This window comes from Chamaea fasciata, unplaced genomic scaffold, assembly GCF_029207755.1.
Source record: "Chamaea fasciata isolate MVZ Bird 193981 ecotype frontalis unplaced genomic scaffold, bChaFas1.0.hap1 SCAF_11, whole genome shotgun sequence".
Taxonomy (NCBI): domain Eukaryota; kingdom Metazoa; phylum Chordata; class Aves; order Passeriformes; family Sylviidae; genus Chamaea; species Chamaea fasciata.
In genome coordinates this window covers 12,654,513-12,726,601 of record NW_027094096.1, presented here as the reverse complement: position 1 = coordinate 12,726,601, position 72,089 = coordinate 12,654,513, and the positions used below count along the sequence as shown (strand labels likewise).

The 72,089-nt window shown below is 38.6% G+C and overlaps 1 long non-coding RNA gene across 1 annotated transcript; it reads right to left on the bottom strand.

Moving 5' to 3' along the window:
- Positions 1 to 16,180: 16,180 nt before the first annotated feature.
- LOC136295047 (uncharacterized) lies at positions 16,181 to 50,321 on the bottom strand. Its single transcript, XR_010722587.1, has 4 exons — positions 50,172 to 50,321; positions 26,343 to 26,394; positions 25,723 to 25,770; positions 16,181 to 19,403 (listed from the first exon to the last, which is right to left on the bottom strand). It is a non-coding gene; the product is annotated as an uncharacterized lncRNA (long non-coding RNA).
- Between the last annotated feature and the right edge of the window lie 21,768 nt (positions 50,322 to 72,089).

Here is a 72,089-nt window from a genome sequence, read left to right as displayed (position 1 = left end):
GCCATTGTAGACTCAAGGCACAGTCCTGGGGTAATAGCAATAGTTCACCAAAAGTGAGCCTCCAGCACTTCCAAAAACACCCCAAAACAAGCAACTTAAAACCTTACAAAAACCCCAATCAAACGAACAAAAATATTCAGAGTATAGATACAAAAGAGACACAGTTCAGAGCAACCATAATTAGTTTTTTTGTGTGAATTTTCTTTGACTGGCCAAGTGGAAAAATATCTTTTCTAGCTGAACAGAGTTTTTTACTCTGCTTTAAAGAAATTGCTTCATTCCTTTTTCAGTCTCACAAAGTAATCAGAAGGCATGAGAGTCGAGTGTTTTTTACTAAATTAGGAAGATCATTTCCCACCTTTTTAGCACAGGAAATAGCATTTATATGAACTGTAAACCTCCACAGGACAATGGCAATAAGCAGTCATGTTGCCATGAGACCCTCCTCCAGCAGGGGGTCCTGGAGGCACATTTCCCACCAGGAGACTGCTCCTCCTGGTTCCCAGGTGCTTTCAGGGACGAAGACGTCTCTGCCAGCGCCGCACTTGTTCCGCAGGGGCACAAGGGAAAGCGTGGCAGGTTCCCTGTCAGCCTGCACGGTGTTCCCCATGCCTTTCCTTCTGTCCTGATTAAAATTTTATGTGACCTTTCCACAGCAAACACCATTCACTACACCCAAGCAGGCAGAAATAACCAGCTGGTATTTCAAGCCATGATCTTCTCCCAGGAGACTGACGTAGAGCACTCCCAGCTCGACACCAGCATTTCAAGCAGCAGGATCTTACCAAAGGAAGTGTGGGCATCACTTCTTCCTCTTCACTGATTTAGTTCACCTCATATAAGTTTCCATATCACTCTCCTTTTTCTGGTCAGTTGGATTTTTTAAGTGCTAATGAATTTTTCTTGGCCTTTAGGAAATTCCCTGTGTCTCAGGCAGATTCACCTCAAAGGCCTCTTGGCTGAATAAATGAAGCCACAACAGTTCACAGTGTCACCAAATTGACTGGGCCAGATGTGACACAACACAATAGGAGCATTGCAAGGTTGCACCAACCAATTAGACAGTTATTATGAATTTTTTTAAAAAAATCTTCCTCTGGTTACAGAGGTATATTCTCTTTTGTAAGTAATGAATGGACTGTCATAATCATCTATTTTATAGCAAAGGAATTATTTTAATTTTGTGGCCATTCACAGGTAGACTAGTGCTTAATTTCTAGCTTGAATGTGGTTTTTTTATTAATAAACTAATTAAAGTTAAGATACAATGCTAATTTTGAGAACAGGAAGAATTACACAGGGAGAAGGAGAGCTGGATGTTGGTCAAAATGCTCAAGTAAATCTTAATGTTAGCAGACTGAAAGCAATTACATTGTCGAGGTCTGTGCTGGAAAAACTACTTTGTTTCTTATTTTCGTTTGGAAAAGTCTCATCTGTCACATTTTCTGTCTTTCTTTTCTTACAGGTGCTCATAAATTATGAGCTGTGATGCAGCTTAGACCTTCAGCACTTGCAGTACTCTTCTGTGACCTTTTCAGTCACACGATTACACTGATGAATTAATCCAGATCACAACAATGCAAAGGGAAGTATTAAGGCAGGCATATAAGGTCATAAAAATAATTAGCATGCAAAGTGTTACATCTCTGACTTGGATTATCAAATCTGATATCAGGATTTTTCAGATCTGCAAAGCGCTGCATTACGTAACTGACTTATGTCCACATACACACAAATGACCACGGTTTGGGGGGTTTAATTAAAAAAATCCCATTACCTGCAGTGCCAGTCCAATTCCAAATTGCTTTGTACTCATTCTAGATCAGAATTAAACATCCGGACATGAGCTAACTTCCCTAACACCATCCAGAACCAGCAACAAGGATATAACATTTCAGTAGCAACAAAGTCACCAACAATATGTTAAAATAGATTTTAAGATAGCTTAATTAATAAATAAAACTCATTGTGAAGATTGAAAATTGGCTTCCTATTTATTCCAGGCCCTAGGTAGATCTGATGGATCTAAGCCTTTGCTGTATTTCAACAGCATATTCAGTGTGCCCACAATTCCTCAGGCAAATCAAAATATGTAGCTCTCCGAAGATTTCTTATGAGGTGTATCATAAGTCAGTTGCATTTACTTAACAAGCACATTTTCAGGAATGGTGAGCTCATGATCTCCATGATTAATAGCAGTATGCTTACAAAATACAAAGAAAGGAAATTAACTGCTCTGTCCCTGAAGAGTTGCTGGCTTTACCAGATAATTAAGAAGTTCTGCATTTTTAGCTTATGATTAGCTGCAATCAAAAAAAATATCTTTGTTATCTTGCTTTTTTTCCCATCACGACTTCTGCAATAGATAATAAAGACAGCAAAGGAAAGAGCAGAGCAATCCAAGGAAATGAGTGCATACAATGCAACAGAGCACAGTGACATCCTTGTCTATTTCCAGAAAGAAGGTCTAAATATTGTAGTATTCTAATAACTACTTTTAACTGCACACAGAACTCTAAGCAAGGATTTTACTTCAAAATCAATCCATCAGGAATCAATTTTCTGGCATATTTTATAATCCACATGAAATCTAAAGGCAAGGGTTGATTAGGAGATGAGGTACAAATGGAAATGAGGTCAATAAAAGAAACTTGAAACATAAAATACTGTATGAGAGATTACTATTTGGGCTGTACATGTTGTGTAGCAATTCTATGAAATGCTTAGATCTTTGCAGTTTTCCTGTACCAAAGAACACTCTTCACTTCCAGATTTCAGCAATTCAGATTGTTGGAGGTTAGTTCTCTTCAAAAAGTTCTTGCTGCAAAATACAGCTCACAGAGTACAATAGGGAATAAGCTTTGGTTATTGTTAATGTGTTTCTTGCTTCAGGGAAGACACTTAAAGTTCTTAGTTCTCAAGCATTACTTAAATTGGTGACAAAAAGACATTTTAATTGTTTTCAAGATTGGAACATAAGATTTTAGAATCTCTAAATGTAACATCTCTGTAGCTGGAGGTATGCATTATTTAACCAGAACAATAGTTCTCATTAAAACTTAAGTTAGTTTTTCAGCTTTCTCAAAACATCTGCTACTCATGGGATCTGCTTTTGTAATTATAATAAACAAAATTTCTCTAGTGATGCTCTTTTATTGTAAAAACAAGAGGTTTCTAGGACTGCTACATAGCATTGGTAAACTAAGCCTCATTGCAACAGAAATAATTAGTAGATATTTGTTGTTGTTATTTTAAATCTATTACTTTAAAAGTAGATGCCACAGTTTTTGAGTTAGATACCATAATGCCATCATTAGAAACAAAACTCTGGCAATCATGTCTTTACAGAGGTTTAATGAAAACAACTTCTTTTCTAAGGCATATTTTGAAATTAAAACATGACAAGTCACAAGCATAATCTGAAAGCTGTACATGTGCCAGGGATGCAGAGGATACAGACGTCAAAACATTGAAAGATTTGGGACAGTTTGTAATACTCGACAACAAAACTATTTGAAAAGGATTAAATACTTTGGAAAGAGGCATCATAAGAATTTTTATAGGTTTTGATACCAATTTTCCGGATTAGCAGGTTTGTCAGCTTGCCAAAAATATAAAAAAGAAAATATAATGCTGATCTTGTGACCAAGAGTTGCTGTGATCTCAGTATAAAAGTTTCCATAAGATCCAAGCCAGACCTGCTTTTTTACCCCGGAACTGATTTACAGGAAAAGGATAGAAAATTTTACCTGTGAGTTTTGCATAATGCTCTCTTTCTTTTTGCTAACAATAAAAAACAAAAACCAGCATCCATGCTAGGGAAATGATAGGATAAGTTGTAAATGTTGATTCTCAACAACACAGTTTTCACTGATAGTACATGTCCCCAGTTTCAATTAAGGTAACATTAAAAACTATCCAGAAGACATTTTGCCTACGCAGTACCTGTACAGCCTAGGTAAACTGATCCTGACTGTGGAAAAGGACAGGAAAAAACAGATATTTTTGATAAGAAACACATCCACATCATTATTGCCATATTCCAGTGCCTCTAGACTGAATCTTCAAGGACCACAAACTAGCAGAGAGACTCACATGCATATCGGATGGAAATTTTCTTTCATAATTTTTACTGAAAAACAAGTTTTGATGAAACAGGATAAAGTGTTTTGCTAAAAACCTTCAAATACAAAGCTGATTGAACTTTTCCAAATGAAAGGAGTTTTACCATATTTCCATTTTTTTCAACAGTATTTGAAACTGTCTGCATATCTTTTAATCTTCTCAAACTGAGCTCCATCAGTTTGAGAATTCCTTCATCTGTACTTTTCACTGGTAAATAAAGTTCCATCTGGGCTGTAGAAGTAGATGAGGAGGGCCCAGTGGGACTCAAAGCTTCCAGCAACCAATTGCCCTGAAATGTGCTCTGGTCTCTGAACACACTAGACCCAAGCAGATAAGAAATCAGCTGAGGCAATAATCACCTTCTTTTTATTATTTCCTTCTATGATTCTTTCTATTTCCATCCTGGGTCTCATCACCAAGCAACAAATTAATTCTATTTATTTTCTATTTCATTTCATAGACAAACATGCTATTCAGATTTAAATATTCCACCTTCCTGAGGCGTCTTGGTAAACATTACTTATGCCATATAGCAGTGTTAAACCTAATGAACGGATTACATATGGGCTTTGAAAGTGGATTAACAGATACAAAACTGTGACAAAAAGATAGCACTATCTGCACTATACTGGTTAAAGAGGCACTGGTTTACATTTCCATAATTATCTGGGTCACAGAGGCTGCATCCACATAGTCTAAATCTTAGAAATGCTGTAGTCACATTATGGGATAGGGCAGGAAAAAAATCATAAGCTTCATTAACAGATTCAGGGGACAAGAATAAAAAGTATGTGTTGCCTATGCAGCAGAAATGATGAACAGAAATCTTGCAGAAAGTTTCATGTTTTGCAGAGCCTGAAATAGAGCACCACATAGGAGACTTTGTGCTTGGCCTCTCTCACTCCTCCCACCAGGATCAGCCATCCCACCAAGAGAACTGAAGAGAAAAAGGTTAGGTGGACACTTTGGTTTATATTTAGTCATTGCCTAGTCATTATCTCCAGTTCATCTCTTCCTTCCAGTAGAATCTCTGTCAGCATAGCTGAATCGAACTGAAACCTCTCAAGCCTTTAGACCCTTCCTGGGGTCTAAACAAGAGGAAAAGAAATGCACAGAAGTTGCTCCTGCATCAGAAGCATCACAGTGGGAGTCAAGGTAGGGAGCCATCAAGAGCTGAGTGAGAACATCACCTGACTTTGGTACCCCAATAGGTTGGTACTGTCTAATTCTCTGCCTTAAGGCCTCCTGCTCCACATGGATTTCATAATTTGAAGATTTCCTAATCTTGTGATACTTTTCTCTACTTTATGTGTTGAGGCAAGTGAACAAACCCCTAAAACCTGCATGTTCTGTTAAGTGTAAATAGAGTTGCAGTACATCACATTTTAAATCTTCTGTGTACTTTTTAGTGGTTTTTTGGAGTTTGTTTGTTTGTTTGCTTTAGGGGGTCTTTTTTAGTTTTTCAGTTATTTATATAAAAATGTTTAAATCACTTGGAAGTGAAGCCGGGACTTGTTCTGCTGTCCCCAAACAGAAGTCTGTCTTTTTCTCCAGCAGCAATCACAAACTGCCTCAGGATGCCTTCAGGACTCCCTCTGCAGAGCTATCAGAAAGCTGAATTTACCTGTGCAAACATGAAAGCTGCTGCTGCCCTGTCCACAGAGGCCATCAGGAGTCCAGGGACTGCCACTGCACAAGGGAGGGACGGTCCTCTCCCAGCCACTGCTGCCAGGGATGCACACCCATGTCCTCAGCAGCACCTCTGGCCAGTGCTGAGAGCAGGTTTGGACACGGCAGCCCAGGATGCTCCTGGTGGGCTGAGAAACCCAGTGTCCAAATCTTACACAGAGACTACAATGAGGTTTTTATGAAGGCTGCCTAGAGGTTAATGAAACACCATCTTTTCATGCAAGCCAATACACTAAAGATAAGGATTTTGTTTGTTTATTCTTTTTCCATTTACTGAAAGCTGAGAAGATAGTAAATTATGTTTGTATCAAATTGTTATTAGCTGTTGAAAGCTACTGCTTGGGTTTTTTCTTTAACAGCTTAAACCAATATTAAGGATAAAACAGAATAAAAAATGGTTATGCATTCTTTCACATTCAAATGAAGAAAATTATTTTGCACAGCAAGTATTGAGATCAATTAAAATCCTTTACTTCAGATAGAATTAACAAGCCTCACAAGCATCAAGTGATTTAATTTCCTGTATCAAACCAAATGCTGCTTTCTGTCAGTAAATGACTATTCTCTTACAGCACTACACATTAATAATTCATCATTGCTGTATATTCAAACAGATGGGACTCAATGAAAACTTCTAATGAAAACAGCATTAACTTACATCCAGCACATAGAATCTTTAAAGGAACAGTATTTCCTTAAATGTTAAGGTTTTTCATTGCACAGTTTCCTAATTAGAGTTAAATTGTTACATTATCAAAATAAACCAGTCCTTAAACTGGGTGAAAAACATAAAAAACAATCTAATGCAGTTATATAAAATAAAAACATATAAACCCAAGGCCTCCTCCTATAAATAACCACAAAATAATTTTATGAGAGTTTATGCTTACTAATATTTATCTTTGTGTTTGATTTAACTTGGATGAGGTTCAATTAGTGTGTCGAGTGACGTGCACACTCTAGGATTTCACTCTCTGGTATGGGAGTAGAAAATTAGCACATAAACCTCACAGATCCACGTGACTCGGATCTCAGTCACTCACCACCCTGCAGTGAGGAACAAGGCTGCAAGACCAAAGTTACTGCAGCTCACTTACTGCCAGAGAGAACAACCCTTTTTCTTCCCACCACCTCCTTTTTTAGTTCCCCATTTCCTTTTAAAATCTCAAAGGAGAGAAATGAAATGGGGGAAGTGTGTGTGTGTGTGCCTTATTACTCCAGTTCAATAAGGCTGAAAAAGACAAAGAGAAAGAAGGAATTTGTTGTCCGGTCTTAGGTATTCTGAAGTCAAAAGGAATTAATTGATCATAAATAGTTTCATTTTAAAGCTCCCTATAAAAGCAGCAGCACTACTGACCTCAATACTAAAATTTTAAACTTAGGAAATCTTAGAAGACCTGCCAACGTAAGCAGCAAATAAGCATAACAATTCTACAACAAAAACAAACCCTAAATCTGTAAAATGTCTATAGTAACAATCCCAAATTGATAAAAACCCCCTCCTTCAGTTTTACAAGGGATATTGACCACAATCACACCACATGACATGGAAACACTTTTCTCACCTGAACATTTTGCCATTGTAGCTGGCACCATTTGTTCTTATTGAGCACATTCGTACAAAGAATGAATTCTGCTGTTGATTTCTCTGTTTTCAAGACTGAGGGGTTGATGCTGCAAAGTGCTGAATAAACTGACTGCTCCAAGGACATCCACATCTTTAAATGCATGCACAGCCACAGTCAGGATGGAAGGAATTTCCCATGTAAATGGTTGCATCCACATTGTGATCCCTTGCTGGCTAGACAGCACACATTAGGTACATTATTAGAGCAAGGACATAAGGTAGAGAATCTTGTTTATGTTAATGGGATGAAAATATCACCATAGGATCCTCTTTGTCCCTGAGCAGTCAGAGATACTGGTAGCAAAAATATTCATGTTTTTCTCCATTACCTAGGATGCCTGAATTAGACGCTTTCATTCTACGTCAAGTTCTTAAGCTGCATAAAGAAAAAAAAACCTTAAGGTAAATACATTGCATTTGCACCAGACCAAAGAGCAATTATTTATTCACATCTCCATTACACTTTACTTTGAAGGGGCAAGTTCTACAGCTCTAAAGGAAATTAGGTAAAATAAGTTACTTGAAACTGAGGGGAAAGGAATGAAGAAAGAATAAATAGAGCTTTTAAGGACATGTTGAAAGTGCCAGCTGATATCACACAGCATTGTCTTTAAATAATGTCCACACGGAATGCCAAAAAAATATCTACTTTCCGCGTGGTTCTTGACACATGCCATAACTCAAAAGTTTATTGTATTGCACTATGGGAATAAAGTGCCCTAAATACTACAAAAATATATTATAAATGCACTTCTAGATAGTTGGAAAGTATTTTTGATACAAAATTCACAATGTCTTTCCGTTTAGATTTTTCTACACAACATCACAATGCATTTATTGAAGTTTTGCAACATGGTCCCAGAATTCCCTAATTGCTACTCTAGAAATAAGCCTCAAAGAGTTGAATATCCTATCTTAAATAAATGTTTGGTTCTTTGCTTTGAAAAATGTGATGCTCAATCTGTGCTTTTAAAGAAAAAGCTGTAGAGAATGTGTGGACATAATTCTTCTGGATAATTCTTTTCTTTTCTAATAAGATTACCCATGTGTATTTTTCTGACAGGGACCAGAAACAGCAAATAACTCCCTTTACATTGCTCCATCACAATGCAACTTCAGAAAGAACAATAAATTAAAAAGTCTGTTGCCAAAAAATTGAGTTGTTTGTTTCTCAGCTCTCCCAGATGGAAAACACTTTTGTTAAATCATTGCAAGTGAAATTAGGCAGCTTGTTACTGAAGCTTAATCATCCATTAGCATTTTAAATTCCTACAAAGGGACAAAATACTTGAGTATCTGACTGCCTGAATATTAACAGATAATGTTTTCTGTTTATATGTAAATACCTAAAATCTGTATCAGAAGTTAAAGAACAGTGGGTAAAATTTTTGCTTTTTCAAAAGTTCTTAGAGCTCACAATGTTCTCTTCATTATTATTCTTTCCCCTCATCCTTTTCATTATTTCCATGTCATACCTATCTTATAAATCTCCCCAAATAAAGATCTTTTTTGCTTTCCTTTGACATAGGTCCTGGTATTGGCCATAAATTAATGTATTTCTTCCAACACACTGATCCAGAATGGACAAACTTAGCTGAATTTGTACTATAGAGACTCAGCCCATTAGTTCAACATTACACTATAAACACATACACAAAGAGACATGGAGAAGACAGAATGAAGGTAACAACTCTTTATTAATAAAGTATAAGAATCTATTGTCCTGGTCTAATAGCAAGAAAGAAATGAGATTCAATCAACTGAATCTAATACTAGATTTTATCTGGTTAACTGAAGAACCCAGCACAAGTGATTAAGCATCTTAATGGATAACCTAAGGAAGACAACCCAATAACTACTCTGTCCTCTGTGCAACTATTACAAAGGCTTGGGCAAAATCTGATATTCCAAAAGGTTAAAGATTCTGAAAGAGTTTCTCAGAATTTGACATCTTTACCAGATCATCTACATTACAGGTTTCAGTGACTTTGGCATCTGACACCTGGGGACAAGCTAAGCACTTATTTTATATTATTCTCCACCTTACACTGCTTAACAGAGGAAGGGAAAAAGCTTTCAACATCACAGCCATGTGTGGCTTTTGCTGATGGGGTACAAGCCAATATGCTGCTACCAAGTCAGTTATGTGCTATTTTTGCTGCTTTTAGTGTGGGAGAGTGTGTCCTACAACAGAGAGGCAAAACACATCTCCAACCATTACAGGCCTGTGAGGCAGAACTGTCAGACAGAGCCTTTTGCGCTGTGTCCACTGCACAATTAAGTTTTAGAGAAATGGTTGGTTGCTGGTCAGTCTCAAAATGTACCAGAAGTTGATCAGTAAAGACTCCAGCTTCTGCAAATTGACTGAGATTTCTTGGAGTGAAAGTGTGAATTGCAACAAGAATGGCATTCCTAATTTAAACAAACATAATCTCTTCTTTCCCTCAACTTCTTAAATTCTCAGGCTTTTGCTTGTAGCTTTTAAGAGATGTATGTTGAAAAAAATATATCACAGCAACAGCATAACCTGGTATCGCATTGCTAGCAGTCTCCTGGAAGTAGGAAATTGCAGCAAAATATATAGACAATAACACCACATATCACCTTCCTACTCTGTGAGCAATCTTCATTTCAAGAGCATTTTCACAGCACCAATACCACAGTACTAATAGCCCAGGCAGGCAGGCTCCAACCATGCTAATTAACTCACCTAGGGGTTCTAGCTACAGCCCACATGCACAATTTCAAATCTTTTCTCTCCCCTCCTACTCCTTTGTCTAATATTTTTCACTATAATCACACTCAGAAAGAAAATTTTTAAGCCAAGAATGACAAGTGTGTCTTGCCTCAGCTAAAACTATTCAGAAATAATAAAAGGAAAGATGGAGAGGTATAAACAGGCTTTTTGCCCTTCTAGCAACAGAAAAGTAAGTTAAACTCTTGAAGGCCATTTGATGAGGAAAATGCATGCTTTCTGTTTTTCTGGATGAGAGTCCCAAGGATTTCCACAGCTCATTTTCTGTAGAGGTCAAATCCAATCCATGAAATTTCCTCTAAACATACAGCCTTTTTACTGCAGCTGCACACCACAGTCAGCTCCCTCCTCCCCATCTACAGAAGAGTAATCACCCCAGGGTGCAGCTTAATATAAATGGCTGTAACAAGGACTTTGCGCAGCAATAGCAATAAAAGCCATTCCCAAAGTGTCCACAACAAAGCCCGTGCTCAGATTACCCTGTGGATGCTCTTTAAGTCAGGCTTATGTACACATTGCTCATAGTTCATTTTCAGTCTCTGCTTCCCAACAGGCAGGTGTTCAAAATGTAGTGTACAGTTTACCTCCCCATTTTACCATAGAAGGATGTGGAAGTGGTTAATTTCATAAACTAGACTGGTTATAACCCAGAAATGTACAATAATTTGCTAATGGGCCTTCTAGAGCAGAGCAGAAAACACGGCAGAAACCCGTAAGTTTTCAGGTATTATTTTTCCATTTTCTGTAAGAGGAAAATTTTCACTTTTGTTATGTAGCAGGAAGAACCCCATACAAATTCTCTGGTATTTTTTTGCAGATACCCCAATTGCAAAAAAAATCTTGATTTGAAAGCTTAAATTAGCATTAGAGGAATAATTCAAAACCCAAGGCTAAAGAGCTGCTTTCATTCCCCCCCACACACACACTTTTTGTTTTCTGCTTTCCTGTAACAAATCCAACTCAACTGCACAGTTTAAAAAGGTCAGAATTCATCACTCTAGAGAGAATAAATTTTAAAAAGTAATATCTCTTACGTCTGAGAAGCATTTCCTTTTGACTGCTTTGGGTTTCCTCCAGATGAAGGGACAACTGGCAGGTCTTTGTTGATAGATACTGACTAGGGGTCATGTGAATCAGCACAGGTAAGTCTGAGATTTCAGCTTTCTGAAGCATCACAGAGTGGCAGAACTATTGCACAACATCCGGAAAGTGAATTGGAAAATAATTCAAGAATAATAACTTTCATATCTTGCTTTAGTGTTTCAGGGGAAAATGCCAACAATGGAATGACACTAACTATTATATAATCAACATTAGTCAGTGAGCCTAATTTGTGTGAAAGATTGTGGGGCTGAAGACAAAATGAGGCAGTTTTAGTCAACCTCTAAATATGAACTGCAGGGAGCAGTTCATGCAAAAGCATTTGCCTTCCAGAATGCCAAAAGGCATCTCTCCTTTATCTTTTATAACTCAGATCACTCTAGGGTGGCTGGAAAAAGGCAAATAAAGATAAGTTCAAAATCATGAACTTCATTATGGGATTTTAAATGGAGAAACCAAGATGGCAGTGGAAACAGTGTATCCTACTCAAACTCCTTTTTTCTCCTAATACACATAAAAATTGCTTAGAGGTATTTTAATACCACATATTTCCACTTATTAAATATAGCATTTAGTACGTTAATACTATTGCTAACGTTCTGATTATCAAAATGTTGCTCATTAGCATGAATCCATTTTCATTGTGTGTGAAAGAGCATAAACTCTCATAAATCATTCATAAAGGACACCTCTGCATCTCTTCCCACAACTCCTTAGTATTATTTAGCTCTTTTCCAGATGTAAGAATATATTGTAGCTAAAGTCTCTGCTCATTAAGCATCTCAGTTCGGTTCCCAGCTAAGCTGATCAATTACATTAGGGACCAAACACACTGCAATTATACAAATATTTTCTTCTACTTGAATGGCAAAAAATAAAAAATCCACCCTGAGTAAAATGTATCCTTGGCTCTGCATGCACATGCAGAGCTTTGTTTTGAGTGGAACTTTTCTCAGAGCAGTTTTACATTCAAATTCATATGAAAGTAGACAAAACAAACCAATACAGACTGACCTGAAGGTAAATCAAAGAAAAAAAATTGAAGATTAGAATGGTTTTCCTGTTTATGATCACAAAATTAAACCGGCCACAATAATCTCAATACCAAAACATCATCCAACTGAGTAATATATTTAGAGAGTATATAAAGTATAAAAGCATCACAGACTTTAGGGTGGCAAAATATTGAAAACCCAAAAACAAACTTGCCTAAAGTCAGAAGGAATCAGTTCCCAAAGAAAATTAACTGATATGTTGCTATTTTCGTGCACCTTTACTGAATTTCTGCATTTACTTTGCTGAAAAACTACTATTCATTAATGCAACATAGGTAGAACTGGAAAGTGAATTCTTTATCATAAAAAATATGAACTCAATTCTTTCCTCAGAGTCTTAAAATTTACAGTTTCACCCATGGGTATTTTTACTTAAGTGAAATTACAGTCCTTATTTATGTTGCTGTTCAAAGATTTGTATTTAGTTAAATCACAGCAGCACATAATATTATATCATGTTCTTATCAGGATCCAACACAAGGAAGAGATGGTTAAAAAAAATTAAACCAAGAAGTCAAAGAAATTCACTGTATTTTCATCTCCATATCCAGCTTCAATAACAGAATTATTGTCCAGCTGGAGCAACTTTATGACCCAATACATTTCAAAACCCCTTTCAGAACATAGAAAAACAGTATTATAAAAAATAATTCATCCTCAAGTTTAATTTCAACATCTAGAACATAACGAATATTTTATACTTGTCAAGTCAACTCTACAAAGTTACCTTATACTGTTCAAAAGTGGGAAAAAATGGAAACAAGGGCATATTTGCCCATCAGGGGGTACAAGACTATTTGTACATATATATATATGTATATATATATATATCCTGTTTAAATCAATTTTAAAAGCTTACAAAACCAAGCTACTAACAAACCCCCCCAGCCATGGCAAATTTTCTCCACTCAGAGCTGCTTTGTTAGCATGCCTGACGGAAGGAGGAATTCTGCTCCTGTTCCCAGGACACAGGGAGACTGTGCAGCCTCAAAGAGCTGCACATCCTACTGTGGGACCCAGGAGACTTAACGCATTTTGATCAAATCAAATTTACTGACATAGCTGTTCTTATATTTGAAAAAAACCCACATATTTTAGGGCCTTAGCAAGCATTAAATCAACCTAGTAGAAAGTAATCCTCCATTCCATAAGCAAACAAAATAATTCAAAATGTAAAAGGCGTGAGTCATAATGATTCAACTTTAAGATTCTTTAATTCTTCTCCAGACAAACTTGTTTCCTCAAGAGAACAAGTGCCCTGAAATCCTAGCACAGTGGAGCACTTCAGCTAGCAATGAATCCTCAGCATAATATTGAAACCAAACACATCACACGAATCTAAGATAAACACAAATACATAATTTTATATATGCATAAATTCATCAAGAGTCCTCTTTACATTTTTTGGTTAAACCAAACAGTATTTTCCCATACACATTTGTTGTTGTTGTTGTTCTTTCTGGCTGAAGAACATTTAAATAGATTCTAGGAGAGTTGCACCCCCAGAAAGCGTCATTCTAGCAAGAGCACAAAGCATGGTGGAAGGACAGGCTGGGAATCAAAGCAGTAATGTGCTTTTCTTCCATGGCTGGAGCCTTCATTTGGACAAGTTGTTGAGCAGGGCTGACCACAATCCCCTCGGCCAGTTTGATTAGCTGTGATCCCACTTAGTGCCACAATCCCCTGTAACAGCCTCTGGAGAGTGCAAAATCGGTGTGGGGGAGATTAGGAACACTGGGTTTCTGTTTCAGAAGGGGTGAAAATGGTTATTTTCAGAATGAAGTCATACTGATGTATAACTAGCTAGTAAAGATAACACCACTGACCTCTGCTCTGTTCAAGGGCTCATAAATAATTAAAACATAAAAATCTTTCTAAGTATCTGGTTAAACACAGGCATCTAAATCCCATTTAAGCACCCAGATAAGAAGCTTGATTTTTAAAAGGCATCTGTTTACTACCTTTCACAGTAGTACTTTTCATTGACTACTCATTTACATGCATTTCCTTACCTTAAGAATTGTTTTCTTTTAATTCAGTGATTTACAGGGGCACCTTTCTGTGCATTAAAGTGTCTATTCTTATTAGCAAAAAGAAAAGGGGATTGTAACTCACTGCTACTGCAACAGTGTATCAAAAAAAAAGAGAACTGAGGAAAAACAAAACAAAAAAATACACAGTTCTTCAAGATCACCGTATACCTCAAACCACCTCCCCAAATGGAATTTATCAAAAGGTCAGACTTAAAAGCAGCAATTCATAAATACTAATTACCACCTTGCAGTGATTGCATGATAACATTTACTGGTGCATAATTGAATAGCAAAAATTTTAAAAAAACAGAGAGCGTGGGTAGAATTAATAATTAATTCCTCCCACACTAATCAGTTTCTGAATATTTCTTATAAGCACAATTCTATATTCTTGTTTCCTTTTTTCTTTTCTTTTTTCTTTGTAACAAACTGTGAGTCTGTCTTTCTAAAACTAAAGGGAAGGGAAACCATTACAAATAACAGTAAATACAATTTTTAATAGCTATAAATTTCTAAATATTTTAACTGTATCCAAGTTTTTTGCTTCATTGCTGAATATTACTATGATTCCTTGTTTTACAGAACATTAGTTCTTTTAAATTATCCCATTAGAATGAGATCACCTTCCCTCAAGCCTTCTTCCTAAACTGCACATCTGTAATCCAGCGCATTTATTTGTGTGTTATTATACAAATAATTTAACAGCCATCATCCTCTATGCTCCATTATCCCAAGCAGATGGGTTGTGGTTAAGGTCAGCTCATCTCCACCTCCTCAGGTGTGAGCAGACAAATGGCTCAGTGCTGTTCCCAGTTTCAGGGTCAGGTCTGTCAGGGTGTAATTATCGGGATCACAGCGCTGATTCACAGGCAGCCACACTGAGCTCACACATGCTTCCACTGTGCAAGGGATAAACAAGGCTAAAAGCACAAGAGCAGCTGCCAGGAACATGGCAGGAGATGGTGCTTAAAATCACACATGGGTCTAGTGGCTTGGGGTAATCTGAGCATGACCTCTCACAGGAACTGTTGGCTATAGGGGAAGTGCCGAAATATTAAGTCAAATCATAATATTTTTATTATTTAATTTTTAAATTTCAGCCAAATTTTATCTTTTCATGATATTTTGTTAGTGCAATATATTCTGCAGTCCTATGCTGGAACAATGTTAATAGAAAAATCCCAGCAGCAAGGCACATAATCCTCTATAGGCCACATGGAAACCAAATTGCTGCAGCACTTGTCAGAACACAGAAAAAATATCCAAGATTAGGACACAGTCCTCCAGGGTTTCAGTCCTCCTGAAACAGGTAGGCTTCATCCATGGAAAAGAAGACTGATATTTTTTTATTGGAAATATATAGAGAAAAACATAATAAACAAAAGCCAACCCCTGCTCTTCAAGAACTTCCAAGAACTGAAGATTAACACACCCCAGCTAATACTCACCAAACACAGACACACCCTTCCAAATCCCCTTTTCTCCCACACTTCAGAAAACACCTAAAGAAAAGTCACAGTGGGAGAAGCGCAGCACCCAGCCCACAAAGCCCAGTACTTTAAGAAATCCAAACCTTGCAGTCATGCGTGTTTAACTGACATGAAATAAAACCTGCAAGAGCACAGGGCTGAAGAAAATCCTTCGTGCCAGATCCATTCCCCAGCACACACCAACCACCAATCCTACTTTGCTCCAGAATGTTTGGCACTAAGATTTTCTCCTCTCAACTGCAATAAACAGAATCACAAAACATAGGCATGACTCATTGAAGGGCAACTAAAAGTCTGAGACAGCAGAGTTCGGAAGCTTCATCCACCACAGCCAGAATCAGCTCTGCAGACCTCGGGGAAAACACCAGTAGTGGCTCTGGATTTTCTCCCATATCTCACAGGTGTCTATTAGTGAGCTTTGGTGTGAATTAAGGAGATGAAGGGACTGCAGAGACCTCTGGCAGAAAACACACAGGAAAGGAAGCCCTTCCAAAACCACTTTGTTTCTTCTGGGCTTGGATAAGGAAGATGTTGGCACCAAGGGAAAAATGACATTAAGAAGCCTCTCTCCCATGGTAAAATAAAAGATGAATTTGTAGGCAGACCCACATCAAGCTGTTTGTCTATCCATATCCTGCAGACTTATTCTAGTGAATCTGGCTAAAATCTAACAGAAAAAAAAAAAGCTGTTGTGTATAGAAAAGTACCACATAGTAATAAAATCACTTTTGCTTTACCTACAACAGTCAAATACAGCAATGCTACATTCCATACAGATTATACAATTGAGAAAACAAAACCAGCCAAGTGACACTGAAGAACAAGTCACAATTAGAGAGTTGTCTAATTTGGTTACTTTGATTGTGGGCAGAGGTGTGGTCTGGTTTTTCAGTTTTTGGGAGTTTGTTGGGTTTATAATTTTTATGTTATTTGGGTTTTAACAAAAAAAAAATTAAAGAAAGAAATTAAGGCCCTTTGCCCAAGATCTGCCAGGCAAGATGTTCACCGCAGCAGGAATGAGACGGATTTCTGGGTCAGTGCCACAGGGCCTCAGGTCTCACATAGCACAGCCTTCAGCAGAGGGGCAAAGCAGAGATGTGCTGTGGGAGAAGGACGAGCAACAATTCCTGTCTTTGCTAATCCCACCTGAAGTCATTGCTTGGCCTAACACCACATATCAGCTACTTAATTCCTCCATGGAGGATTATTTCCTCCATGAAATTCAACTATTGACACTGCAAGCTTGCTAGTGTTGGTACATGTGCTGCTGTGTAGTGGTTTGGTTGGGATTTTTCACTCCCTTCTCTAGAAGTGATCCATTATTTCAGCATGTGTGAATCCCATCAAAATACAGCTTCACCAAAACAATTCAGGAGACTACATAAGCCCATGGAAATCTCTCCAGAATTAGCTAGCAACTTCTGTTTGACTAGAGGAGGAAGAAACTAACCAAGTTTGACAAGATAAGGAGCAAGCTGAGTGACCCTGAAATGGGTCAGTACCACAGGAATTCCAAGGTCCATCCTAACTAAAGGTAAGATACACAACTCACATTCAAACCACCTGCAGCAGATTCACTTGCTACTGGGCCATGATCATTACTTTAAAAGTACATCAAAACCAGAAGATGAAATGGAGGAGGTAAAAGCACAAAGATGTTCAACCAAGCATGTTAGGAGGAACAGCATTACAGTAATTAATATTTCACTCTTCCATGAAGAAATGTTACAGTGACTTTTCCTGGTAATTCACAAAATCATTTGAGATCTTTGGTAGAGGAAATGCACCTATGAGGAATTCTGCTAAAGTGAGAAACCAATATGGGAAATTTGGCTTGCTATTTCATGTGTTTGCTAAAAATAGGTTAGAGAACTATATTTTAATGTCTATACCATAATGGCAACAATTAAGATTACCAGAATGGAAAAAAAAATACAGATATGTACTGTTTGGTTTCATTGAAGCTCCCATAATTTATACGAATAGGCTAGTACTTATTTCAAAATCTCTCTCCCATACCCTGGAAACATTCTCTTTTCTGAATTTCTTCAGTGTTGCACTGCTGTTTGAAAAGAAATAACATACCGAAACACTCAGGCTTAAGAAGCTTGAATTTTGTGCAGTGTGCTACAGAAATTTCTACCAGAATTTGAGTTAAAAATCACTGTTCCTTTATCCAGCAGATAACCCCTCAAACATTTCACAGCCCAAAGAAACCTTTCTCCTTAGGAATGCATAAAAGATAATTTTAGTGAATATGGCAGACACAAGCAGAAGCATATATATATGCTGCCAGTGATTAAGCAAAGTGTTTTCAAACTCAAATGGATGAGGGGGCCTATTTAATATTGGGACTGCTTTCTGACAGTCTTAATTTACACATCAAAAGAGAAATACACTCTAAGATTTTGTCACCGTAATGGTTTTGCTATTACATTAACTAGCAATTACTACACAATGCCATGCAAGCTGACTAGGCTTTAAATGCCAAGTCCCAATTTTGAAACCTCCTCAGGCTGTTATTTCAACGTCTTCTACACTTTGAAGGGAGAAAATTACAAAGGTTAAAATTCCATGGATTAATAATGGCTAAAAATGCCTACAGACGCTGTTTTCTAGCCTCTGTACAAGGAGAAAAATAACAGTTGTGGTTTACTCTTTCCTCTGTCCTACCCAGTATTTGAAATGTAAAGCACAGGGCTGGAAGCTGTAGACATGTTCTCTTCTTGTTCTCCCCCTGGGAAAGTGCTGGGCTTCTTTGGGACAACTAATTTTTGCATTTGAGCACCTTTACAATAGCACATTGCACAGGATGAGTGTCTTTGGTTGTGTCAAGTGATAATGCACTTTCTTTTTTTCTTTTTTTTTAACTTTTCTCTCACACAGCTATGAGGTGTTGCTGACCTGAACCCAGTGTATATTTTGTTTGTGTTTCACAGTAACCACAATTGTGAACTGGGAAATTGCAAATATTCAACTTTGATTTGCTGATTGTTTCATGCAAAGGTTCTGGCACGGATGGATTCTCCTTCATGTGCTTTGATTTGTTCTTTCCACACCCTGGTTCAGCTCTCCCACTGAACACCTCCAGAGCTCTTAATTAATACATCACTAGGCAGACCCTCATCTGATACAAATCAGAGGTTCACTGTAATTCGCTTTATTAGAAATATGTCTATTTATGAAATAAAGAGATCCCCTCTCTGTTAAGGAAAGCAGTAAGCATTTGGGCATGGCTTTGTCTGCAATAGCATTTGATACCAGATATCTTTCCTTGCAATCCACTCAATTTTCTGTTCTGAAGTTGTTCAAGTTCTTTTTAATGTGAAGTCAGTGTCACCTGCTAAGGCCAAGTTCTTCAATACAATAACAGAGGCCTCCTAAAATAGAGACAATACTTAGAGTTATGCAGACAGGTCACACAGCTTCATAATTAATCCTTCAAACAAACTTTCAAAGGCTTGACATTGATTTTGGTGGATGCATTTTCCAGGCTACTTGATGAAATCAGGTTGGCTTGTAGCAACTCTGAAACAGAAAAGAGTAAAATAGGTAATTAGTATAATGAATAATAATAGATAAAATAGAGACTCAAGGACTTCATGTACTTCTTACTTATTGCAGTTATTTATGATTCCTAACCAGTATAACTTCCCATACAGTGTTTCCCCATAATCACTTATGTATCCTCCCCCACTATTCCAGTATTGTTTCCTATCATTGGATTTTCTGACCCATCTCACAAAAATAGATTAATTCCTCATCAAAATTGAAGACCAAAGCCAGAGCCACAGGGAAGAGTGACTGGATCAGACAGAACCCTTGGTTTAGCAGTAGCTCCTGTCAGGCAGGGTTGGCAGCACTGAGCACTTGCAAAGGCCTTTAACAGTTCCTTGATGCTCCTCCAAAGGCCCCTTGATGGCCTCCCCACAATTCATGTTGCCATTAATATTCAAATTCAGGGTGCTAAAAATACAGCCTGCAAGGACGTATAGATTTGAGCAATCGAAGTACATCCAACAGTTTTCTGCCTAGAAAATGTTGTGGAAAGGAAACCAAATAAACCAGCAAATTAACATTTCATACACAAACATCTGTGGGCCTGTGTTGAATTCACTGCACAAGGAAGTTTTAGTCCCCCTTTCTGAAAAAAATCCCTGCCAAAAGAAGCCTTTCCATTTACTCTCTGTAATGCATGGGTCCAGCTGCTATTTCTAGAATACGGTAACAGACATTTTGCTCCCTCTTGACCCCTCACACTAGGAATTCACCAGCCAGTTATGCAAAGGACACATTTGTAAACATACAAATTTCTCCTCTAATCTCAAAGCTTTCTGTACTGCAATTTTTTGTCCTCTTCAGCATCAGTACAAGCAACATTATGTGCCATTATTTACCTCAACACATGGCTTCAAGGGTCCTTTTATTAGACAGCAAGACCAAAAGACCCTTCTGGACAAGAGAACTAATTATCCCCTCTTGCTATAAACAACTGGATATTTTTTTCTGCGTATTTGTTGACTACATCATTTCTTTCTTTTCCTGGAAATTGGAAAAAAAAAAGTCATCTTTCAGACACAGTTAATTGCTCCTTTAAATTGAAATATTTGTGAGGCAAGAGAACATTTTCCTTCATTTTTAGCTACTTAAAACATGACTTTCACCAAAAAAGAGATGATGCACCCACAAAAGGAGCTAAGAACTGTATTGATAACCATCTGCTTTTGGATTTGCCACTCACTGACTACAGATATTTAAAAATTACACAAAGCAAGCTGGAAAAAAGCTAAGTATTTTACTAGGAGATGAAATTACTTATTTGCATTATCTTTCACCTTAACCTTTAATCCTAGAAGAGGAATCTGTTTATCCTAATGATGCTTTTCAACTGGGCCTTAATTTTCTTTAATTATTCATTTCCTGTAAACAAACATTGCAGGCATCTACCTAGTCCACAAACATGAAGCAGAAAAGAGTTCACTATTCCATGTTATACCAGCTGAATGTTTCTTCTATTCCCTGTTAGTGTTGCTGTGCTGCCAGGATCTGATGTTCAGGAAGCAAACGAGATGCCCCATTTAGTTAATAAACACAACAAAAACTAAAACTGCCACACCTCACCAAAATAAGTTGTATTTATGAGCAGCTCTCACTAAACCTACCGAGAGGTGCAAGTCACCTTCTGTGTTACTGCTCCCCCTCCTTCAAGGGCCTCAGGGTGCTGAGCCAGCTGTGCACCCACACTCTCATTTTGTGCCCTGACCTTGGTGACCAGAGCTGGAATCACAGCTGCAGAGCACCAGCCAGGTAACAAATAAATCTGCTCGTGCTGATGGTCTCTCTGATGCTTTGGGTAGGGGAAAAGAAAAAAAAGAAAAAAAAAAAAAAAAAAAAAAAAAAGGGAAAAAAAAAAAAGCAGTGACAAAAAACAAAGAGTGCAATATCTTCATTCTAAACCAGAGATTGAGAGTGTGAACACTAAGCACTTAGAGTGCTTAGAGGTACTAAGCACTACATGAAATACAACTGTGGGGTATCTGCAGGCATGGATCATGAGCAGATGAGATTTAGGAATTCAGTCGTCTGTATTATTCCTCTTCATAATTTTTCTTTTAAAAGCTGTAGATTCTCATATTTATGATTTCATTGTGCTTTAATTCACTTATGCTGCAATAAGTGAAAAGGGTTTTGGGGGTCGGGAGTGGGGAAATAGATTGTAGTTATGGCTTTAAATAATTTATTCTTCAGTTAAATCCAAGCTATTTTAATGATTTATTAAACATTCTGCAGCAGTTGTATTAAACAGAGACCAGGAGAAATTAATGATTAGGTGATAATAGCTGGAGATCCTATCACTGTTACCCAGCTAAATTGATTTTCTCAGAATAGCTAAATAAAAAAATTAAAAGCTACATGACAAATTGCAAAATTTTGTTGTTAAGCACACTACATACTACTAGATCCCAAAGGGAAAAAAATAAGGAAATATTTTTTCTTAATTCTTAAAACGTCAGAATATATTTTTGTTTTTATTAAACTCTTCTACAAGATCTGACTCCTCTCTTCAGTGTAATTTGTATTTCTTAAGTTGGAATTGGTTTTTTTTAAAGAAAGTACTAAGTCTCTCTGACACAGCTAACTCTAAATTCCCTATTCATATTAGTATGAAACCCCCATATTCTGTGCATTGTCTTATCCCTGGTGCATCCCTCTGCACTCACAGCTAAGCCAGGTCTCTAAGATGTCTTCAAGTTATTCCCTTGTCCAATAAACTTCACCTCCCAGAGCATTGTCCATAACTCTCTCTCCCAGCCAGGCCAGGCAGTAGAAGACCACGGGCACTGCAGTGCTCAGCACGAGCAGAGCTGGTGCCAGTGTGCAGGGGGCTGCAGGAGCTGGGCTGGGGCAGAGCCTGGCACTGGTTCCCTGCATGGAACCACCCAAACACGCTGGTGCTGCTCCCCACTGCTCCCTCGAGGGCCTCTCCCCAAAGCTGGGGCAGAGGAGCAGAACCTTTGCTCCTCAGCCACACCAGTTTGCAGCCCGGCCTTTTCGATCACCTCACTGCACTTCCAGCTTGTCCACGTTCTGCCTGCCTTGCATACAGGGGGAGCTGAGACTAAAAGCCCATCTCTCCTAAATTCTGTCACCCCAACTTAGAGTTACAGCTGCAACAGAAATCTAAATTGAGGAAATTACACCTCTGAGAAACCAAAAGATTCTGAAAGCCCTTCCATTTATGGAAAGAAAAAAAAAAAAGTTAATTTACCAGGCTTAGCATCAAGTCAGGGGTTGCTCCCTGAATAATTGCTGTCATAAGAACTTCTTAACCTCCAATTAAAAAGAAATCTTACAGATGAAATTAGCCAGCTGCAGATGAATAGTCTCAAAAAGGATTTTAAAAAAATCTGAAAAGACTGTCCCTCACGCTTTCTTCACAAATATCTGGCCACTAATAACTTGCCTAGTTCAACAGACTATGGAAATTACTTTTATTTAATGGAAAATGGAAAACAAACTTCTCCAAATTTATTATAGCCCATTTATATTCAAGACTGTAAGTTTTGAAATTCTATCTGCAGTAAATTACCGGGCAAGCAATTTGATAAACCTTCACATAGCTCTTGATGTTAGCATGGGTATCTCCATTCTAGCTCAGGCACATGTCCAAGATCCAGTATGCATTTGTGCAGACCTGCTAAATGATAAATATAGACTAGTCCAGTGCCATAAAGCACTTCAAACATCTCCCACAAAGTCAGGTTATAAATCACACAAAGAAAATCACTCTCAGAACAGCTACACTGAAGCACAGTCAATGCCTAGCATCAGAAATACTGAGCACAAAAGTTTAAGGAAAGTCTGAACTTCTACTTCAGCCTGCTGAAATGCAGCACTGGGGGTTGGACCAGCACACCACAGCATTTTCCACTGTGCCTCATGAATTTTTGCCCTTGCAACCATTCAAACAGCTCCAAAGCAGACTGCTGCCATAAGAATGTAGCTGTTGGGAAGTTAGCACTGTGCTCTAGTCTGTGAAGTAATGAGCAAAACAAGCTGAGCAAACTCAGCAGGAGATGAAGGCCGCTTCACCAAGGCAAACAATACCATGTATTCTCATGATGTACAGAACTTTTACAATGCATCAGGGAAAAAAGGTGCCTGCCTGGAGACTTGTGTAGGGGAAGGAGCTTTTTTATCTGTACAGGTTTGGTTACAGTCATCTTGGCCAGGCAAACAGTCCAGGTCCTTCGATGGTATGGGCAGGAAACAGACCTCTCTAGAGGTCGTCCAGTGGAAATAATCCATTGGTAGAGGCTAAACAGGATAAATTAAATTTCAAATGAAAACGACAGGGACTCAGGGCTATTAAACAGGGTAAACAATAGCAGTAGGAATATTTATTAGGTCTGCTGGAATGGGACCCTACAGTATCTAGTTAGATATTACATCATGTGGCCCATCTTGAAATTCTGCTTGAAGTCATTTGCAAACTCTTGAAAACACATGTGTTATGCACATGACCTGGATTTCTGGATATTACCTCCTGTATGCTGTTTTAATAACTAATTCGTTTTCTCCTCTTTTCATGATGAGAATAAAGATTATATCCTACTGGTTTTTATTATTATCCCACACCCATTCTGGGCAAAATCATAGTGTACATTCCTGAACTTCTCTTTCAGCCATTGAATCAGCCTAGCTGATTCCCCAAATCCTGTCTCAGCAAATCCCAGCTGTATCCACAGGGAGAGTGCTGGAGTTCTTTGAATTAGCTATACCTCTAGCACTAAGCACATTCATTATTTAATAAATTGATGAAGATATTTTTAACAGCAATGAGAGCACAGTATGGAAGAGGATGACTAAAACTACCTTACAAGTTGTAATCCCTGTCTAAGAGGAGCCCCTCACAGTCATTTTTAGGGAGGGCAGAAATTGTTATCTACCTCACATACCCCACAAGATCTTCTCCAGCATAAACCAGACTGAGAACAGCTGAGCAGCTGATAATTGGTATATGCAGCTCAAGTCTGTAGCCCTGGGTTTTATGTACTCTGGTTTTTATTAGAGTAACCATTCTAAAATCAAATTACCTAAACTTTTATAAGGCCAATCAGAATCAGGCCTTGTTAAACATTTATTAAATAAGAGAAGCTCTGACAGTCTGAAGAGAAGATATCTGATCTGAGTGGAGTTTTGAAGTTGCATTCTGTAAGACTTAGTGTTTTGAATTGCTGGCATATTGGACTGGTTGAAACAATAAACACCTTATATTTCTTCAGAGAGCTATTTTGTATTCCTGAAAGCTATTGTGATAAACAAAGTAGCATTAGTAGGGAAAATAATAATAATAATAATAATAATAATAATAATAATAATAATAATAGTAATAATAATGAGTAATGCCTGCATCTCAAGCATTCCTATTTGGAAAACTGGAGTGAAACATAACCTGTTTTCATAACTGGCTGGTGAAATTTATCCTTCTCTAGCAATTTATATTTGAATTTAGAAAGATGAAAAATAAATTTTTAGATAGTTGTGTAGTTGGAAGGAGGAAATAACTGAGACTCGATTGGATTGCACACTTTGTTTTGTTTTAATTTTTTTTTTGTTTGTTTGGTTGGTTTTGGTTTTTTTTAATTAAAGTGAGGATGTCACTTAGAGTAACTATTCTTCTTTTATGTTGAAAAGGTCTTGGGATGGAGAAAAATATTTTTGGTCCCCTCCATGAAGATGCATTTGTATGACACAGTATAGACACCCCTTGGAACAAAAGCATGCTTATAGCTGGAGATAATCCCCACCCTCAATGACTGCTATACTCTTCACCACATCAACCATTAGAGCACTCTGAGACTTTAGATATATCTAAACTACAAAAATTGATATCTTCTCTATACATACTTCTTTAGGCATTCTAAAAATCAGACTATTTTCAAAGGTTAAACAAAATTTAAATTCAAATTCTTTCCATAAATATATTCAAATAGGGACACCTATATTATATCAATATTACTAAGTTTCTTTATAGCAGAATTATAAATTGTATCTCCCCTATTCTTTGCAGAATTGTAAGAAGAAATCTTTTGAGGTATAATAGCTCTCTGACAAAGTTTTGGTTTTTTTTTTACAAGTGTTTCTGTGTGTGTCTGTGTGTGTGTTTTTCCCCTACTTTTTTCCAGTTAAAGCCTAAACATAAACAGATTAATAATCTAACTTTAAAACAGATGAATAATCTAACTTTATTCATGTTTTTCGCACTCTATCCCATCAAGACTGTATCTATCTGCTTAGAACAAGATCAGAACTCTGGAAAAAAAAATATTCCTGCAAAACATACCAGTAATTGTGCTCTAAAAAGGTCACATCGCAATGCTGCAGGCTGCTTCTGTGAATAAGATTACAGATGTATGTATGATTAATTTGCCATTTTACCAAATTTTTTTGACCTGAAATATTAAAAATGTCATACAACCTCAAGAAAATAAAGTGGTTATCACTTCACTGAGCTACATACAGATATTAACAAAAAATACCAGTGACACATTATCAAAATAATCTCTGATCAGAAATTATTCCCATGGATTTCCAAACCATGACAAAAGTCAAATTAACCAGCTCAGCTCATATCAAATGTACAGAAGGATTGATTGCCTCAAACCCCACTATAGGATCATTAAAAGTAAATATGTGGTCATAATTCCAAGACATACACGTTCAAAAGAAATGTTTTTTTTTCAGGCAGTAAGTAAACAAAGCTCCAGTTATTTTTTTTCTTTGAAGATATTTGCTGCATGAAGCCCAGGAACCACACTTTCACTCTTCCACCATCTCTGCACCCTGTGCTCTCTTCCTCAGGCTCCTCTAGGTGATTTTGAGAAGCTTCATTCTGGTACACACCCTAAGCTAAATTTCTCAACCCTGATCCATGGGGGACAAGGAAGCACATGGACAACTCACCTCAGTTTTCTCACCTTGGGTAGGGCCACCACAGGATTAGCTGGAGGAAGCTCTAGGAAAATGGAATGGATGAAGGGACACAATCAATTCCACAGGTATGACCTCAAAGAAATACCCCTACTGTGACCTGCCAGTCCAAGAGAACCCACTCAATAGATAGCAAACTTCAGATCAGGTCTCAGGAGTTTCTGTGAAATAAAGATGTTAACAGCCTTCCAGAATGGAGAGTGGGGTGGGAAAATAATTCTCAGGTCCAATATATTTTTGCAAGCTCAAAAATACATACATTTCTGGAAGCCACATAATATACAAATATACTTGACGAGCAGCGCTGTCCATCACCTTGGAACACTGAGTGAGCTGATGGTGTTCACTGCTTTAAACAAGTGGTACAGCAGTGCCCACACAGACACTGGCACACCAGTCACACTTCACACTGTCCTCTGCTCTTTACTCACATTACCACAAAATGATCAAAACATAAATAAAAACCTTCTAGCTGAGCAGTAAGGCCAAGGCCCTTTAGCAAAACAAACCCAGACTTCCTAGTATGCTCCCCACTTTTTATGAGATACTATTGGCATAATCCTAAATGCAGATGATACAGCTAATCAGCTGGTACTGGAACTAAATCTGTGTAGAAGACTTTCACTACAAAAAGCTCAATTATCATCTCACAAACCAGCACAGATCCAGCTCATAAAAAGCCACAAGTTAGTTTTGCATTATACTGACTGACCTCTAAAATATCTTTTGTTTATGGCCCACCCCGTCTCTAGATTTTGCATAATATTTGACAGAATTTGCTGTACAATTAACTGGACATCTTTTATTGTAGGTACCTTTTGCTATTCATATCTTTCAGAAGTTGATATCAGAATGGAAATCACCAACATCAAAGATAAAGCAGCCTTTACATTGTGAAATTCTTGCAATTAAAAGAAAATTGGATGCATCCATAACATTAGCTCTTAGTTAATTGCTAAGCATTCTTTTTTTTTGTCCATGGCATAAGGCTTATCTATATGCAAATGTTTCTTCAGAGACTTGGAATGATTATTTTTATGACTATTTTTGTTATTAATGCATTATTATTTGAGGGGTGTGGTGTGGGGAGTGTTTCTCTCTGACCAAGAACAAAAGCAGCAGTATAATCTTAAGGGCTCATGAAGACAGATGAACCTACAGAACATGTTTTTCTTTGTGGTTTGATTTTTTTTTTTTTAACCTGCCATGATGATTGACAAACATATCTCCACCTGAGTTCACACTTCAGTTTGTTACTGGCCTATGAAGGAATTCATTTTCCTCAGCTCATCCCATGGCTTCCTGACACGTTACAGTTATAATATGTCAGATTTCTTCAAAACTTTGAAGTGACAGTTCTGATATAAGGTCATGCCTTTTAGGAACAAGGGTTGAGATTCACAGCTTTCAAATACATTGTTTAGTTTCTGCATTAGCATGATACAAGAACATCTGAGTGACCTACTTTGTTTATTTAATGAGACTGTGAAGAGAATGCTTTGCATTTCTGACAAGGATATTTTTCCATTGCCAAAGAAGGAAATAAAAAAAATGACAATATGAAATGCAAAGGTTTATTTTAATTGGAGTAACACAGCATGCATTATAATAAAAACAGACTATAGCTGGCATGACTGGGTGCTGTAAAGCAGGCAGCATATATAAAGAGTCAAATAAGGCAATTAAGATTATGGGTAGATAAAATAAAAGATAAACAAGAGTCTGTGGGCTCTTTTATGTTTAAGGGCTAATACTATTCAAGACATTCACATTCTATACATTTTAGTCTCAAGCCCTACATAAAAAGGGCTACAAAAATAAATTATCTATCCCATTTGTTTCCCATCAAAGCATTTAAATACTTAAGCTAGTATAGTAAAATAGTTCTAGACAATAGCGTTATTAAAAAAATCTAAAGTATTAGTACTATTAGGTTCTTTGTCCTTTTCAGTTAATAATACCTCAGTTATTAGTGGTTTACTTGGCATTTAAGTAAAACTTAACTTCACAAGATAAGAACAATAATTACAAAGAGAAAAAACCAAAGTTGTTGATTTATTGCTTCTCTTCCCAAGGTTTCCTAAACCCCTATCTATGCTCTTTATGAGGATATCTTTCTCCACCCACAGCTTCTGAAGTTATCTTATTGCCACTAATTCCTGTTAACATTTGGGTTTCCCTGGTTTTGTGGGACTGAGTTCCCACAAAAAGCCTCCAGAGAGCTGCAGTAGGAACACTCAATCCTGCAGGGGGTAACACTGGTGTCCTTCAAGGTCTCCTAACCATTTCATCAATCTCCAAAACCACTCAGGACTCACAAGCTGATTCCTTTTCAGACCGCCTTGTGTATAGAACACTTACAGGACTGAGTTTCAAATTATGCCAATGAAAAAAATAAACCTACATTCATGACAACAAAAAATTGCCTCTGGAATAAAAACTGTAATTAACTCCAATATTAACCTACACAGAGAGAAATAACAACTAACAGACCAGCTTCTATAATCACAACACTATCATCTGTTCAACAAGTAGAAATTAATTTCTCACACATGAATTTACAGGCTGCCTCTCCTGTAAATGGCAAAAAATTCCAAACTCCACTTGGACAAGATCCTGTATAACCTGCTCTGGATGACCCTCTCCTTGCAGAGATGTTGGACTGGGTGATCCCTAGAGGTTCCCTTCCACTCCTAATAACTCTACGATTCTGCAAATTTAGGAAGTCTTTTTCTTCAATAGAATTAGCACTTTATCTATCGGAACAAGTCCTGCTGTTTTTATAAAATTTCATATTAAGAGAGATAAAATACGGGTCCAGCATCAAAATATTTCATGCAACCTTCAGTAAAGACCAGAAGTTCAAACTGACTTACTGAACTTGAAATACAGTCCTATAATTCTATTATTTGTATATTTTAATATTCTTTATTATGTCAAAACAGCTAAATCCACCACATTTTCACTACTAAAACTACGCTACAGTTATTGGACTTGGCTAACTTCACTTTCATGTGCAACCTCATCTTTCCTGCAGAGGTTAGAATATCCTAACATGTTTAGGGCTTTGGGACTGGATGATCTTTAAGGTCATTTCCAACCCAAGGTGTTCTATGACTCTATTCTGTGAACTTTTACTAACAAATACATCACATTATTACAATGAAAGTGCTCTGGAATGACCACAGACCACCTCGAGACCTGAGACCAGAGATGTAATTGAAGTATGATTTGTGGCAGTATTTCCTAAGACTACTGCAAATGCACTGGGAGATAGCAGCAAACACCTCAGGATCTCTACTTTAACCCCAGTAGACCAGAAAATCTACAGAATCTGTAAAGGTCTTTGGGATTAGAAAAGGTAACGGGATTACAAATTGTAGTGTTATTTTGTAAACTAAAATCTCACTGATTGCCAATAGACCTTCTGGACACTTAGGAGCAGTCTGGCACTCCTAGATCTTATGCTGATAGACCACAGCATACCAACAGAATTGTTGTTCAAGAACACTGCCTATGGATATTACCAGGAACTGAAGATCCTTCACTGCTGTAATAAAAGCATTTTAAATAGCCCACTGTAGTTCTCCACGTAAGTTTCATTATATGCAGAACGAAACCACCATGTTAGTCATTAAGGCAATGCAAAATCTAGCACAGATATAGGGGGGTTGAACTATATAAAGTATATATTGTTTCCAGAACTACTATAAAGAGAATAATATTTTTGAAATGAATGTAAAATAGCCACTGATCACCCTTTCAGAAACAAGTGTTTGGCTTTTCCTTTTACAGAATCACCCCTGTTCATATGTCTGGAACAGATGGTACAAATTGGTCTTATGAGTTCCTCCCACTCACTTCTTGTCATTGTCCGGTAGCAATCGTATGAAAAAATCTTAATAAAGCTTTTATTGGCAGAAAAGATTGCTTTAATGAGAGACTAAGACCATTCATCAGATCAAACACCACATCAAAGAGATGGCTTGTAGCTTAAGTTTGCCCCTTTTTGCATTCATAAGCAAGAAAATTCACAGTAAGCTCTGTATCAGGTTGACATTTCATTGATGTCATTTTGATTCCCCACCTGATGAAATGCTGCGTTTTAAAATTTCACACAAGATGATATGGCTAAATTGAAAATAAAACATTTCAAGCCATCATTAAAATGATGAACTTTCTTAGTGAAGAGCCCTGGGGCAGAGCTCCATCTCAAATTGTGTGACAGGGCCTGGAGCTGTGCTGGGTTTGGTGTGGGATTGCCTGCCCAGCTTCCAGAGCCTGAGCCAGCTCAGCCTCTGCTCTCCAGCAGACACTGGAGCAGCAGCACAGGCCTTGGGCCACCTTTTAAAGGAACTCTTGGTGTCCTGGGCTCCTGACTCAGGACACCTGCACCCTCAGACAAAAGGGTAATGTACACCTCGCCTGCAAATATTACCAGGACACGGATTACATAAGCATCATGTGCAAAAAAAACATATCCAGTGCCACCAATTAACAAGCTTAAATGTAATTACACCCAGGATAATAAATGCATTTGAGCCTAGAAAGATCTAGCTTTCCTGTCTTAAATAGGAATGAATGAGATATCACAGCACAAAACTACATCTTGAATTACAGGCATTAGTAGCAACAGTAATCAGTTGAAAATGAAAATTAATTGAATACAGCATTGTTCCAAACCATTTATCTGATTTGATCAAGGTATCATTAACTAATTAAATAGCAATGTTTGAATGTACTGCTTATTAAAGCACAAGGTCATATGAAGGCCATGCTATCAGCAGAAAACATGGTTAAGGAAGGCTATCTTTAGAACGGTTTACACAAAAGCCATGAAAGTGCACATTTACCAAGGGCTTTCAGAGTTGCCCAGTTGGATAAAAAATTGCCAATCCTTATTTAGGGATAGGAAACTGTATAATAATGCTATTATAACCTCTAAGAAGCTTTTCTCAAAAAAAGAGTTCTTTTCAATGCAACATACCAATGATCTTAGCACAATTATTTGTGTATTTCAGACACAGTCCTTGGGGAGAGGAGGGTTACAGGACTTGTCCATAAGCTAAAAGTGATTAAGAGCTGAAAACTGACAGAAGTTTGCTCAGAATTCCTCCACAGACATTTAGGGCAGGAGAGGTGGGGGTGTCTGGAACATCATTAGTATTTACATTTCAATGTGGCTTTTGAAAAGTTGCACCCTTTTCTTGAAAAGGTTCCACTGAGTTCTACTGTGAACATACAGTTAAGACAATTTCATTTTCCTCCCTTTAAAAAACACAAACAAAACAACCAAAGAAATCCCATCTGAAGTACACAGGAATGCCTGGCTGTTTCAAACAAGGGACTGATACAGTATCACTACTTCTCAGAATTAATTTCCTTTCTCATCTTCACTTGGTTTGGGGTGTTTGTTTGTTTGGGAGTTTGTTTGTTGGTTGGTTTTGGAGGATTTTTTTGGTTTGGTTTGTGTTTTTTGGTGGGGGGGATTTTGTGACTTTTGTGTGTGGTTGTTTTTGTTCTTTGGGGTTTTCAGTATTGTTGTCTGTGATTTTTTTCTTTTTAAGCACTATGCTGAAAGGTAAGGGCTCAGTGAATGACACAGTTCCAGTAAAACATACATTGCTAAAGCAATTCCAGGAAATACAGACTTAAGGAATGAAAGTAGTGTGTGCCTATGACAAGTAAATTGCATGACTGTGGGGTATAGTTCAATTCTACAAGAAAAATCCTGTTATACAGTTGAAAAATTAATTTCATTCCCCATGGCCTGAAAATATTTTTTTCTGACATTTGAGAGAATTGTAATTGCAAAAGTACAAAGCCACATCTATCTTGTCATTTGCTTGGTTCTGTTGTGGGCTGAATATTATCATGTACAGCCCTGCGGTCCCTGAACTGCTTCTTGGGAGAGCTGGGATTGCCATCCCTCTTCCTGACACCAAGATCTGAAAAAAGAATACTTTTTTCCAGTGACACAGCTCAAGAAAAAGTCTTTTATTTTTGTTTGTAGGACTGGCAAGCAACACCTCAAGTATTTGTTATTTGCCTCCCATTTTTTTTAATGCCATTATCTATTTTAACCTGTGGGTGCCTGAGTGGCCATCGCTGCTGTAGCTGAGGAGTGAAGCTATCTGTTGGACCAGGCAGGAAGATTGCCTTCCTCCTTTCTGCCCCCTGATCTGGAACAGCATCCTTGGGAGCCTCTCCTCTACCAGCTCCAAATGCCTGGAAGAATAAAGCTCAATAAGGGTAAAAAAGGAATGCTGGAGAATCAAAAATCAAATCTGTACTCAAATCCATGCAAAAAGAATTGAACTTGTTTGCTTCCCCATGCCTTGTAATTAGCTTCTTTTTTTTTTTTGTAATTGTTATAAAATGGGAGAAGCAAGAAACTGTGAATATTGTCCTGGGGTGGGAGTAGAGACTCCATCCACCAAAATAAAATTCAGCTGAATCTCAGTAACAAGCCAGTCACTGAAATTACTAAAAAGCCTTATAACTGGTATGTCTTATATATATAAGAGAGACCTCAGTGACTCTTTATACAAGGCCATGGATATGGAGTGAAAATGCAAATAGCCTCACTTTAAAGGCAGATCTAAACGCAGATAATCACTACCAACAGTGAAACCTGGAGATGAATAAATAAATGCTCTGGTCTAGAAAGGCACTAGGTACCCAGCAGACATTTCTTTGCCTAAAGGTAAGTAATCACATTTTAAAATTGTGTTGCAATCACTAAGCCAAAAGGTAGAGAAAGCCAAGAGCTGTGGATGTGGAACTTAATTTAATATTCAAATTTAAACACTTTTTCTTTTTATTATCAGTAACTACAGCCCTGAAACCAACTGGTGCTTCTGTGCTTAGAATGAAGTATTTGTAGTCCCAAACAATCATTTTTCAGTCTTTGAGGCACCAGAAATACAAAGTAAAATGAATTATTCAAATTTCTCCAGAAGAACTGGATAAAAAAGAAACTACAAACTTGGTAAAACTTTAAACAATTATCTATTTCACCTCTATGACTCAGTTCTTTATGTTAGGATCCTATCTTGAGTACAAATCAAGTTTATCACTCAGATTCTAATCAGGAAATTAATTAGGAAGAAACAAGAAAGCAAAAGAAAGATGAAAAAACATTGTATTGCACATCAAACTTTTTAAACCTGACAATTACACTTTACGATTTCATTTCCATGGCAATACAAAATATCTGCTTAGCTGATTGAATCATTTGAAAGAAACAAAGTCCTTAACAAGATAACTCTAGTGATGTGTAAGATGATTAACAGAGGTGCTTTATTGTTTACCTTCAGGCAGGTTTGTTTGGGGTTTTTTTAAGTGAAGACTTGATTAGGAATGATTTTGGAACACACAGGCAGGAGACTGACACATTCATATTGAATGAACTATAGGGATAACATTTTCAAATTTCATTCCAGAAAACGAGCCGGGAGCTTGTTTAGAATGTTCCCTCAGAATCTGTGTAAGTGGCATACATTCACATTGATTTAAATGTCCATGTTCTTAGACCTCAAAGTATTTACCCCATATTTTGCTCATGTTTACAGCAGAATTAGTTTTTTAACGGTTGCTGAAAATTACTGACTTAGTGCTCTTTTCTCTTACTATCGCTTGGCAGGCCCTTCACTGAACCCCTTTTTATTTCTATTCAATTAATTTTAGATTTTCATAAGCAAGTACAGTGAATGACAAATTATATGGAACACATTTCTCCCCATCACTCATGGGCAATAAGATCCTCCTCTTCCCTCATGGGAAAGACAGGCAATATCCCTTCTTTGTTTCAAGATGGTGGCATTGGTCATGGCTCACTGAGAACATTACAATTATTGCCATAATGGAACGGAACTTAGTCTTTAATTTACATTTTGACTTCTTGAGAATAAATTAAATTATCCTTCCATTGAAAGGGCCAGTTCGTGGCTTGCAGCCTCCAGGAGGTAAAAAGCTTAAGCAAGAGGCCAATGAAGCACAGTCTTTGAGCATTTGCTTTCCATAAACATGAGTTTCAGTCCATTTATGAGCATCTAACTGTGGGGCTGGAGTTTGTTTGCAGAATAATTCATGGAAGGTTTTCCCTCCTCTGAATATGTGTTTACCTAAAAAGAAATGGGACAATTCATCATAAAAATGTTTAAGAGCAGGATGGATATCACAGGGCTTACTTTGGCACAGGTTGAGAAGGACATTTTTAAGTCAAACATGTTTTGCCATTATTCATTTAATCAGTTAAACATTACAGCAATTGGAAATCTCAAACAGTAATGGATTATTCTCAACCTTCATGGATTACTTGCAATGAAAACCAAGCCAGCCTGACATTCATTGAAGTGGCAATGTTCTACACCGCCATGAAGAAGCCAAAATCCTACATCATTGTCTGCTTATAATGCGTAATCTGCCATAGTTTGCACAAAACAGGAAAGCTTTTTCTCATCTCCTAGAAAAACATGACAGGATTTAGGCTCTGGCAGGACTAAAACAACTCAGTCAATTCGTTTCTGTAGGCTGCATTCACATCTGAGCAGGGACCACTGCCACCGATTGGTTACATTCAACACACAGTTACCCTGAAGCTTTTATTTTAATTAGTAAAGTTTTACAACAAGAATCTTTAGTCATTTTTCTGGATTGATTAGCTAAATTTTAGTGAATGATTTTTTTTTTATTGTTAGGCTGCACTTCTCACACTTCATTAATAAAGCAATAAATAAATACCACAGGTTATTGAACGCCATAGCTGGAAAGCTGATTTGTGATAATTCATCATTATTGGCTCCAATGAATTACATGGATATAGTTTGTGTACTGCTGCCATTTCTTCCAGTATTTTTTATGTTCATTACTGAAGAAAAACAGACTTGCTTCTCGAAGTAATATGTGGGATTTTTGCTTGTCACTTGAAAGTAATCTTTACGGAACAACAATATTGGCAAGTTGAAGTTTGATTATATTCTTAAAAAAAATCCCAACAAATAAAACAACAATAACAAGAAAAAAAAGAGTGGCAATCTTTGTTCAAATCTCAACAAAAGGCTTGTCTCAGAAAAATACATAAACATCTAAAGCAGCCCCTTTAGCTAAACACCAGCACTGATTCACTCTAAATGTACATTTTATTGTTTAACCAATTTTATGCATCTTCACCAATTTTCCAGTTATATTCTGAACTCAGAATAAGATGATCCAAATAGCCCTCATACTAATGTCAAAGACAGGAACTACTGCTCCTACTAAACAGTTCCCTTTTTGTAAATCTAGGACTAGAATAAGGGCCTCAGGGCAATTTCAACCTGAGAGATCACAAACTGTTAATCAGCCATTATCACCATTCTATTGCTTTTTCCATAACTATTTCCCAGAACTCAGTTCCTTTCTCAAATGTTTAACCTCTGTTAGAGCATGACTAAATCAAAAGCCCTCAGACAGAGAGAGAGAGTGTGGCTGACTGAATTCAGCTGCTCAAACCAAGCAGAATGGCTAGGCCCTGAGGTGGTTGTTTAGTATTCTCTACTTTTCCAGAGATATCTGTACATGTAAATAATGATTAAATACTAGTTTTACTGTTGCCCCAAACTATTGAGACCAACATTTTCCGGAATCTAGAACTATTCAAGTACACTGACCACTTCCTATTCAAAATTACACTTTGAGATTACCGTAAACTACCTCCTATTACATAATGCAAGCTTGCTACTCTCTGCATAAATGATTTTCTTGTTTATTTAAGCTGTGTTAGAGTAAAATGTTAAAAATCCCTTGTGTCTATGATCTATCTTTAGTACTGTTTCTAATCAATTAGCCAAGTTTGGAATTGAGTGAGAATGTCTTATAGTTAGTATGACACTACTGTCTATCCAAAAGTCATGCTAATTGTCTCAGATCTATATCCCTCTTAACTGCATTCATCAAGGACATTCAACACTCATTATTTCCCAGTCATACTGGCCAATTCTAATATTCAGGTAAATAATCCTATTAACCCTTAGGAAATACTAAAGAAACATCAATCTTCTTCCAGAATGTCAAAGCTTTACTGTCTGGGAGCTCTGGGGAAAGAAACAAACACAAAAATCCACCAAACCAAAAAAACATTGAGTTCCAGAGGATCCCTTTGGTGACTCTCTAATTCCTTTGGATACTTGTTATCTGCAACTGCTAATAAGAAAGAACTTAACTTTTATCAGTCACAATTCAGCCTCATTAATAAGTAATTCACTTAGTTTAAACTGCTGCCATATGCTAATGTGCATTAAAAAAAAAAAAAAAAAAAAAAAAAAAAAAAAAAAAAAAGGTGTTTTAGGTAGAGGGGACAGTGCACAAAACAGGAATTCCCAGTATGGCATCTAGAACAAGGTAAACTGAGGACCATTTTTGGCTTGACCAGGACAGTAACCAGATCACTGCTGAATATGATTATTAAGCTCAGAGATCTTAAAAATACTGAAAGCCTCCAGAAAGCCCAAATAATGTTAAAATGCATGCATTAAGGACAAATATGAAATGGAAGCCCATCTTCTAGTAATGAGAATATCAAAGACTGAAACAAACTCTGTTTTCTCAAAACAAAAGTCACAAGTGGGCTTTTTTACAAGTCTTATTTTAGAGAAATATAAAAGCAGATGCCAAAAGGAACTTTTTCAATCACAATCACAGATCTTTGAGGGATCTTTGGCCAGAAGACCATTTGTATTCGATTGATCACGCTGGGCTCAGAACTCAGTCACCCCAAGGCTACATATCTGCATATTCATATGCAAAATTCAGCTAAATCTGTGAAAATGGAAAACATCCAGGATTAGCATCAGAAAATCCTCTGCCACGATCTGCCTTTCAAACAGGAACCAGACTTGGATGCATTTAGGAAGGAAATTGCACTCTGAAATAATTAAGCCTACTCCTCCCTCTCACAGCAGGCTGAAGACAGTAAGCAGAGATTACAAAAACCCAAATTTCACGTCAGCATTTGAGAAAAATACTGTGGCTTCACAACTACCACCAATTACAGGTCTTTTGGCTCAAAGTACAAAATAACCCTCCTTCACCCACCCCTGCCACTACGTTCTGCTGGGCTCACAGTCTGTTCTGCTCACGTTGGAAATGGCACTTTCTGACTCAGGTGTGGAACAAAGAGCAGCTGATGCCAGCGCAGGTAGGATGAACATTGCAGTGTCTCTCCAGATTTATGGGCACAGTCTGTGGAGCTGAAAGGCACCTATTGTTTAGCATATGGTGTATTCAACCACATCACATAATTTTGTATAAATTTGAAACTCTAAAAACTGAAGAAAGGGGGAAAGGCAATACAAGACAGAGTAATCTCATTAGTTCTAGATATTTTTCTACTACAGCTTTAATGAGTTCCAAAGCAACCTGCCCAGGCTCAAAGTAGGACAGGGAGAGAGGGTACCTGGAAAGAGCTCTGGGAGGATGCATCCAGAAGGCAGAGGAATAATAGAAATACTACAGGGAGTGATAACATTTCTCTTCACAATCAGCTTCATTCAAGAAAGATGAGATTTCTCAAATACCTGTCCTATGATGACCGTATACGAGTGAACATTACAAAATTTTACAAGTTCTACTCACAGCCTCTTGTCCTCTCTCCATCAGTGTATTAACTCACCCTCATATGCATACATTTTTAAATTCCCAGAACTATTTTTACCATTAAAATCTGCATTGCATTCCAATAATGTTAAAAACGATCCAATTTTGCAGCACTTAAGAGTGAAATCATAATTCCTTACATTTTTAAAAAAGTTGTGCAAAGCAATCAAAATTACCATCTCAACCATCTTTATGGCAATTCACAACCACGACAAACAGCTGCTATTTATGAGATAATGAAAGCAATATTGCAAACATAGAGGACCCCATATTATTTGACTGGAAGAAATCACTAAGGCCAATATTCATTCCCTCACAAAATATAATACATTACCTCACAAGAGGCAGAGTAAGGTCTCCATTCACCCCTTTCAGTGTCCATGGCCATACCAAATATTCCAGGGTTTTTTTGTGAGTGAGCAACCATCCCTTCCATCACTTCATTTCCCTTTAACACCCATGGCACCACTCCTGAGCAGGGCCACCACTGCTCTAATATTAGGGACAACCAGCAGCGAAATGAGCCCTGTACAAAACACTGAGCTTCTTCAGAAGGAGAACACTGGCACCAAACCAGCAGAAAGATTTAATGTTAATATGGATTAAGATACTCTCATTAAATACATTTATTGTGAAGTCTAGTGACAACAGGGGTTGATTTCAGAGACTTAGCTTTGTCTAAACATGACATCCTCCCTCCCCAACAAAGAATTGTTTTAATGAGTTTTTAATTTTTTTTTTTTTTAAGAATGCAACATCAGGAGCCAAGAGAAGGGGCTTAAGGGGCTTGAGCAAATGGTCAGTCAGTGGCACCTCCAGCAGGACACTGACCAGAGCTGTTCTGTGCCATGGCACTGCCCTGAGCTGGTTTGGTTAAGCCACCTCAGCTGAGAGCAAGACGGGGCCAAAGGAGGTCATTGCTTTGCTCATGTAGATGCTTAGGAATAACAAGCTTTATGTAATCTTCCAAATGATGCTACACCTTTCAGTTGCTGTAATTCACATGTTGGGTGCAGACTTGCTTGCACTGTCAGTGGAGCTCCCAGTGCCTTGGACAGCAACACAGGGGAAGCCACGGCATATCAAATGCAGTGAAAGGGCCCTTACTAAAAAACAGATGTTCTGAGATACATCAGCAACTTACTTTAAATATTTATGTTTTGAAATCATGAAGTGTTTGTTTAGGAAGAAAATTATCCTACCAGACACATTCCCTTTCTCTAGGTTCCTGCTGGAACTCATTCCCAGTCCCTGCTCTAACATGTCACTGCAGGAGCACAGAGCAGTGCATGGTATCCAGCAATTCCAAATCCCCATTACCCTGACAGATCCAATGCATCTGGCCCACAGCTTAAAAGAGAGACATCATCAGCTGCTTCTCCTCAGATTTCAAGACACTTTCTAGCTGACTTATCCTTTTCAGGCTGTAAAAACATTATGCTACCCAGCCCTGAAACAGAGGTCATAATAATAAAGGAGGAAAGTAGAGTGAGAGACAATTCCTGCATTCCTGTCTTTTCCTATAGCAGCACCAAGTCAGGTGTCCAAGTCATGGCTCACTAAACATAAAGAGATGCAATAACCAGGCAGAAACTCAGGATAGGCTTTACTGACCATGATGAAATACCAGTGTCAAAAAAAAAGAAAAAATCTGTGTTTAGTAGAACTCCACCAAGTCCCCTCATTCTTGTAAAGAGGGTAAAGGAATTGCCTGTTTGAAACTACCAAACCCATCTGTGCAGCCAGGTTATACTAAAAAAAAATTATACCAAAACCAAAAAATTAGCTGTAGACTGAAGATCAATAAGTGCATGGGCATGGCTAATGACTAAATAAATACTGCTTGAAAGCTTGGAAGGAAATCTGGAACATGGCTAAGAATTCCTGGTTTATTGATTATGTATCTGTAAGATTGTGATATGCATCTCACTGGCAGAGGCAAGTTTTTACAAATACTAATTACCCAAATTTTTTTTAGACACAGAAAATACAGTCTTTTTGATGAACCCAGATCACAGCCATTTAAAAACCCCTAGAAATTATTCTGGGGGACTGGTTCAAGTGCAAATTCAATTTAGAAAGTGTGGCATTTCAATCAACTTACTTACAATTAACAAATGCAACTATATGGCCACAGAAAGCCAACTCCTAATAGTATAAAAGAAGTATGATAGATATCAGTGAATTAGGCAGCAGTAAAAACATTTTACTAGGAAAACAAGTTTTAATAGTAATTCTACCTCTTGATTTTTAAAGGGTATTTTTTTCAGTTCCTCACTAAAGAGGGCCTTAGTTCAAGTCACAAGTCACCCAAACAGGGCTACACACAAGAATTAGCTTAAGCTGTACAAGCAGGGTTGCCTTACAACCCCATCTCCAAAATGGGATTCTCAGAATCCCGCTCAGGCAGAGACCTCTGAGCAGTTCAGTCCCTGCCTCAGCTGTGCCCCTGTTGCTCTTCCAGGTGAGGTTTTCCATGGCCAACCACGCTCTTCAGCATGACCTGCCGAGGAAGTCTGCATGCTCACAGGATCAGGATTTGCACAGGACAGCAGTACAAGGCAAGGAGCACCAAAAAAACCTGAAACAACAGAACAACCCAACTCCTCACACTCAGTACTGCATTTCCTACCCTGGAAGCACCAGGTGCCCAAAGGAAATGAAGAGCAGGATCATAAGAACCCCCAAGAAGAAAAACCAGGCAACACCATCTCATTGCTCTCAAGATTGGCTCTATAGCAGGGGAGAACTCCAATCCAGCCCTGTAAGTGCTGCTGCTGACAGAGCCCAGGCCAATGCTTTTCCCCTCCATTCAGAAAGGATTGAGAAATTGGCATTCACCAATTTCTAGTCTGACTTCAGGGAGAAGAGCATTTCATTCCAGGGCAAATGTCAAGGTCCCTTACCCTAGAACACTAAATTTGCTTTTAGAATATGGTAGTTGTTACAATGCTTTGAATAAGAAAGCATCAACTAAATTATTAAATAGGTTAAAACTGTTTCTTGCCATCTCAAGCCCAATGAAGAGATTTTCAACAAGCCCTTGTGGAGACTTGGTGGGGAAAAAAGCACAGAGGTTTCTGACACAGCAGAAGTTTTCAAAATGAAATCAAAAAATCATATTTGGAAAAGGAAATAAAATTATAGTATTAAAATCAGAGTCACATGGAAACTTTCTCCTTCAATGAATCAACTTGTACTAGCAATCTGAGGGTAAACTGCAGCTGTAATTAATATTTTGTAAGGTACTCAATGATGTAGCCAAATATTGGCTGCCAGACTCTTTTGGAAAACATTATTTTTCTGCCAAGCTTTCCTTTTGTTTTACAAAGCTATGAATAAATATTGTAGAATGTAATACAGAATGGCTGTTTGATAATACCTTTTGTCTTGGTAGACCTAACTTTCATCAGACTTCTTTAATGTATAGCTGGCATGTAAGACAAAAAATGTAATTTTAAACAGAAAAGTCAGATGGCAGCTGAATAATTACTCTCACTTTTTCTATTGAACTTTGTAGCATAAACTTTGGACTGGATCTGACACATTTCTAGATTCATGCAGAGCAGTCTGCAGTACTGCATACAAAACAGAGCAAGAAAACCCAGACCCACGTGGAGTGCAAACTCTAAAAAGGTTTGACCCATCCACTGCTTTATGTCGCAGTCGATTCGGGGATCAACCAGCTGGTTTTGGCTGCCTCTTCACCAGAACTGAGTTATTGGCAGACACTGTAAAGGAGCAAAACAACTTTGTTTCACTCTATTAAAAAGTATAAAGGAACAATGCAGGCAAAAGAATTCAAAATAAAGGATTGAGGAAGTTAAAACCTGCATTTTACAAAAAAAAAAAAAATTTAGAGGAGAACACTTGTCTTCATGCAAGTAGAAAACATGACAATTTAATTTTATTTATAATTTAATAACTGAAGAAAATAGTCTGTGCTCTCATGTAACCATATTAAGTGGGTAGATTCATACTTTAACAGAGGCATTTACAGCATAGTAACTTCAGAGACCATTAAAACCGTAAGAGGGAAGTTACTCCCTGTCTCTGCCTGCATACAATTTCTCAGTAACCATCCACAGCCCTTTTTAATGACCATCTTTTGTAGCTTTCCACTAAAATTCCTAAAAATCATACTCTAATTCCAACAGAAACAACAGCTATTTTTTTTCAGGAAGTACTAAATATTTATTTTGTTATTAACAAAAAATAAAAAGAAAAGCCCTAATAATATTGGCCCAATGATTGCAGACAATGGATAGAACATAAGCTCATGTGCTTGCCTAAATACATGGAATATTTTTAAGGATATTCAAAAACACACTATGAGAATGCATTAGTAGAACATCTCACAACCTAGCACTGAGAGAGTGTTAATTAATAGAGTTTTCCTGAGCTATTGCATGGACCCACTGTACACATAGCCAGGTTCTGGACTGCAGCAATCACCTGCTCCCTATACTGAGACAGAAAACACATGGACACTCTCAGGCTTACAAAACTTTGTCCCCTTCACTGAGAGCAGGAACAAAACTAGGTAATAAAGAGTTTTGCTAGAGCTCCCACACATTAGAACAACTTTCTGCCCTGCTCTTTAAACATTCTTTTATATCAATTTTAAAAGTTTTTATTGGGCAACAAAACAATTTTCATTCACTGCATTATGTATCTAATTTAAACTGTGAAAATGCCTTGAAAATTGAGACCAAACAGATATTAAGACCTAATGGGGCTTTTCCAAAGATTTATTTTAATTGCCTACCTCTAACAATTTATTTCTACCTGTAAGCTACCTAAGTAAAGTTTAAGATACAGCAAATTAATATCTGTTTACAATAACCTCCTACAAAAAGCTTGCGGAAGAAGTAAAATTTAGAGATATTCAAGGAAAGACAGACCTACTTTTGCTGTTCTTCCACCATGACCAGAGAAAGAACATGCCCAAATTTTCTTCTCAGTAAAGAACAATTGCACCTTTTTCCTTTTATTTCTGCAAAAAAAAAACCCAGAGCAACCAAACATTTTCAGCTAGTGGCTTATGTCTGAATAATTAATATCTATTTATAGGTATCAAGGTTTTTCCTCTTAGAGGGTCTCAGAACATGTATTGCTCAGGCTATACACTTATATATGCTTGCACTGATGAAATAGGGTATTTGCCAAACATCAACCAGACTCTGGGCTTGGGTATTTAACAACCAAACAGGAGAACACACATTGTACTGGCAAAGAGAAATCCATAAATAACTATTTACCAAGCAAGTCACACCCTTGGATACCATATGCTCTATGACAGTAAAGCAGGCATGGCACAGTAACAAATTTGATTACCCAAATTACAATAAGACTTAGAGAAAGCTGAGCATCTACCACTCAGCAAAGTGATATGGTTCTGCCACTGAAGTGCTGGGACTTCCCACTCCCCCCATCCCTTCAGTCTAGGAACAAACAGACAAGATTGGTCTTTGTAACAGATTGCACAAAAATATCTGGCATCCTTACAATTCATAAATGTTTGCCAAATAACATGTATGCAGAGATATCTTAATAATAAATGCAGCAGCTGTTTGCTATCTTAGGATGTAATAGAGAAACAGTGAGAAATTATCTGTTATCGTTGTGTAACAAAATGAGAGTCGAGACAAAAAATAACAAAGGCATTGTTTATGAGACAGCTTACAAACAAAATAATGTCTTTCAGAGCTTTAGATAAAAAAATCTGGATAGGCAGAAACCCACAGAAGCAGTGTCCTTAAATAATCAAAGCAGTCTAGCAGCAAATTAAAGTCAACTTTTGAATGTGTGTTTCTCCTTTTTTTTTTTTACATTCAGGTCAGAGTCCCCACGGACACAAACATCAGGGACAACAAAACCCATTGTGATCCCAAATTCACTTGTAATCTCTCAGCTGACATGTTCAGTGCAGCCAGCCCTCAAAAAAGTGCGTAGTGCCTAGGTCCACCAACAGGTTGAAACATTCAATTCATTTGTAACAGAAACTGTATTTGAAATTTTGTTTCATTTTACTTAGGTCACAGGTATCAATGACAGCAACCGGCAAAGGCAGACTAAACCTTGACTCCTACCAGATTCTGGATAAAAACTGGCTACAATTTCCACTGAGTTTGTATTTTCAAGTATCTCACAGAAAGATAGAGACCGAGTTATTGTTAAAGTGACATTGTCAAGAATGGCAGACCTGAATTAGACTTGCCTGACATGATCTGAACTATTGATTCACGTATATACACTGCATTTTAGCAGTGAAATACACAACTCCTGCTCTTTGAAGTGTTTCAGAAAACAACATTCTCCACAATCTCAGTACCATCCTGTCTGTTTGAAAGACAAAAGTCCTGCACAAATGTCAATACATATTTCAGACACACAATCATGATGAGAAAGTATCACCTCATCAGGTTTGTCCATCTCACACAATAGCAGTCTGGAGCTCCCAGGCCAGAGGAGGTATTGCTATCTCAAACTGAATTCAGTTCCAAGTGTCAAACAGTATTTTACCTTCTTTTGTTGCGTATTTGGGAGGGAATTTAGCGTGCATGTGTGGAGCGGCCCTTGGCTGGGTGAGTATAACTATACTGTAGCTTTTAAGCAGAGAAGCATCAGAGCAGTGCAAGAGATTCCTTTGGGGATTTCTTCTCTTCCATTTCTTTTTAAAAAAGGTGCATTTTAAATGCAGTCTAAAAACAATGGCATTCTCCTCCTATATAAAAATGGCTACATTAGAGAGAAATCCACTTACAGCCACACTAATGGCACCAGCATTTCTGGTGATGCAGAGCTTCCAAGAGAAATATTTCTTTTTTCTACATTAAAGTTGCAAAAGTTCCAAGCAGTTGTGTAACAGTGGAATGGCACTTGGGCAGCTGCTAAGGTGTAACCTCACCTTGAAGTCACACAGGTCATCTGGAAAAAAAGTCTGGAGTAGAAATTTAGTAACCTATCTCTAGGTGGAGACAATGCCATGCAGGCTTCCTCAGAAGTCCAAGAATTATGCTCAGTATAAGAAAAAGAGTACATTCAGAGGGTCCCTAAAAGCCATCGGCCTTGAAACAGAAGATAACACCCATTTTAAATGCCTTCCTCCAAAACGGGGAACAGCAAAACAGAGAGTGACATATGTTGAGTGTCAAATTCACCACATGAAATGACAATTTCATTTACATAAAAGCAGCATTACAGAGTTTTAATTAGTACTAATGGTTGTCAGACTCTCAGAAAAAAAATCCAAAATATGGTAGAAAGTGAGGAAATACAAGTAGGGCAAGTGTAAAGTACACTGCAGTATATTCTTTGCTCATTTGACAGGTATAGTTCAGTTTATACCATATTCCATAGCATGATATGAAGTATCCTACAATACATTTTTTAAAGGATAATCAAGTTCTAGTACCATTGTCACAGTAATCTGTGCTCTGTAAGAGCCTCTAGTCAACACCATTTCAATGCCACGAAGCATTTGAAATGACTACACTTTGTTTGCACAACACAAAATACTATGTGGGGTAAAACTGATGGATTCAGGATTCCATTTCCCTTCCCCCAAGCAGCTCAAGTGGGTGGCATACCAATAGATAATTTCAAAGTCATCACTTTGAGTTGCTGAAAACAGTCAAGACTCAGGCCTGAAAAGAGTGAGGATAGCAGGATGGGACCCCTGGATTCTGGGAGGGTCTCCTCTTCCTACCACCTAATCTCACCACTCTTGCTCTGGAGCCAAACCTTTGACCAAGAAAATTTCATTCATTAAACAGCAATTTTCTCACCAGACAGCTTTGCTGATCTAATCTTAGTGAGGTCTGGGCACATAGGCAACAGAGGAACACGACGAACTTGGAATTTGGTCAGCTCAGTCTTCCAAGACTGAAATAAAAAATAAAGTTGGGACTTTAAAGTACGGTTGCCAATGAAGGCACCCAAATTTTGAAGTTGGCCTGAAATTTTTTTCCTAACATTGGTGAAGGGTTTGCATAGAAATGTATGCATAAATTACAACTGAAAGGTTTGATTTAACAAGGACTTGGTCTGCCTTAAAATACAATGGCCTCCAGGGATCACTACCTGCAATTGCCTTGCAGAACAATTCTAGGTCCTCAGGGTTTCAAACTGCTGTATATTGAATTCATAAACAAGAGAAAAGGTTTACAAATACCTGTATCCAGGGATAATTTGCTTTATCCCTCTTCCTTCCATTTTTAAGCCTGTAACGATACTATTCACATCAGTCACATCCCCTCTACTGACAGCACAGAAAGTTGGAATAAATCCACCGAGAAAGACAGACACTAGGTTTTGATTATCTTAGTCCAGCAGTGGTTTTACAGCATTATAACACTGCTGACTTGCATTCTGTTCCCTTTGATTTTAGTGAAATCACAATCATAAAACTTTTGTCACTGGCAAGCCTGCCAGATGCCAATACATCACTCTGTGTTTTAGGAGAGTTTGAGAAGCATGCATTTCATCAAGTCTTTTTTCCTCCTTCCTTACAGAAAAAAAATAAAAATAACAAAAATCAGCCATCCAAAACAAACTAAAAGAACCCACAAAAATCCCAATCTGGGACATGTTTAACAAAAGCAAGGAAAGATAAAAAGTGCAACATGACCTGATCTATTTAGTAGAATATGTAAGGAATGAGGTGGTGGAGAGAGAGCAGAGTTCATGTGTGGAGAACTAAATGAGAGCCAAGAGATTCAGCTTTTAAAGACTCAGGATTATGTGGGGTGTTCTTGGGACCAGCTGCACTCCACCAAGACCTTAAACACTACTCATGAACTTCATTAGTCAGAGTCAGGCTGCCTTTGCTTTTCTGTGTATATGCTTGCTTGACTATGTATAATTTTACTTAAAATTATTCCCTGTTCCATCATAAATATCTTTCTTTAATACACACTTGAATACAAAACCAGAATTCAAAGACAACATTCAGATATTTCTTTCCCTGATCAGCTAACAGTTGGAGCTGAAAACTAACTGGAAAATCTTAGTTTGCCAGCCCAGAAGAAAAACTCAGACCTTGTAACCATTTCCACCCTATATGTTTAGAACATGTTAAGCACTGTAAGTGTACGCCATACTAAAGACATTAAAACTATTAAAGTTCCTCTTGCATTTCAAGACAAAAGCGCATTTCCAAACAAACTTCTAGAATAGATCACCTTGATGCTTTAGGTAAATGACATACTAGTATAAAATGTCCATGAAAACATATTAAAAGATCAGTTAATTGTTTTCTGCAAGTGCCAAAAATAAGTTAAACGGTATATCAAAGAAAAAAAAATTAAAAAAAGAAAACTATTTCTTAAGTACTCTTGAACATAAGTTTCCAAATTACTTCAAACCAAGCTGAGTCATTCTCTTACAGCTTAATAAAAAAATTCTGTGGCCACAAGGAAGAAGGAAGGCCAAAGCTTTCCAGTCTTGGATTTAAAAATGATAAACTCCAACTCAGTACCGTAAGGCAAGCTGACACACTGAAACATAGTTTGGGAATTGGTCTCTTTTTGCCATCTGAGCCAAACTCCTGTTGCGTTTTCCTTGTGCCCAGTCTCAGCCTTGGGAGACTGCAAGGCAAGGCTGAATACAGGTGATGTCCTTAGCCAGGGTGACCTGGACCCTCCCAGCCTGTGCCTGACAGCACAACCCACGCTCACCCTTCAAGGAGACGATGCTTTTCCTGGAGCTCCAGGGCCACAGGCTGCCCTGAGACTGCCAAAACAGCCTCACAGAACAGTGACCCTCCTTGCTCCTGTAGGTAAAGCTGCGCTAGTAAATTTCAGCATCAACTGATTGCATTAATGCAGCAATTAGTCGCAATTAGAAACATCAGCTCCCACGCACTAAGGCCAGCTCAATGGCAATACAGGAAAATATTATACCTGAATATGGAACACTCAGACTGAGAAACAAGCCAATGACTTTGCAATGCTTAAAAAGCATCTATTCCAAGCTGTAAACCTGTCTGAAGTTTATACTGAGAAAATCACTCTCAAATACAGTTTTTAATTTCCTATTCCTGTTCCCAAAGTTAGGCTCAAACACAATTTGACTTTTGCAGAAACCTGGAAAATTGGAAAATACCACTGTGACGAACCCAAATGGTCACTGAATAATAAACTGGTTTGAAATTAACTCATAAGGTCACCTGCAACCCAGGCATTTCCTGTTCTATGAGGGAGAAGTAGGAGAGCAGTTTGGTAAGAAAGGGAAGACAAGAAAAATAACTTCGGATAGAATCAATTTCTATAGCAGAAAGTTACAGGTAAGTAGATTAATGCAGTTCTAGTGCAGCTTTGCAATGAGAAGAAAAATAATTCTTGCTTTCAAGAAGTTCAAGGACATGAAGTAAGCCACAGAAATTTGTTGTTGGAAACAAGCGCTTTATTTCTGCACCTGCAGTATTGTCTTGCCAGATACACAGACTTGGCCAGGCAGATGTCTTGCCTATTGTGCCAATTTGGTAACCTAGCTACGGTATCAGAGATCCATGTAAAAGACAAAGGGAAATAATGCATTTTCCAGGGGAAAAAAGAATTGGTTTTGTTAATAGAAGCAGCAGTATTGAAGTAAGCAGTTTTGGCTTTTTTCAAAAATATATCAGAAATAGACAAAATAATCTACTAAGTAGGGTTTATGCATTCCCTATTTTTGCACATAGAAGAAAGTTCTGAGAAAGCTGCTTCAGGAATATGTCAGAAGGATGAATTTTATTTGGGGTTGGAACCCAGTTTACACATCCGAAAAGAGTCAGCAACTGGGTATATAAGTCAGCTTGCAACAAAAAGGTTGTCCCCACATTCCGGTGACAATCCACATCAATCATGAACCACACATCTGACCCTCAGACTGAACTTGTATACAAATTAAATTCATCATTCCTCGCTTGAGCCCAAATCAGATATGGTTTGCTTTGTGGTCAACGATTGAGTAGAAAATTGTATGTTAATATAAAGAATTTCTTTCATTACCTACCCATCAGAACCACTCAGCTTAGGGGACTAAACTGCAAATGAGCTGCCTTGCACCACATAATGCCTATCAGGCAGAAACACAGGAGTAAAGGCAAATATTCTCCATCTTAACAAAAATCCTTGTGAGGAAAACGATAGCCTTTTCTGTAGTTTTCCAGAACACAATGCTGGAAAGGATTTCAATCCTGGTAATAACTTGTCATCTTGATGGTGAACAGAAATGTAGAAAAGTACTAAAGTTCTGGGAAGAAGAGGACACCTAACCCTTTGGAGCTTAAACAGTTTTCCACCCATACAAAACTTCTCTAAATTAAGAGTTTCACAAAATGCCAAGAAAAAGAAAAAAATCTGGGTTTATAGAAAGCTTTCTTTACAATAGTTGTCATCTTTATCCATTCTTAACTGACATTCAGAACAACTCTTCCTCATGTTGTCTTTCCACTGTTTATTTACAGTGCCTCTGTAAATAAGGAAATCATCAGTTTTCAAACTGTAGAAGCAGTACTAACACAAATGGTTTGCATCACGCCATGGTCAATTTGCTTCTCGTCAAGAAATATCAAGTTTTCACTGACTGATCATATAAACCAATAAAAAAAGTTTCACAATTACTTTAGGACAATTCTGTTAGCTCAGATAATGCAGCACTTCCAAAATCATGTCAAAAGGCTTCTTCAAAAATGAGAATAAAGAAGCAGTTTACATTGTAAATATATTCAATTTACAAATTAGAAATATGACCACTAATCAGGTCTCTCAGGTTCAGTGTACTTAATCAATGCCACCTTTACAAGCTCTCCTCCCAGCATACCAGTTGGTTTTGATACAGCTGCTTTCAGAACTGCTAAAGACCATAACAAATTACAGAAACATCAATAACTGTAGGCACTAATTGGTCACTTAGGACCATGAATTTTCACAGTTCTCAAGCAGTTATCAGTTTCTGCTATTCTTTATGTAAGTTCCTATTCCAAATATTATGTATTTGCTTTGCTGACACTAAAAAAAATAGAAGTTTCTTTTCTGAATCTTCAGTATTTCATTCATGAGCCCTGTTTATGCAGTGATTCCACACCTGACAGCAGGCCCTAAAGCAATCATACACCCTAAACAATTACAACAACTCATAAAAATAAGCAGTGCATAAAATGTAACAGAAGAACATTACCTTACAATACTTGACACCCTCAGGGGATCCATTTTCCTTTCACAAACACATAGTTCCCTTTGACATTAATGGGAGCTACATGAATAAGAAAAAAAAAGCAATAGATGCTTTGCTTGAAAAACACATTTGTGCCAAGTGGGTATCGGCAACCTGTTTAGCCCAGGTGATTGGTGGGGGGCCTGCCCAGAGATATTTACCTGCAGGCTGCTGGTTCATATTCCAAACAGCTGAAAACCACAAGTGTCATTACTGCTCTGAGGATCACTTGATGATTTACTGTCTTGGTGCCTTTCATTCACATTTAAGGAAGAGCATTAACTGGGGTATGTTCTGTAAAGTGTTCCAGTGTGTTTAAACGCACTGGTACACTCCAGTGTTAATTATAGCAAAACAATTTCTACAGCACTGGAACAATTCTCTGCCATTGGGAAATATGCAGTAAATTAGAGATAAACTTTTAAGTTTCCAGATCTCAACACAGTTATATGCAATTAGATGTAGCTCATTAAAAAAAAAATAGTCAGAACTACTTTGTATTTTGTATTTTCCTTCATGTTCTAGAAATTAATTATGCAAGAACAGAGGTAAGTGAAAAAACCAAGCAGGTGATACCTTTGGCATCAACAGTTAAAAACTACAGTATCTATCTCTATGATATATATCTATATAATTATATTTATATCTATTTGGTCACAGAATTACAGAGACCAGCCATCTCATACTATCCTTCTATGGCAGTTACGAACCAAGTATTTTGAGTTCATCTGTTAAATCTCAGCTTGAATTTCTGATATGGAATAAAATGCAATAGCTTTGTGAAGGTAAGGCAACAACACCAGCAGCCACCAAAAACCCTAACAAAAACAAATAAAAAATAAAATTTAAAAAAACCCCAACAAACCACAACAAAACAAAACAAAACAAAAAAAACCCCAAAGAAAATCAGGAGGCAAAAGAAATGTGTGGTTGTCTAATAAGCCTCAAAAACTCACCCACTTTCACAAAAAGAAAAAAAAGTCTTATGCCCTGTCCACACATCTTTAGCCATCCTGTCAACCTTCCCATTTCTGACAGTTCTCCCATAGCTCAGTTTTTTCTCTTCCTCACTGATGCCTGGAAATGTAAACTTACTTTCAGTCACCTCTGTATATTCCACCTCCTCTGCCATTAACTTTGCTAATTAGTGTAGTATTTTTTTCTGGTTCTTTCCAGACCATTAATTTTTAATAACACAACTAAATCTAGATTTGTATCTAGATCACATTTTCTTATTACCAGATGATGCACCATCACTAACTCTGGCTGTCACAGTCACACCACAATTTCTGTAGGCCTTTAAAGTGGGAAAGGCAGAGGCTGCTTAAGATTCCCATGATTCTAGATTGAGGACTCTTTCAGCCAGCCTGACTGCCTAACCATGCCTTGTGCTTGATCTTGTGTTAATACAACAGCTTTCCTCTGAAATGGAGATCAATTCTGCCCATATCACAAGACTTGTTTTTGGTTTTGTCATGAATCTTATGAGCAGGATGCTCAGATGAAGCCATTCTGCCATGTAAGTACATTTATCTCTTAGAATACTGACAAAAATCTTTCCACCATCGGAGATTAAATTTCTTAACATCACTAAAAGCAGTTGCTGATCCCTACATGAAAACACACAGGACTCTCTGACAAAAAGAAAGGAAAAAAGCATCCTCTACCATTTGGCATCTGGGACAGCAGAGAAACCTAAATGCCCCTTTTAGGGACAGAAACCTAAATTACTGTTTAACAGAATAACTCTCTAATTTCACCATCTGCACTCTAATTTACTCCATATGAAGATCCTATCACACACAGGTAATATCCCTTTCTGTTCCTATCACACAGTTAAAGAGCCATGACCACACATCTACTACAACAGAAGTTTGGTGGGCTTGAGGAGGGAGGTTTTTGGGAACTCATGATCCATCCTATTGGCTCTTGACAACAAATAGCAACGCTTATATCTCTAACAGATTTGAACTAAAAAAATTCACTGTCTGTTCTGAAAGCATGCAAATATACCCTTGTCATTTAAGGCAACAGTGGTGACCCATTTTTAGACTCAGCCTGTAAACAGGATTTCATGTATATGCCTTTCTTCCTCTTCTACACGTCTGCTTCTTTCTGCTTTGCATTAGCACAGTAGTCAAGCAATGGGACCCTGACCCATGGCAGCTATTTCCAGTTGTTAACATGATAGAACCATTTCAAAGATAAGGATGTCATGTAGGACAGGGGATATCAGTCAACTTTAAAAACTCAGAATTGTAAATAAATTCATTGTCCTTCATCACAGTGAGGCAACTCTTGACCTTTTAAAAAGTTAACTCTGCTACCTCTTGTTACCCACTACAACAAAGAATTCTGCATTTTGAAATTAAAAAACACTTAGGGATAACACACAGTTGTAATCTCAGAACACAACGGAATCTTTACTTTGCAAGCAGTTTTTGAAATGTACATTTTATATTGTCACCTTGACCTACTCACCCACTGTCTGCCCATTAAGTAACTTCAGTAAGGATTATTTTTATCAAATCCCTCTAAACAGATACTTCTCTAGCAATCGTAGAAAGAAGAAAAAATCCTGCACCATAAAGAAGGCCTTATTCCATTCTCACATCAATATCAAGTACAAGGCTAAAAGGATTTTTGATATCCAGGAAAAAACAGTTATAGATTTGAAGTCAATTCTCTGCAATCCATAAACTAGAATGTTAATTAACATTTGCAGATACAAACAGATGAAAAATGCAGTTAACGGGCAATCTTTTAAATGAGGGGAGGTCAACAAGCTTCAAAGTGCAGCGAAATAACAGCCTTGCTCTGTGTATCCACTCCTCACACAAATATCCGCAGAAACCTGTCAAAATAGTATCAGATTTAAGAGTAACATGAACCATCTAAATAATTGCACTAGGCTGTGCACAAGTATTCTGTGGCTCTGTAAATCATTTCCTGCAAGGATATACCCCTGCCTGGATGCTCAGCCTCTCTGAGAAGAGCTCACAATTCAGTTATTAAAACACACTACCCAGAGACAAGACAGACGAGAGCTGTCTCACACCTATTAGAACTCTGTACTGACTTTAATTATGGCCCAGATTTCCTAATGACTCTGGGTACCTCCTAATAAAATGAAGATGATGTATTGATTTCAGCCACCAAGGACTTTGCAATTATGGGGTTTTTTTCTAGAATGAAAAAATGAAGGAGGGAAAAAATGCAAAGGGTGATTCATTGGGCCACAAAGAATCATTCTCAAAATAAAAAAAAATATCATGTTTTCCCCTCTTCCTTTGTGGAAAGAATGAAAAATAAAACCATTATTCTGTATTTCAATGCCTGCAGCATATGCTTTTTCAGGGTAATCCCTTGTGTGCAGAGACGTTTTATTACACAAGAAACATTCCAGAAAAGAGCAAGAAAATCCAGTGAAACTGAGGGGTCACAGTAGGGTAACTTTTATTGGGCACATTCTTTACATCTTTTGGGCAGTGAAGCAGTTAATGTTTTAAGAACCCTTCAGTCCTGTCATTATTTACAGGAACTCATCCCCCTAGCACTGCAAACCCCAGAACAAGCAACAATCAAGTCCATGACCCTCTGAGATAAGAAAGCACACATCTGATATCACCCAGATGCAGATAACCCTTGGTAAATATGCACAGAAAATCTTTTGACTCCTACACTACTATTTTGCTGGACTACAGTAGAAGAATATAAGAAATCATGTGCTCAGGGATCAATTAAACCATTTCTCTTGCACATAAATGGGGGTTTCATCCCTTTCTGCTACTGCTGAATGAAAGCAGAGCTAATAGAGACAGAAATTATCACAGTGAGAAGACGAGATTTTTTAGTTGACATAAAACCCAAATCTAGCTGGGTGGATCTGCACAGGTGCTCCACATTCAATGATTGATATTGTGTCTCCAAGATACATAAGCTGCAAATTTTACAGGCAATTCTTTCTCTGGTTTATGTTAGAGTTACAAAACCAAAATAAAACAACAACAAAAAAATCCCAAATCCAAAGAAACAAAAAAGGCAAAAAAATGAGCTGGAAATAAATGGGAGAGTCATTGCAGTCACTGCTGATAAAATGTTTAGATCACTGAGCCACTAGAGTGATACTAAATATTGAGAAAGGTGGGATGGCCATAAAAGCAAACTGGCTTAGCTGGCAAGTTAAAGCTATTCGCATCCAAACACAAGGTCAGACATTTGGTAAAGGAATTCAGAACTGGAAAAGCAGTATCCTGAAAAGCAGTATCAAAAAAACTATTCAAGCAACATATTGGGCAAATGTCTGTGCTCCAGAATTCTGGCCCCATGCAGAGAGAGACTGGGACAGCTGAAAGCATCCCAATACCAGAGCTGAGGTTTGGTTGTATCATGGTATCACCAACTTCTTTAACCAAGAACACATTTCTGAAGTCTGTTTTAAAAATAAACAAGCTACTTACAATCCTGAAAAATAATTTAGACCCTGACTCAACAGCATTTAAATATGCATCTAAACATCAATAAATTGTGCTGTAAGACACAGACAAACGTTTTCCTCTTCTGGAGTCTTCAGGCTTATTTCCAGGAATTATAATTTTTAAAGCAAGCCATTTTCTCTACAATTCAAGCTGGGCATGCTCCTTTCAGACAAAAGAGAATTGCTGGCCACACTCTCAAAAGGCACATTGAGCCCAGAATAAATAGCTTGCAGCTCCAAAGCAAGGTCACACTTTCATCAGCATAGACAGCAGCAATGCCAACAGGTCAATGTACTCTTACTGAAAAATACATCACATTAAACTCACTATTTTGAATATATCTTTTGTCTCCCACGAAAAATAAAAGTATTTGTCTGCAAACATCCAGTGTTGTTAAGATACAGAATTCAGTATGAACAGTAAGAACTGCTACTTGTACAGCATTTTATTTATTTTTTTTTTAATAAGAAGGGATTTAGTCTTTTTAATTATATATAAACTTTTCCGGATATTTTTTGTAAGAGGTGTTCTCATTATTTTCACTCACATTAAAAGCCACATGCATAGCTAGCAGAGGAAAATGAGCAGTAAACCCCTACAGAGCTGCAGGCAGGGGACGGGGCAATGCATTTTTCCCTAAATGTACATCTAAATGAAGCAACCAATTCATCCTATTCAGATTGTACAAGTATTTAGACTGGCCTATTAAAATACACTAACAAATAGAATTTCAATGTCATATCTTCAAGGTTAAGTTTTCCATGTCCCCCCTTGCAGGCTGTGGTGGGTTGACCCTGCCTAGATTCCAGGTGGCCAACAAAGCCACTCTATCCCTTCCCTCCTCAAATGGGCAAGGAAGAAAATAAAGCAAAATGCTCTTAGGTCAAGATAAGGGCAGGAGAGATCACACACCAGCTACTCCCACAGGCAAAGCAGACTTGGGGAAATTAATTTAATTTATTACCAATCAAATCAGAGTAGGATAATGAGAAATAAATCATAAATCTTATCACACCTTTTGCCCATCCCTCCCTTCTTCAAGAGTTTAACTTCACTCTCAAGTTTTTTACTTCCTTCCCTCCCTGCCAGCAGGGCAGGGGAACAGGAATGGAGGCCACAGTCAGTTCATCACACATTGTTTCTGCTGCTGCTTCCTCCTCAGGGAGAGGACTCCTCACAGCCTCACCCTGGTCCAGCCTGGGGCCCCTCCCATGGGAGACAGTCCTCCATGAACTTATACAATGTGAATCTCCTGCATGGACTGCACTTCAGCAACCGCTCCAGCATGGATCCCTTCCACAGAATCCTGCACTTCAGGAACAGCCTGCCCCACGGTGGGTCCCTCGTGGGGTCACAAGTCCCGCCAGCAAACCTGCTGCAGTGTGGGCTCCTCTCTCCACAAGACCACAGGTCCTGCAAGGACCCTGCTCCAGAGTGGGCTTCTCACAGCCTCCTTTGGGCATCCACCTGCTCTGCCGTGGCCTCCTGCAGGGGCTGCAGGTGGATCTCTGCTCCCCCAGGGACTTCCAGGGGCTGCAGAGGCACAGCTGCCTCTCCATGGGCTGCACCAGTGGCTGCAGGGGAACCTCAGCTCCAGTGCCCGGAGCAGCTCCTGCCCCTCCTTCTGCACTGACCTGGGGGTCTGCAGGGAATTGTTGCTCCCACATGTTCGTCCCTTTCCTCTGGTTGCTGTCTTAGCTTTGCTGTCACAGAGGTGCTGCTACCACACTGATGGGCTCTGCCTTGGCCCCAGTTCTGCCTTGGTGCTGGCAGGCATTGGCTCTGCCAGATGCAGGTGAATCCTCAAGCAGCTGCTCACAGGCAAGGCCTCTGTAGCCACTCCTGCTATCAGAACCTGGCCGTGCAAAGGCAGCACACACCTAAGTACTAATGCGCACAGCCCAGAGCGAGGAAATGGTGACTTTGTGAGACCTTAGTTAATTAGGGTACAGAATAAGCCATCCTGCTCCGGGGGGCTCCTCAGAATTTTGTCAGAAGGTGCAGAACACGATGAAAAAGAAAATATACATTTAATTAACATTTCATGCTTCAATTATAGTAATTATTTTACTAGGAGAAATACTATGAATACATACAGTGCTCTAAAAGTATTCTTGGTTTGTAACTAAAGTTATTTTCAGGATTTATAACAAACCAATGAAATACAGACACTCTTTATTTGGGATCTCTCATGTAGGCATTTTTAACTTAAAATATTTTAGATATTTAAACAAGAAAATACTGCAAAACTCAAGGTCAAATATGGCACATTCCAGTATTTTCCATGTCTCTGAAAGGTGGAAAGGGCACATTTATCTCCAACATAAGGATGAGGCTTCTTCTTTCAATAAGACGGACAAGAGTAACTCAGAGCTTAGCCAGAACCCAGATCACTTGTACCAGAAGCCTAAAGCAGCAGCATCTGAACCCCCTCTCCTAGAAGCATCTTATTTTCTGCTGTTATGAAGGCTGAATGCTTTTAACATTAACTGTGTCATTTCACTAGTTCTCTGTAAGTCTACCACTGTATACTGACCATTCAAAGGTCTACAAATACAAGTATTGGTATACTTAAGTCAGAGAAAATAGAGTGAATCAAATCTTAAATAAAACTTTTTTTCAGCAGTTAGGAAGTCATGTGCTTGCTGAGGCAAGGTTATCCACCTAGTACACGGGTTTTATGAATATAATACCAGAACTAGTGACTCAGTCCACCTACTTTAAAACAAATAGTTCAGCTACTAATAACTTCTGAAATAAACAAATATATAGGATAAGGACAGTAATTAGCTCTCCTAGGAATCACAAGTCTGCTTCATATAAGGTCAACCACAGCCAAATACTAAAAGACAACATAATAGCTATAGGAAAAACTGATTTTTAAACAGGTCAGAAGGAAATCTTTGATAAAAAATATAAAAAATCCCAACCAAAAATACAGTCAACATTTATTCTTTACATTCTACTTTTCAATAACCTACTATAAGAGTCTTAGAGTGAAGTCAATCTTTCGGTATCTCGAAATATGCACTTACACTTTCCTGTGGATTTAGTTTTTCTTCAGTGATCTTCTGCTTTCAAAGTCTGGCTGCTCTCAAAAGACTTGTACAGTCCTCTGTGCAAGTATAGTAGAGAGAAGCCTGCAAAAGAAGTTTACTAGGTGCTGGGGCCTCAATCCATGAACCAGAAAAGGCAGACATGAAAGGTGTCTGTATATGTTTAAATCTAAAGTTATAGACAGGCATTCCACTAAGTAAGGGGAAACCAAGTGATTAACATGCTTCACATCTTTTCCCAGGGGCTCTCTTTGGCAGTGACAGCACCACAGAGTTAACTACAAGCTCAGTAAATTACTCCAGTGGCAGCTATACACTCACCATCTTTTTTTTCCCCTGCAGCTTTAACATCCACATAGTCACACAACAACAGTGGAGCCCCAATATTTGAGGATGTCTGTGAAACAGAAAAATCAATCAGTTCTGTTGGCAACCATCAGCTCCAGCCTGCTTCCTTGTGTGGGATGGGGCAGGATACCAAACCCACATCTCAACTCCATGATCTGTCATGCTGAGGTGAGGCCAGACCTACAGCACAGGTCAGAGCTGTGTGCTCAGGTCTTTCAAAAGGAATCCAGTACCCCAAACATGCAGAACTCTCCTGGATCCAGAAACTGCTTGTCCAGATCATCTAGCAAGTCAGGCATGACCCACATGACGTGGGGATTGTCACAGCACCTCCTTTCCCCTCTGGTTTCTCTCCACAGGCAGTCTGGCAGTACATTATACAATGATTTTGCCCTCATCAGCAGCAGTGCTCTACTGAAAACACTGTGCACCAAGCCACATTACCCTTGGGGACACTCGTCACTTTAATGGATGTGGAAAAGAAAGATGACAAGAAATAACAACTGCCCATCGTGACAGCCTTCTAAGGGTCTAGAGTTTTCTGAAAAAATGATTGTCATTAACGCACTACAAATCCTAATTAATGTGGAAATGCATGCCTTGTTTCTTCTTCCTTTCTCTAAAAGCAGTCACCATTTTCAAGTGCTGTCAAAAATGGCACCATTTAGAGGCCAAAAAGTTGACAAAAATGTGAGCAATTAGCTGCTGTCAAGTAAAAATGATGGTCTAAAGGAACACATTGCTAGAAGATGGCGGCATTTGCAGAAAAAATGGAATGACATCAAACAAGTAAGGCTTGATCTGTCCATACCTTTTTTTTCAGAAATGACGATTCACAAGAGACCAGGTCCTCTGCTGTTGTACTATTTCTGGAATCAAACTGCCCTTTTTTCTGGATGCTGAATTACTAGCAATGCTCTCTTTAACTCAAAAGGAGAAACAGAGCCAGACTGAATTTGTATAGGTACGTTTGCATACCAGGCAAACTGAGGAACAAAAGGGTAAATTGAATCTATGCAAGTGGCTTGGCCCTGCCTTTCACTGCTGAACATGGCCCAAATTCAGCTTTCAGTCAGCTCTTGCCCAGAGGGAGTTTCACCCTCATAGATGAAGTCCAGAAGGGGACAGGCTCTCCTTTCTGACCAGTCTTCTATGTGCAGGCTTGGCTGTAAACTAGACTGTACAGGCCATGAATTTAATAAAGCTCCCTCACGATTCTACAGATACACAATAACACATTTCCTTAGTACTTTGAGTTCTTCAGCTGAAAACAGTGCAACCCTAAGGTATTACTTCTGTATATTAGCAAATTCTACCTAAGCTTTTATTTTCAGAAAAAATTTAGAACCAAAGCATTAACCAACATTTAAGACATTTAAAAATCTGAGAGACAGATAACCATCTATATATGGAATCCAAAAAGAGAAGGAGATTAACTATTGTATTTTTTACAGTTTTACTGCAGCAGTCTAAAAATATCAGAAAGTATACCACTATTTAAATAATAATTTCTATACTAATTCAGGAGAACATAAAAGAAAGGATCTGATCTATTAGAGTTTGAATAGAGTTGGCATGTGATAAAGGTTACAGTCGCATTCAACTGCATTTACTTTCAAACATATTAGTTGGTTTTTCTTAAAAAAGGGGTTTTTTAAAAAGAAATATATATATATTACAGCATCTTTGATTGGCAGGATTGTCACACTGAGAACAGGCTCTAGCACAGGATGGAGAGAAAAAATCACCCAAAGAGCTGGAATTACAGGTTTTCAGTGCTTCAGAAAAAAATAAAAGATTATGCCCTGGTTTTTTTCACTAGATAGGGTGGCAAATAGGTTTTATTTGCTGTATTACAATTATTTTTATTTACCAAAATCGATCTCCAGATAGCTGCATTGATCCTGCTACACTTGAGGCCATTTAATCTTAGGAAAACTGTTGTTAAGAAAAATGTTTTTAAAAAAACCAACAGTAGCAACAAAGGGCATCTTGGGAAGGTTTAATGAGATTTTTCTGTTCAGTGCAAGTTTAACATTCCCACAGAACAGATCAATACCACTTTTTTCTCCCAGATACGTTGGGGAGCATCCTGCACTTGAACCCATCCAGGAAGATCAATTCCCTCTGGCACTTTTGACTCTTCTCACTTCTCTGCAGCAGAGTATTGGCCACGCAGCTGGCAGGAGTGCCAGAGACAAGACAGGGATCTGCGGCATCCCACTCATTCCCAGTCATGATCAAAAAGGAGTTATTTCTGGAGAAGGGAACACTATGTAGTCCAGCCTGGAAAGCGTGTCTTCTGTATTTAATTCCCCCCCACACAAATATCAGTGGATAGATGAAAATCTTATCTGGTAGTGCTGGCAGCTGTCCTCCAATCACAAGTAGAGCACAGCTTTGAGAGGGCTTCTAACTCTTTGCAATGTTAAAAATCTAGTTTAGTTAGGGCAGCAAAATCCCGCAGTATTCAAGGATGAAATTGAACTGTTCTCCATCCAGTCACTTAATGTCTCCTGGCTACTTTTAAATTCCCTTTGAAGTTTTTCATTCTCATTTTCCCATTTCACTTTACCCTTTCAACCACTCACAGTTTTCCAGGATACAGTGTGGGAATTAATTTCTTTTTCCATTTCTTTACTTGTAAACATAGCCTTCCTGAGTTCATAAGCAATTTTGGCCAAAATTATAGGAGACTTCAACTATTTGGTGTCTCTTGTTGTTTCCCAAAGTAGGCTCTCTCACAATTCTTTATGTCATAATAAAAAATGTCCATGAGAAAAGCAGGTTAAAAGGACTAGGGTTAAAGCCACCCACAAACATAGCTTCTCACTTGAATGCAGCGCTTGGGATTTGGTACACAGCGGAAAAGCCTTTTATTTTATATTTTGAAAAGAGAGAAAGTACTCTGAAGTGAATTGATTGTCCTTGATCTTTTCCACCTACACAGCCCTTTTTCTCTTGTTTTCAGTTCTCATTTCCATGCTGTATCGATACAAAGTATGTGAAGCTGATCCTTTTCCCCTCACATATGTACTGCTGTCCCAAATTCCTAAAAAAACCCAAAAAACAAAAAAATACCACCAAAACAGTAGCACAGGCATGATCTTAAAAGCTTCTGGCTCCCCTGCCATGGCCACAGACAGCAGTATGCTGCTAACCCTGTCTGCCCACTGCTTGTGAGATCTCCTCGAGATAAGTATCATTCCCTCACCCAAACCATACAGCAAGTGCAGTGATAGAAATGAGTATAAACAAATACCAGCTGAATTCATAGCTGGTTTTTAATGAAGATGCTTAAACTCAGTCCTAAGAGGTTTTGCACTGTCAAGGATAAAAGCAAAGTATGAAACAAACCACACATAACAGAACCGGTTTAAAACTATCCACATACTCAAGCCATTCTCCATTTATCTTTATTCTCATTTCCATGACATTTTCAAAGACAACAAAAATGGCATTAAATGCTCTTAGAATAAAATATCTCCCTACAAACCCTCTCCCCCATCTCCATTTGGCCAAAACTGCTGCTCCTATCACAGTTCATACTCAGTGTTAATTGCAGTTGTAATGGCAAAGGTCAGTATTGATCCATCAACCCATCTACCCAGCAAGACTTCACAAGCTTATTCTCATTTATACAGAATATTGAACAGTATTAAGAGCTATTGACAAGTGAAAACAGGGTCAAGGACTATGTCTCAGCTACTCCCTGCGATATGAATGCCACCTCAGGCATTCCAATAAGCTTTAGGACTGGGCAGCAGAACAAGTCTAGAAGAGATCCAAAACTGCAGATCTTCACGAATTTTATTGATTAGATACTAATTGTCAAACATTTGTAATGTTTGAAAATGCAACTCTTCCCAACAGGAAAAAAAAAAAAAAAAAAAAAAAAAAAAAAAAAAAAAACCAACCCACACTAACAAATCCATCCCTCCACAGGATTCTCCTCATCAAAGGGTGCAAAAGCAGCAGGTCCATCCTTGGGTGTTCCCATCACATCCTTTGGATTGGCATATGCCAAATTATTACTGGTTCATGATTCAGTATAAGTCCTAGGGTACATGCATAAATGACTCCCCATTACCTATGGCAGAATGCCTGTCAGGAGCCAAAGCCTGAAGGCTTTTGGAGAGGTGAAAAAAAATCACTTCCTGGAAGGCATGGGAAATCTTCATCCTGGAATCTGAGCCAGATCAAAGCCCATATGCTCTATATTCATAAACTATTTATTCCCATGACTAGAAACACCTCAAAGGGAGCTGCTTTCTGGAAAGGTGCTCCTTACGTCAGACAGTGTGTCAGAAGTAGGTCACTCTAAACAGACATTTCTTTTAGAAGTACATAATTCAAACAATTCAACAGCACCTAATACAGATTAGTGCTTTGGTATATATTTCATACATAGTTGCTAATGCTCAAGCTGGTGGCTCCCAAAGGCTTTTAAAAGATTAAATACTAAGCCCAAAACTAACCAGAATGGGGCCCAGAAAGTCTCAGAAACTAAGAGCTTTCAGAAGCTTTGGAAAGATTTTCCTACCACTCTCTCTCTTATCCTGCAGGATTTAAAACCCTCCCACTGTAAAGAAAAAAGATAATGAAATCCAAGGGATGAAATCTACAGTACCTGGTTGGTGGTGACATCTATATATAACTAAAAGTTCAAAACTTTATGATTAAAATTACTCTGCATGAAAAAAAAGCAATTTAAACACTATTGGTCAGGATGCAAAAAACTGATCAGCCTTGCTGCCATACAGAGTGTTATTTCATTTTTTCCACGATATTTTGAGATAAATACTTCTCTCCCTCCTGTTATGACTATTTACCACCCTGCAGGGCTGAGGCATTCCCATCAAAAGGCAGAAAATTGACTTTACCTGCAGATTTCCCATCTCCTTTCAGCTCCCTTTTCTGCTGGCAGTGGTTTGCCACTTCTTCTCCCAAGCCCTGGAGCCCCCATGCAGCACCCCCAGTGCTGGGAGCCATGTCCCACCCTGCCCACCCCCACTGTCCAACTGTGGGGCTTTCAGCGCAGTGAGACACCAACAGCAACAAGGGAGGAGCTGTTTCTGGGCCAACATTGATGTTCAAGTGTAGGATAGCACAGTGAGCTCTAGGGTGGAGGGTGAGCCCAGGAATGAAGGCTGGAGGGTGACATTGAAATCAGATGGAAAATAAACTTTCTAACACAAGTTGAAGCATTACATAGCAGACGTTGTTTATCAGCACTGGATGCACCAAAGGTTCAGATGTGTGTGGTGAAAATTTTCAACAGGGTATTTATTCCATCAGGATCATGCATATTCACTCCAAAGTATTTCCTAGCTCATACTTAAACAATGCTATTGCTGGAAGCCACATCCAGAGTGGTGAAACAGCAGAGGGGACTGAGGGGAGAAGGTGTGACACAGCTGGCTGGGGCAGGCTGCAGCCCACGGGCCACACTGACCCCAAGAACACTGATACCACTGGATGTGGCTACCCAAAAAAACCCACCTGTCTCCCACGGAGAGCTGGAGAATACAAGTCCAACCAATTCCTACAGCAAAGCATGGGTCACACAGCCAAGACCTTTTCTGCTGGGACCATGCAGCTTGGGGGGCTTGAATGGAGGTGTAAGATTAAGAAACCAAAACAGCCTGGAATGCTGTGACTGACAACCTGACTTTGACAGGTAGTCAAAGCAAGCAGCTTTTGGGTCCAGCACTGGTTAAGCAATAGGGGAACAATAATTATTGAAAGATACAATTAGGAGCACCAAGTAAAAAGAAAATTACATTTGGAGCTTTCTTATGCCTAGGGTTTTGTGCAAATTGCTGTCAAATAAACAATTTTTGTTAGTGGAAGGAACCTGATCAACACTTTTTAATTTCCCTCTTTATGATGAACAATATGCAAGGTTTTTATGTCGATTAGCCAGTTAGATTAAAAACAGCTTGGTTTTGGTTTGTTTCATTTATTTTCGTGGTTAAAATATAAGTGAAAAAACTGTCAAAACCAGAAAACAAACACACACAAAAAAAAACCAATCCCCACACCAGAGTTAGCAAGATAGGAATAATTCAGCCACAGATAAAATAAGATGTAAAAAAATTTAAAAAAAAAAAAGGAAAGGAAAAGAAAAGTCTTTTTATTACAACCTTCCACAGTAGTGGCAGCAGGGAAAGAAAATGCAACTGATCTTTTATTTTTATCCTCCTACTTAAGCCAGGACACTAATGAGGTGTGGCTATAACATAAAAAATGTGTGGAAAGTGGCTTAGACTATACAAAACCCCTTGCAGCTTTCAGTTAAGCATCTCCTTCTGCTCTCATTAGCAGCCCAAACATATGGACAGTGGTCATAGAAGAAAAATAAATGCTGGAGTAGATTCAACATATTGAACAAATCCTCTGAGTCTGTAATTCCCCAGCATTCTCTTCCCTCCAGATGCTATCCAGGATTTAAAAAAATTAAGTTACATAAAAATGCTTTCATTCCAAGGAAATGGAATTTCATTTCATCCTATTCAGACAAGTTAATAACTGTACAGATTACTGTACCTCATGTTGCATAGGAAACCACTTTAGAAAAAAATGAAGTCTTTTCACTAAAAGAAGGAAGAAAATGTATTCCAATAGATTTACATTTGCAGCAGATTTGCATCTGTTCCTGTAGCAAAGTGTCACTGGTAGAAGCAGAATTTAGATAAAATACCTCCTTATAAAATGAGTATCATACCCATTTACAACAGGAAAAACTTAATAAATCAAGACTGAAAAAATTATTATTCATTCAAAAGAAGCCACATGGTAGGATGTGTAAAGATAATCTTGACATGAATGCAGTTATCTTCTGTGGGATAATTTATATGACTTCCTTTCATGGAAGACCCATTAACAAGGTATAGCAAAACTCATAATTAATCTGAAAACAAGAATGCAACATTAAGTTTCCCAGCACCTCAAGTTTTCTAATGAATGAAATATTTCCTGCTGTCTTTCATCAGAAGAGTAATCTAATAAAGTTTTATTAAAATGTACAGTAACAGAACAGATAGGTTTAAAGTACAGCCTCTGTACAGTGTAATGAGGTTTTGGCTCATAAAAATGCTTAGACTTTCATTAAAGAGATCAATGAACCCAAAAGGAAATTAGTTTAGCAGAAGTACACACGCAGGTTCTGCAGAAGACCATTGTGTGTGAGCGACGGGATGAACCAGGACATCCTCCACAAAAAAATATAAATGGAGGCAAAGCCACAGTAACAGAATAACAAAACAAAGCCTTGACAAAGCACTAAGGGGCAGCCCCAAACTTAGCAATAACCTCTGAGTTCAATACATTTGAGCAAGTTCAAAGAGAGAAACGTAGAGTGTGAGAAAAAAGCAGAGCATTGCACAGCCATGGCACCACCAGAAGGTGCACTGGAGGATTAATGGAGGGAGACTTTGCTTCCATTTAGGGATGTCCTGCACAGAGTCAAGGATTATATTTAAACTCTCCTACACATCCAGTCCTGAGACAGATTTATGTGTTTTAAACTGGGTGTACACCACTGCATTGCTCTACAACAATATATATAGCTCATATCGCAAGGAGACATACTAAAAACCAAACCAAGTCTAGGACTTGGAAATGTTTGCATTTTCATTCTGGTTGCAATGATATATAAAAATTGCCTTTAAAGTTTTGTAGGCATAAGACATAAATTTTTAGTAGTAAATATTACTAAACAAGTAATAACAGTCATGTTGCAACAGCTAGAAGTCCCTCATAGATCCAAAATATGCTTTCATCTTGTGCCCGCTGCAAATTTCTCAGGTCACTAAGTACCTCTCTTACTCTTCCCACTGAAGCAACCCCAGCTGTCCTCAGACTGTTTTCTCCAAAAGTGTCTGGCAATAACACTGACAGTTATTGTTTAGCTTTTATTGCACTCTTTGGAACTAAGGAGCACAATATGTATTTATACATACGCAGAGAGAAAAATACAGTTATCAGATTCCTTTAGGCTTTCATTGAGTTGGTTCTACCTGTTCACCTGGTTTTTTATTTAATGGTCCAACAGATATAAATATACATTTCCAAATACCTTACTGGGATGCTCCCCACTACCCAAAGTAAAATAAACATTTTAAGTTAAAATTTAGATCTGTTTTATAGCCAGCGCTTGCAAGAACATTGAGAATAGCCACTCTTAAATAATCAAACATGATTAATGATCTCCAGAAGGAGTAACACTGCACAAAGTCTACTTTGGGATAGTTACCAAGAAAAAAAAAATAATCCTATAAGCAAATATAACTTCCAAAATCCAAATATTGCTGAGGAAACTAGCTAAACATAAATCTGATCTAATCTGAAATAGACAAGTTTAGGGTATTCCCAAGCAGCAGCAGGAAAACATTGACTTTTCAGTTGTATCGCTCTTCCAGTCCATCCACTAAAACACAGTTTTCAAAACTATAGGCAACAGTTTTTCAAAGTTGCAACACCAAAACAAAATGAGGGTCATTATGCTGCAACGTAATTAAACATTTATTGATGCTCCCAGTCTTGGTATGTATTATCTAGAGTAAAAGTGGGACAAATAGCTCCAAGTGCTCTTGCAGCTATCAGTAAGACTTCTGAATACAGTTAGTTTCCTTCTGATCACAGCAAGATTTAAAAGACATGTACCCATAGTCACAATACAAGGAGAGGTGGCATCCATGACAGATAAGAGCACTTTAAGAAGATTAGTCCTATTCAAACTGTTCACACAATGTTTATGTGGATAGTTGAAGGGATAACAGATCTACTGAGCAAAAAGGTTTCCAACTAAAAGTGTGTGTGTACACCAGGTTTTGGCATAGCTGTGCTTGGGGTCCCAGCCCCAGTGGTGCACCGCAAACTCCTGGCTGCCATTAGCCAGGCAATTCCCAGCAGAGGGAAATTTGCAATCTGAGAATGAGCTACATTCAGAGGATTGTGTGAAGTCTGTGGGTTGTACCAGGCTTGCAAGACACATAACTCTTCAGCTGGATGTGTTCCACTAAGCCACTTCATCAGCCTACTGCACTCTCTGGATAAAACAGAGTGTTTGGCTGGCCCTGTTCCCTGAGTCATAAACAACAGAGACAGCAGCCATTAAGTCACCTGCTCCTGCCTCCCTGCAAACCAGGCAGCCACTGGGACACTCCACCATCCACAGCCAAGTGGGGCCAGAGACACAGCAGGGAACCAAGGCCCCAGGGCACAGCTGTGGGGTCAGCAGCAAGAAAGGGAGGTGGGTATAAGAAAGCAAAACTAGAAAGCCAGAGGCGAGACACTGTGTAGAGACTTTAAAACCACAGAAAAGTGCAGGTAAAAGATGAAATCTTGGCCTGGGATAATATGGTCAGCTTCATTCTCTCCCCATGCATCCCCAAGTCACTGTCAGACAAGTTTCTGGTCAGTCATCCACTGCCTGGGAAAGGGAGTTTGTAGCAGCTGACTAAGAGTGACTGCTCATCAGTATTAACTGCCTATCCCTAAATGATTCCATCCAGGAAGACAGAACCAAGATGATTACTGTTGTCCATAAAGACCTATTGAAAAGGGCAAAACAGCCAGGGAGGAGAGCCAAAAATAGATTCAAGATTGGCAGGTTTAATCTGGAAGTAAAGACCAATAACCAGTGAAGGGAAGGAGGGTTTCAACAACAGGAACAGGGAAGCCAGGGGAAGATGTGCGTGTGAGCAAGTAACAGGAACCTCCTAACAGCTCCAGATGCACTGTAACAGCTGCTTACAGTGGCAGGGGATTGTGTTGCAGGATCTGCAGGATCCCTTCAGCTGAGACAGAGAGCAAGGCTAGAGCCTGTCCTCCCCCAAATCAATAGCACTCTCACTGTCTGCAAGGGAGTTAGTGTTATCCAGGGATTTGCAAACTGGGCACTAAAAGTACCAATTTCAACAATATTTTTATTCACCAAAAAATCTGTTTTGAGAAAAACAGGTCAGTTTAAACAAGACAGTCACATGCTTGGAAAAACAGCTTGTTGTACAACCAGTAATTGATGTGAGTTTTGTTGCTCTCTTAGTTTTGCTATGCTAAAGACTAAGCTTGTGCCAAAGTACTAGCCTTGGGCTTCCTCACAAACCATAATACTTCCATATTAAAGGCTGTATTGTGTTTTAAATTGTCAATTAAGTAGTTTGCCATAGACTGTATTTTTCCTAGAGTTTAAAGTGGCTAAAATTATCCTTAATTTATAGAATGAGTGTAAATCTTTCTCAGCTTTGTGAGCACAAGTGAAATTACTTCAATTTAGACTTTCTTACAGTGTGTACCTGTGAAGCAATATATGCTTAGTACAATGAAATTAAGAACATTTTCATAATTACAGTGATTTTACTAGAGATTAGTATCTCCAATATAATACAGCAGTGTTCAGTTGGGCACACAATGGAAAAAAAAAATAAAAGGCTTAAGTTTCAGATGAACGCATTTAGTAATCCAGAACAGCATGCTACATTATCAATAATATAAGAGATATTCTGCTTTTTCTATTGATTAAGAACACAGGCAGCAATTAATCCAACTAGATTCTAGAAAGGACATGAGAAAAATTAAAGTGAGACACAGTTTTATACTGTCTGTATATATATACACATACAATGTTCCAAGAAAAATTGTGTTTAGGGAGCAGAATTACATAAATTTTCTACACTGCTGCAAGATGCAGCAATTATTCCACCCATCGGTACAGAGAAGACTGAGATAAAGTAATCAGAAGAATGTTATGGTTTGAGATATACCCCAAGTAAAACAATGTGTACTCAAGAAAAACCAAAAAAACAAACAAACAAACAAAAAACCCCACAACCCCCCCCCCCCACTACAATTAAGAAACCACAACCCTGAAATGCTTAGACATTAGTGAGTGAGACACAGCTGTCCACTCACTACGATTCAGAAATTTAGAATCTTAAAGTCTGTGTTAATGTGCTCTTAGCTAAAATATGGATTAACCCTAAATGCAACAGAGAGGCAGAGGTATTTCCCCCTCTCCGGCTCATTAAGCACTGTCCCGTCACACAACGCAGAACTTCACCAAAGCCACCAAGGCCCTTCTAGGAATACTACAAGCCTGGACTTTTCTGTACCAGAACATTTATAACATGTAATGAGAGCCCACATCTTCCCCCATCACATCCCTCCGAAGCCAAGGGAATGGACGGAGAATCCCGTGGCCCGAGCAGCCCGGGACCGCCAGGGCCGCCGGCAGCAGCACAGGCTGCGCCCACCTGGGGAGGGCTGAGGGCAGCGGAGCATCGCCGGGGCAGCCCCGAGAGCCGCGGGCTCGCTGCCAGCCCGGGCAGCGCCCTGCCCTTCACCGCCCTGCCCCTGCCCAGGGGCACCCACCCACCCATTCCCCCTGCACAGCGCTCCCCCCTGCCCAAGCCCCTTTACACGGCCGGCTGGGCCCCGCTGGGCTCCATTCAGCCCTGCCCCAGCCCCGGCCAAGAGACCGCAGCCCTTCCACGGGGCAGCCGAGGGCAGCTGCGCCCTGCCGGGGCCCGGCGGCCTCCTCGGCCGGGGCTGGGCTGGGCTGGGCTGGGCTGGGCTGGGCTGGGCTGGGCTGGGCTGGGCTGGGCTGGGAGCGGCAGCTCCGGCTGTCCCGGCACGGAGCAGCAGCGGGGGCCGAGCCCCGGGGGCCGCAGCCGGGGCCGAGCCCCGGGGGCCGCAGCCGGGCCGGCTCTCCGCCGCAGGCTGTGCCCGGAGGCCCCGCAGGCAGCGCGCTCCTTCAGCCCTTTGGAAGCAGCACGGCTTCCCCAGGGCCGCCCAGCATGCTGCAGGGTCCAAATGACTGCAGGGGAAAGGAGGGGACACGCTGTTTTAACCTCAGCAAATTGACGGATTAATATTTTATATTGCGTCTACATTTTCCGTAAATGGATGCACCGAGGTGATAAAGCAGGCAGGCGGGCAGAAAGAAGAATCTTGCACCAAGTCTGGACAGCAAAATAACTTCCTCAGGGCAAATTTAATTAATATTAATTAAAATGAAATCCAGAGAATGTTGGGGGCAGGGAGATTGGCATGATGGATTGGCACCCCTAAAGAGAACAGAAAACTTTCTTGGTTCAACACAAATGGCAGAAGAATTTTATTCAAATTGATTTACCAGTATCTTCTAAGTAGCTTAAGGTTTGTGTCTCCAGCCACTTAAGCGAATAGGATTTTTGACATTGATTGCAGTAACCACAGGAATCTGCTTTACAGACTTGCCCACTCCACAACTATAAAACACTGTAGTTCTCAACATTCTCTTATTTGACCAGACATTCCCCAGGTGACATTTTCCACTTAGTCTTGGAGAAAAAATATCTAAAAGTTCTCAACAAAAACAATACAAGTCTTCCTAGTACGTACCCTTTGGGCTGAAATTCTCCCTGTAAAATCTTAATACAGTCAATGAAAAATTAGTACCGAAGTGGATTTTAAGGGATAAGCAAAAACATTTCCCTGTCCCACGGAAGGATTAGCTGCTTCTTGACATTGTTGACAGATGCTTATTTCACTTGTTCTTGAAAAGTACTCATGGCAGAAGTGCCATATTTCCACGCTCAATATATGGTTTTCCCAACTCTTTTTTCTCTCCTACCTAACAGAAACCTGATTAATCACCTTAGTTTGGTCTTATCTGTTGAACTATTCAGCTTATTGCCTTCCTTTTCAAAGTGTCCTGTTTCTGGTCCTGTAAGAAGGAGTTGTGGCTTTCTGTTTCTAGAACAAATAAACCCATACTCTCATACCTCCTGTTTTCTACACCCCTGTGCTTTCTCTTTACTTTCCATCTGACCTTCTCCACATGGTCCAACTCCTCTTTGATACAGACTGAATGGGAAAACAGGAACTTTCTCCCAGCCTAGATCAATACACTTTTCTCTGGAGTATGGCCTGCTCTCCCTGACATACTTCTGACCCAAGCCAACAATATCTGTTGTGCAGAGTATCCTCTGCACAGGGCACTGGAGCCCAGAAAAGCCGTGGGCATCAAGATGGAGACAGTTTTTTAGATTTTTGTTACGAGGAAAATCTACTACAAATAATTTTCTGCCTACCTCTAAACGATGACATTACATTTCATATACCCTAGTGAGTACTCCTGTATTTAGATGCTAAATGCAGCAATCTTGGATTCCGAGCACTCGGGCCTTATGCACAAGGAGCACCTTTGCCTTTGCCTGTCATTATTCTTCCAGCCTGATTTGTATGGTGCACCTGAGCAGCAAAGCATGGTCAAGAATTGGTTTGGCTTCAGAGTGAGAAATTAGAGAATAAATACATGGAGAATGAAATCTAAAAATAGAACGCATCTTCTAGAATAAGAAGATAATAAGAGGTTATACATGGCCCATGCCACAAGACAAAGAGGTGCAAAAAGAAATGCTTAAACAACTGAATGACAAGATGGATGAGGTAGCATAATGTATGATAGTAAGCAGAGCAATTATTTTGCCTTTTTTTTTTTCAGTCCAGGACAAAAAAATGCAGAAAGAATTCAGATATTATCCTCTGTTCCTTTCAGCTAACAATTTCTGTTATAATATTGTATTACAGCCTACCCCACCACCACTGAATAAAGACATGTATATATTACTGCCAGCTACCAATCTCAAAGCTTGCAATTCCAGAAACGTGAATCCATTTGAAAAAAAAAAAAAAAAAGGTGATCCTGCTGAGTAATAAGTATTAAAATTCTTTGCTCCCTCTGTGCTTACATTGGTCTGCTCTAGTTTCCCTCCAGATGTTTAAGAAATGGTATTTTACCACGGGCACTTCCAAGCTCAGGCTGCATGCTGGTAGGAACCTGTGCCTACCCTTAGGACTTCCTAGAGAGAGATTCCCAAGATAGATGTAGACACCTACCAAACTAGAAACATAATGGTATAAATGATAAATGAGGACTATTATATAACCATATCAACCCTTGGAATATAAATTGCGGATTTGACTATGGATCCGAAACACTTTCCTCTCAA